General features: G+C 51.0%; 2 protein-coding genes, 1 long non-coding RNA gene and 1 pseudogene across 5 annotated transcripts; 1 reads left to right on the top strand and 3 right to left on the bottom strand.

Annotated features, from left to right (window-relative positions):
- Positions 1-19,214: 19,214 nt before the first annotated feature.
- On the bottom strand, positions 19,215-37,753 carry TUBA8 (tubulin alpha 8). Its single transcript, XM_019961761.2, has 5 exons — positions 37,597-37,753; positions 27,319-27,541; positions 25,698-25,846; positions 23,565-24,245; positions 19,215-19,526 (listed from the first exon to the last, which is right to left on the bottom strand). The coding sequence occupies exons 1-5, from the start codon at positions 37,597-37,599 to the stop codon at positions 19,233-19,235; spliced, it is 1,350 nt and encodes a 449-aa protein (XP_019817320.1). The 5' UTR covers positions 37,600-37,753; the 3' UTR covers positions 19,215-19,232.
- A 22-nt stretch (positions 37,754-37,775) lies between these two features.
- LOC139183237 (uncharacterized) lies at positions 37,776-41,446 on the top strand. Its single transcript, XR_011566819.1, has 3 exons — positions 37,776-37,929; positions 38,132-38,199; positions 38,641-41,446. It is a non-coding gene; the product is annotated as an uncharacterized lncRNA (long non-coding RNA).
- Positions 41,447-44,891: 3,445 nt separating this feature from the next.
- Positions 44,892-59,092, bottom strand: PEX26 (peroxisomal biogenesis factor 26). 3 transcript variants are annotated; one of them, XM_070790374.1, is made up of 5 exons: positions 58,589-59,092; positions 57,476-57,616; positions 56,438-56,733; positions 54,738-54,884; positions 44,892-46,709 (listed from the first exon to the last, which is right to left on the bottom strand). In XM_070790374.1, the coding sequence occupies exons 1-5, from the start codon at positions 58,801-58,803 to the stop codon at positions 46,291-46,293; spliced, it is 1,218 nt and encodes a 405-aa protein (XP_070646475.1). In that variant the 5' UTR covers positions 58,804-59,092; the 3' UTR covers positions 44,892-46,290. The 3 variants fall into 3 exon arrangements, with proteins under 3 accessions (XP_070646475.1, XP_019817316.2, XP_019817317.2); XM_019961757.2 differs by lacking the exon at positions 44,892-46,709 and adding an exon at positions 46,719-47,764 and having other exon boundaries at positions 58,589-59,091; XM_019961758.2 differs by lacking the exon at positions 44,892-46,709 and adding an exon at positions 48,482-51,121 and having other exon boundaries at positions 58,589-59,085.
- On the bottom strand, positions 47,001-47,098 carry LOC139183330 (U6 spliceosomal RNA; annotated as a pseudogene).
- Positions 59,093-60,948: the final 1,856 nt, after the last annotated feature.

Here is a 60,948-nt window from a genome sequence, read left to right as displayed (position 1 = left end):
CCGTCTCTGACCTCAAGCCAGATGATTTATTGAGTGCCTACTATGTGCCAGGCCTGTGCTGGCCTCCTTCCTTTCAGCCTCTCTGGGCTCTTCTCCTCTGCGCTCACACTCTCCCAGGCCTCTCCCCGATCTCAGGCCATTTCTCTCTGCCTCTCTCTCCTCTGGCCAGGCTAACAGGAAGCAGCCGGAGAGGTCAAGGGGCACTGGGCCTCCAGAGTCCAGTGTCTGCATACACAGGGGCCTGTCGACAGGGAGGCGGGGTGGGGGAGGTGGACTTCCTGTTTATGAGAATCCGAAGGACCCCCAGGGAGGTGCCTTGGACAGGCGGCCCGGGCAGCCCCTCTGGTCTAGATCTCCAGTCTCTCCCTGCAGGGGCCCCCAAACAGCCAGCTCAGACCCAGGCACTGCCCTCCCCCGCTTGCTGGGGAGGGCCAGAAGGAAGGAGGACTGAGTCTTTGGAATAGCCAGGAATGTGGGAGTCGAGTGTCCAGTGTCCACAGGAAGCATCCCTGGCTCCAGGACCCAGCCCCGCTCCTCCCTGCCTGAATGCCCCACCCCATTCTCCTCCCCATCTCCAAGGCCCTCCCCTGCTTTGACGGTGGGAAGGCCTGAAAGAGCTGGGGAAGAAGGAGGCTAGGTCTTATCCTGCCCCAGCGGGGCCACAAGGCTTCGGCTCTGGTTGGACCTGGCTCTGGTGGCCTCAGTCCCCATTTCTGGGTGGGGGTGATGGGCCAGTAACTCCATCAGCTTCATCTTGCATGCACCATGTTTTCCCCTGTGTCCTCCATGTGGGGAGGATGGGGCAGGGCCCCCAGGGGGCTTGGGACCAGCCAGAGAAAAATGGGACCAAGATGTCACTTCACACCTTCAGAGGTATCACCCTCTGTTCAAAGCCCCCGGTCTGAGGAGCTGAAAGTGAGGGCAGACAGAGGTGGGGCCCGGCCAAAGCGTTCTGGGTGGGGAAGCAAATAGCTCCTGCCCTCCTCACCTCCAGGCAGTCCCAGCCAATCCACCCTGTGGTTGCCCAATAGGAGGTACTGATCGAGGGCCTGAGGGTCATGGCCAGGGAAGAGGCTGGGCAGAGGGAGACCTGACTTTGTCCTCTTCTCTCACCAAACCCAGAAGGAGGTCAATGACACCTGTCCTCTATCTCGCCTCCCCCACATCCCACTCTCTCACTCAGAGAAACTGGAGACAGACCTAAAGGACACAACATCCTTAGTGCTGGAGGCAGCCATCCCCTAGTGGGCAGTGGGGGCCCCAGGAGCCAGCTGACCCAGAGAAGGCAGTCAGGGAGGGCTTCCTGGAGGAGGCTACCCTCTCTACACGGAAGCCTGTGCCTGGCCATGGAAACAGCTTGACCAAAGGCATGACATTTCCAGAGAAATGCTAACCACATGATGGACCTGGAAAAAGGTGCAGATGAGTGAGCCAGGGGGAGATTATGGGTGGGGTGGGGGATGAGATCAGTCTTCAGGGCCTCAAAGCCTGGACTTTCTGTGGCTCTGGAGCACCCTCTTTTGCCCCAGGTCAGGAGGTGGAAGGGAATCAGGCAAAGGAACCACTGAGATAGATTCAGTGTTGTTATGTGGTGAGGGCAAAGGGCTGGGGCCTGGGGCAGGGACCCTGGCCTCAGCTCTGCAAAGCTGCCCAAAAAAGACTGAAGACTTTCCAGTTCCTGATAGGCCTGCTCTGAGCCAGAGCATCTAGGCACTTGCCCACAGTGGCGGCCTTGGGCAAGTTATTAACTTCCTTGGCCTCAGTTTTGGGCTCTATAAAATGGGGCTAAAGAGAGGACCTGCCTCAGAGGGCCGTTGGTGAATGGAATTAATTTAGCATAGCACCTAGGTGGCGCCAGTGGTAAAGAACCTGCCTGCCAATGCAGGAGACTTGAACCCTGGGTCGGGAAGATCCCCTGGAGGAGAAAATGGCACCCCACTCCAGTACTCTTGCCTGGAGAGTCCCATGGACAGAGGAGCCTGGCAGGCTACAATCCATGGGGTCGAAAAGAGTCGGACATGACTGAGCATCACATACAGCAGAGCACCTGATACTGTGGGTGCTGTGTGCTAAGTCGCTTCAGTTGTGTCCGCCTCTCAGACCGCATGGACTATAGCCCGCCAGGCTCCTCTGTCCATGGGGTTTTCCCTGCAAGAATACTGGAGTGGGTTAGCATTTCCTTCTCCAGGGGATCTTCCTGACCCAGGGATCAAACCCACATCTCTTCTGTCTATTGCATTGGCAGGTGGGTTCTTTACCACTAGCGCCACCTAGGAAGCCCAACACAGGACCTGACACTCGTTAATCTTTTGTTTTTAACTAAGAATTTATTTGGTTGCATCAGGTCTTATTTGCAGTGTGTGGGCTCAGTAGTTGCCCTGCAGCAAGTAGAATCTTAGTTCCTCAACCAGGGTTTGAACCCAAGTCCCCTGCATTGGAAGGTGGATTCTTTACCACTGAGCCACCAGGGAAGTCCCCCGTGAGTCTTTACTGCAAGCTAAATATTATTACTAATTGGGAAAAAGAGAAAATCGGTTTTCTCCCAAGGACTTGATGACAGGTGGGTGGAAGGTGTTTTACCAGAAGAGTCCACAAAAAAAGACATGGAACTCAGCCCCTGGGATTCCCAGGCTTTCGGGAGCCAAGCACCCCCAGGGCCTCTTATTTAAAAACCCCGGCTTCCCGCCCCTAGTCCCTGACCTGCCAGGTCTGGGGTGAGACAGGCCCTGGGGTTTGTAAGGAGGCCCCAGGCCTGGATCTTCTATCAGGCATGTGGGGAACATTCCTCTCTGGTGACAAGGATTCAGTCCAAGTGCTTCCTCCTCGGGGAGACAGTTCCTTCAAAACATCCTTTAAAAAACCTGTGCTGTCTATCGAGTATGCCTCACTTGTTCTAAGCCTTTTCTGTGTTAACTCAGACAATCCTCACAGCAATCCTGTGATGTGCAGGTACTCAGAATTGCTCCCATCTTACTGATGGGGAAACTGAGGCCTACAGAAACTGGGAAACTTGTCCAAGGTTGCAGGAACTCTGTGACTTGTTACGAGTCAGATTGGGACTTGAACCTGGACTTAAGCCCTTAACCACTGGGGTGTAGTTTCCCCACCTGCCTCCAGCCCCTGGGCCGTTTGATAAGATTCCTCCAGGTGTCTTGGGTCAGAGCTGGGGGTTCATACTTTTTGCTCCTTTATCCTCTAAGATAGCAGTCCCTAACCTTTTTGGCACCAGGGACTGATTCTGTGGAAGACAGTTTTTCCGCAGATGGGGTTGAAGAATGGGGATCGTTTGGGGATGCTTCAAGCACATTCATTTATTGTACCCTTTATTTCCATGATTATTACATCAGCTCCACCTCAGATCATCAGGCATTAGATCCTGGAAGTTGGAAACCCCTGCTCTAAGGGTGTGACCTTTGAATCAAGAAATGGCCAGTCCTGCTTCAAACCACCTTGGGAAGCAGAAAACTGGGATTCAACTTCCTGTGCATGGCTTACTTCCTCTGGGGGGTCTCTGGTAGTTCTATTTCCCTGAGCTGGTTCTGCTACCTCTAAAGGGGGTTGCAGCACCTCCCTAGGTATCGTCAACAAGTCAGGAGATCAAGGACGGGGAGGGGTTTGTGAACTGTTGGGCTGTGGGTTCTTTTGGACCTGGGAGTGGCCAAGGTGGGGGTGTGGGGGGAGTGGGGACAATCTAGGAGTTGCTCAAGTCACCTACCTCCAGGGCTAGCCCTTTCCTTTCCTTTCTTCTTTTTTTTAAATCTTTTGGCTGCTCACATGGCATGTGGGATCTTAGTTCCCCGACCAGGGACCAAACCCACGCCCCCTGCACTGGCACTGCAGAGTCTTAGCCACTGGACCACCAGGGAAGTCCCCAGGGGTAGTCCTTTTCCAGCCAGTGTCACCAGGACTCCAGAGGCTGGGGGAGGCCACAGGGGAAGAGAGGTTGGTGGGGAGCCTGGCTTCTCCCTTCCCGCTTGGCACTCCAACATGCCCTGGCTGGCTGCGGCTCATGATTCATCAGCTTTAAGCCCTGGTTTCATCAGTAATCAGGAAACACACCACTAGAGAGCCTGGGGCATTTTCTGGAGAGCTCAATGCCCTCCCAGAAACTGGGGAGGGGGGCAGGAGGAGGGAGCAGGGGAGAGAGAAGGAAGAGGTCTGGCATCAGAAACTTTGCATAATGTATTCTTTTCTTTGAGGAGGGTGAGAAAGCCTCAGGACCTGACATCCCTGGAAACCATTCACTCATTCTAGTTTACTGAACCCCTTACTCTTCGCCAGTTACCACTGGCCCAGAGAAATAAAGTGAAGTTATCCAGAAGCTTCCTGGTACGGAGATTACCGTAAGATCGGCTAATTCCTGCACAGCGCAGTGAGGTGCGGGTTTACCAAACTCAGAATCCACAGAGGAGAGAGCCATTAATCTGGGGGTGCGTGGTTGTGGCATGGATGGGGAGGAGGGTGGGGTGAGATATTGGCAGTTCTGAAGCCCACGCCAGGGAAATGACAGTGTGGGCTGTGATCAGATCCTTCTGCCACCTCTGAATGGTTCCTCTCCCATCTGGGCCTCTGTTTTCCTATCTGTGACTTGGACACAGCGATGGAGCCTTTCTCTTGCGGCTGTTTTAAGAGTTAAAGGGTTTCACTCATGTAAAGCACTTAGAACAGACCCTGGTGTGTGGTCAGCACACAGGTCACAGCATGCCTGGCAGACAGGGAGAGGGCTTTCTGGTGAAGGACCCTGTCTATGCAAAGGCCCAGGGGTGTGGTGCACCTGGGTGTGAGGGACATCTCTTGGGTGGAGTGAGAGGTGGGAAGGATCGTTGGAAGTACTGTCCTTCCCTGTGGACACCTTCCTTAGGGCAGCGGGGAGCTACAGATGGTTTTTGAGCAGAGGAGTGACATGGCAGATCTGAGCACTGCAGAGTGGTGATGGGCTGGAAGGCCAGACTGGGGCAGGGAGACCAGTGAGGAGGTGGCACCAGGGTCTTGGTGAGACACAGGGAAGCCTGAATGAGCACAGTAGCTGTGGGGATGGAAAAACCTGGAGATGAGGACTAGTGTCAGGGGGACTCATAGCTGAACTGATGCGATGACATTGGGTTGACCAGAAAGTTCACTTGGGTTCTTCCATGACATCTAACATCATCAATCTTCCCTGGTGGCTCAGATGGTAAGGAATCTGCCTGCAATGCGGGAGACCCACGTTCGATCTCCCTGGGTTGGGAAGATCCCCTGGAGAACAAAATGACAACCCACTCCAGTATTCTTGCCTGGGAAATCCCATGGACAGAGGAGCCTGGTGGGTTACAGTCTACGGGGTTGCAAAGAGTCAGACACGACTAAGCGAGTAACACACGCATCATCAATACAGTGAGTGAATAGACACTGTGGGCTGGGGGAATGGAGGAGTCCAGGCGTGTTGGGAGCCACTGATTCAGAATATACTAATATACTTAGGAGAGGGTACCTAAGGAGGGCCTTGAAGGGTGCATAGGAGTTGCCCAGGGGACCCATGAGGGAAGGGCTGCCCAGACAGGTGGAACCAAAAGCAGAAGGTGTGAAAGCAGTGGGTTTGGGGAGGAAAGAGTGGGGTTCAGGAGTTGGGGGGCCTTGGGTGTCATCTGTAGGCTACTGGGGTTGGGGGAGAGTCAGAAGGCAGAGCGGTGGAAAGAGATTTCATCATCTCTGTTAGCTTCTCGTGGCTGTTGAAACAAATGACCACAACCTGGGTGCCTTAAGTTACTCTGCTTTAAAACAGTAGTGACTTATTCTCTCACTGCTGTGTTGGCAAGGCTGTGATCCCTCACAAGCCTTCCAGCTTCCAGTGGCTCCAGGTGTTCCTTACTTGTGGCTGCAAGAGTCCAAACTCTGCGTCTGTTTCCACATGACCTTCTCTGTGTCAGCATCTTTTCTTATGAGGACGCTTGTCGTTGGATTCAGGGCCCACCTGGATAATCCGGGATAATCTCACCTCAAGATCCTTATCTTAATTACATCTGCAAGGACTCTTTTTCCAAATAAAGTCACCCACAGGTTCCAGGTGGTCTTATCTTTTGGGGCGTGCGGGTTACCATTCAACACACCACAAGGTCCTAAACTCTAATTTCAGTGCTTCCTCCCAGATGGAGAATCTTTCCTCTTTCCCCTGCTTCGGGGCTCCCGGTCCCTCCAGTCGTGCCTCCTGGATCAGGCAGGACGCCCCACTGTTTACCCTTCCATCCCCAGGGCCCAGAAGTGTAGGGACACGTGTGCAGAAGTAGCTGCCTACCCGCCTCACTTCTTTCAGCGGCCAACGCCCTCAGAGGTGGGGACCTGGCTGGACCTGTGGGAGGTGAGCGCCACCCTGTGTTCATTTTGGAGCAGTGCAGTCCCTGCACTGCAGACAAGTGGAGCGTGTGGCCACTTACAGCGCTCTGGAGGTCCCCCAGCTCCTCACACGTGGGTTCTGCTAGCCTCAGTGTGAAGTGGGGGACAAACCCCATCCTCCAGACTAGGAGACCTCGGCTCAGAGAGGCTGTGACTTGCTAAGGTCTCATAATTTCCAACCCCGTCTGACTCCAAAGCTGCACCGCACAAACTAGACAAATGCACCGGCCTGGGGTCGGGACCTGTCCACCCCGGCGGCTGCGAGGCTTTTCAGGGTCTTCTTTTGCCCAAATGTAAGAGGGGCGAGGATGCACTTGAGCCCCCCAGGCAGCCCCTTGCAGAGAAACCCAAAGAACCCAGAACTCAGCCTTTTGCTGAGATAGTCTGTGGACCTCGCTGCTGCTTCATGCTTTCCAAACATTGGTCTTAAAAAACAAAGCAAAACAATTAGGTGTTTATTGTTTTTCTCTAAACATTTTCACATGTGTGAACTATTTAATAGTTTAAAAAATATACTTACTGTATTAAAAACTTAATGCAGGCTTCCAGTTCCCCTCTGAAAGGCAATAAGCTGGCAGCAGTTTCTTTCACATGCTTCCAGGAATGACCCCTGCATATGCATATATATATATATGTATGTCTACATACACATGTGCACGCCCTTGCATGTATATTCACACACTCCCATTTAAAAAAAAACAGTGGCAAGCAATCAACATTCTGCATTTCTTTTGTCACTTAATGACACTTTCACATTTGATCCACAGGATTGTGTGTGTGTGTGTGAGTGAGTCATTCACTCGTGTCCAACTCTTCGCCACCCCATGGACTGTAGCCTGCCAGGCTCCGTTATGCATGGAATTCACCAGGTAAGAACACTGAAGTGGGTATCCATTCCCTTCTCCAGGAGATCTTCCAGACCCAGGGGTGGAACCAGGATCTCCCGCATTGCAGGCAGATTCTTTACCATCTGAACCACCAGATAGCTGCATCTATGTCATAAGTGTATACAGGGTGAACACAACAGGCAGCCAGTGCAAAGATAAATACATGAACACACACACACACACAACACAACCAGCTCCCCATGAGTCTCCTCAGTGCCCTCTTCCGACTCCCCGCAACTAACTGTTCTGACCTCTGAGATTTTGATGTCTTTATTCTCCGTGTAAATGGCATCATGTCTCTTTTGTCGGCGGCTCCTTTCACTCAACCTTCTGTTTGTGGGAGCCAGTCATGTTGTTGCCTGTGTTGCACATTATTTATCCTCACGACTGTGTAATGTTGCACTGTGTGACTACACCACGCTTTATTTCGTCTGTTCTCCTGTCGACGGACATTTGGATAGTCTCCAGGTTTTGCCCATCACACATCGTGTGCTCTGAATATTCTAGCGTAGTCTGTGTCTTTTTGGTGAACGTCTTGGATCTATACTTAGAGGCAGAATTTCTAGGTCAGTGGTCTACATATGTTCTGTTTCGGCTTCCCAGGTGGCTCAGTGGTAAAAGAATCCACCTGCAGATGCAGGAGACCCAAGAGACTTGAACCCGAGTTCTATCCCTGGGTCAGGAAAATCCCCTGGAGGAGGAAATGGCAACCCACTCCAGTATTCTTGCTTGGAAAAAACCCCCATGAACAGAGGAGCCTGGTGGGCTACAGTTCATGGGACAGCAAAGAGTTGGACACGACTGAGCGACTGAAGCATGCACCCACACACCTTCTGTTTTAGCAGAAGCTGCCAAAAGGTTTTCCAAAGTGATGGTAACAGTTGAAGTTCCCACCAGTTCTGATTACTCCATATCTTCTCTCACCCTTGATATTTCTGCCTTTTTCATTTTAGCCATTCTGGTGGGTGTATAGTGCTATGGCATTGTGCTTTTAATTTGCATTTCCCTGATTACTAATAAAGTAGAACACCTTTTCATGTATTTATTGGCCAATTGGGTATCCTCTTTGATCTGTTCAAGTCTTTTGCCTATTTTTCTTTTTAAAAATTTTTGTTGGAGTATAGTTGATTTAATCCCATGGACGGAGGAGCTTGGTAGGCTGCAGTCCATGAGGTCACTAGAGTCGGACACGACTGAGCGACTTCACTTTCACTTTTCACTTTCATGCATTGGAGAAGGAAATGGCAACCCACTCCAGTGTTCTTGCCTGGAGAATCTTAGGGACGGGGAAGTCTGGTGGGCTGCCGTCTCTGCGGTCGCACAGAGTCAGACACGACTGAAGCGACTTAGCAGTAGCAGTATAGCTGATTTATTTTGCTATTAGGATGTCTTTTCATGTTGGGTGTTTTTGTATTGATTTGTAGGAATTCTATGTATATTTCAAGCATAAGTTTTTTGCTGTATATTTTCATTAGAAATATCCTCTTCCACTTTTTGGGTCATCTTTTAACTCTTCAAAATGTATTTTTTGTTAAAGAAGAGTTCTTAATTCTGATATAGTCCATTAAAAAATTATTAGCTCCTCTGTTTATTGTTTAAGAAGAGCCTGCCTGTTTCAAAGTCATGAAGATGTTCTCTTAATGCTTTCTTCTAAGTCTTTATTGTTTTACTCTTTCACATTTAGGTCTGGAATTTACTTCCGTTTATGGTTGGAGAAGGCAATGGCACCCCACTCCAGTACTCTTGCCTGGAAAATCCCATGGACGGAGGGGCCTGGTGGGCTGCAGTCCATGGGGTCGCTAAGAGTCGAACACGACTGAACGACTTCACTTTCACTTTCCACTTTCATGCTTTGGAGAAGGAAATGGCAACCCACTCCAGTATTCTTGCCTGGAGAATCCCAGGGATGGGGGAGCCTGGTGGGCTGCCGCACTCTACGGGGTCGCACAGAGTCGGACACGACTGAAGCGACTTAGCGGCAGCGGTGGATGGTGTGAGGTAGGGGTTACGTTAGGCTGAAACATGGTCTCCCAACGACACGCACCTCCTAATTCCTGGAACTGTTACCTTCTACGTCAAAGTGTCTACAGAGTGATTAAGTTAGGGTTAGGGTTAGCTTGAGCAAGAAAGATTATCCTGGATTATCTAGCTGGGTCCCAAATACAACCACATGCATTCTTGTAGGAGGAAAGCAGAGGGAGATTTCACACACACACACGGAAGGCCCTATGAAGATGGAGCAGACACAGATAGATTGGAAGTTGCTTGCCTTGTGACTGGATTGATGTAGCCACATACCAGGCAGTGCCGGCAGCTCCAGAGGTGGAAAAAGGCAAAAAACAGATTCCCTCTGACGGCCCCCAAGGTGTTGGCTCTGCTAACATCTTGATTTTGGCCCAGTGATACTGATTCTGAATGTCGGACCTCCAGGACTGAAGGTATAAAGTTCTGTGGGTTTAAGCCACAAGTTTCAGGTAATTTCTACAGCAGCCACAGGAAGCCATTAGAGGGGTCCAGATGCATTTCCCCACAGTATTCTATCCAGCTGACCCAGCGCCATTTCCTGAAAAGATCGTCCCTCAGCCTGTTTGTCTGCTCTCGTACCAAGGCCACACTGTTCAACTTCCTGTTCCTACAATAGTTCTTGATGTCTGGTACAGTAAGTTCTGTGGTTTTGTTCTTTATTCTTTCTTTTTGTATCAGTGGCTTTTCCTTTGCATCGCCATACACATTTTAGAATCAATTTGTTAACTTCAGGGGAAAAACTTCTTGGATTTTTGAATTGGGCTTGTGTTAAATCTGGCAGTTAATTTGAGAAGAATTGAAATGTTTATAATATTGAGGCTTCTAGTCCATGAAAATGAGATAGCTCTCGGTTTATTTAGATTGTATTTAATTTCAAATAATGATGTTAATAAAAAATAAAAAATTGAGATATAATTCACATACCAAAAAATTCATTCATTTAAAATAGGGTGGGACTTGCCTGGTAGTCCAGTGGTTACAAATCTGCCTTCTGTTGCAAGGGACATGGGTTCAATCCCTGGTCAGGGAATTAAGATCCCACATGCAATGAAGAGCCCACATGTTGCAACAAAGACCTAGTGTGGCCAAAAAAAAAAGTTGTACAAGGCATTCCCTGTTGGTCCTGTGGTTGGGATCCTGCACTGTACCTGCTGAGGGCTTGGATTCAAGTCCCTGGTTGGAGAACTAGAATCCCATGAGCCATGTAGCGTGGCAAGTGAAAACGTGTACAACTCAGTGGGTGTTTTTTAAAGTATATTTACAAAATTGTGCAATCATCACCACTGTCTAATTCCAGAATATTTTTTATCACTCCCCAAAGAAACTCCATCCCCACTGGCAGCCATTCTCTACATGCCCCTTTCTTCAACTCGGCAACTGCTAATTTCTTTTTGTCTCTATGCTGCTGCTAAGTCGCTTCAGTCGTGTCCGACTCTGTGCAACCCCATAGACGGCAGCCCACCAGGCTCCCCCGTCCTTGGGACTCTCCAGGCAAGAACACTGGAGTGGGTTGCCATTTCCTTCTCCAATGCATGAAAGTGAAAAGTGAAAGTGAAGTCGCTCAGTCATGTCCTACTCTAGCGACGCCATGGACTGCAGCCTACCAGGCTCCCCCGTCCATGGGATTTTCCAGGCAAGAGCACTGGAGTGGGGTGTCATCGCCTTCTCCTGGATGTGCCTATTCTGGACTTTAAATATATAGAACTGGAACCATGAAACATATGACCTTTTGTGTATAGCTTCTTTCACTTCACATCATGTTTTCCAGGTTCATCCATGTTGAAGCATGTATCAGCACTTTCTCTCTTTCATGGCTGAATAATATTCCATTATTCAGGCAATACCAAAGACAATGCCAAAGAATATTCAATTTACTGCACAATTGCATTCATTTCACATGCTAGCAAAGTAATACTCAAAATTCTCCAAGCCAGGCTTCAACAGTATGTGAACCATAAACTTCCAGATGTTCAAGCTGGATTTAGAAAAGGCAGGGGAACCAGAGACCATATTGCCAACATCCGTTGAATCGTTAAAAAAGCAAAGAGTTCCAGAAAAACATCTACTCCTTTACTGACTATGCCAAAGCCTTTGACTGTGGAAAATTCTTAAAGAGATGGGATCCAGACCACCTGATCTGCCTCCTGAGAAATCTGTATGCAGGTCAAGAAGCAACAGTTAGAACCGGACATGGAACAACAGACCGGTTCCAAATCGGGAAAGGAGTACGTCAAGGCTGTATATTGTCACCCTGCTTATTTAACTTATATGCAGAGTACATCATGCGAAGTGCCGGACTAGATGAAGCACAAGCTGGAATCAAGATTGCTGGGAGAAATATCAATAACCTAAGATATGCAGATGACATCACCCTTATGGCAGAAAGAGAAGAAGAACTAAAGAGCCTCTTGATGAAAGCGAAAGAGGAGAGAGAAAAAGTTGGCTTAAAACTCAACATTCAAAAAACTAAGATCATGGCATCCGGTCCCATCACTTCATGGCAAATAAATGGGGAAACAATGGAAACAGTGAGAGACTTTATTTTGGGGGCTCCAAAATCACTGCAGATGGTGACTGTAGCCATGAAATTAAAAGATGCTTGCTCTTTGGAAGAAAAGTTACAACAGACCTAGACAGCATATTAAAAAGCAGAGACATTACTTTGCTGACAAAGGTCCATCTAGTCAAACCTATGATTTTTCCAGTGGTCATGTATGGATATGAGAGTTGGACTATAAAGAAAGCTGAGCACCAAAGAATTGATGCTTTGAACTTTGTTGTTGGAGAAGACTCCTGAGAGTCCCCTGGACTGCAAGGAGATCAAACCAGTCAATTCTAAAGGAAATCAGTCCTGAATATTAATTGGAAGGACTGATGCTGAAGCTGAAACTCCAGTACTTTGGCCACCTGATGCGAAGAACTGACTCATTGGAAAAGACTCTGATGGTCAGAAAGATTGAAGGCAGGAGGAGAAGGGGATGACAGAGGATGAGATGGGTGGATGGCATCACCGACTCGATGGACATGAGTTTGGGTAAACTCCGGGAGTTGGTGATGGACAGAGAGGCCTGGCATTCTGCAGTCCATGGGGTCACAAAGAGTCAGACATGACTGAGCGACTGAATTGAATATTCCATTGTCTAGATATACAGTTTATTTATCCATCCATCAGTTGATGGATACTTGGGTTATTTCCACTTTGGGGCTATTATCAATATGAGTAATGCTGCTGTGAATATCATATATACATTTTTGTGTAGGCATATATTTTCAATTCTCTTGGGTATTGTGTATCTAGGAGTGAAATTGCTGGGTCGTAGGGCACCTCTGTATTTAACTTTTTGCGGAGCTGCTAAACTGTTTTCCAAAACAGCTGCACCGTTTCATAGTCCCGCCAGGATTGTGACAGGGCTCTAGTCGCCCACATCCTGACCCATACTTGCCACCGTTTGCCGTTTTGATTAGAGTCATCCCGCTGGGTGTGAAATGGGGCCTCACGGTGGTCTCTGTTTTGTTTTCCTAATGACTCACACACAGTGATACTTTGTCATTTTCCGTGTAGCAGTCTTGCACACCTTTTGTTTGATTTCTTCCTAGGAAGTTGACATTTTTGATGCTTTTATAGATGGCTTTGTTTTCTAAAAGTAGAGTTTTATTATTTTCCAGCAGTTTTAGGTTCACAGCAAAATTGAGAGGAAAGTACTGAGAATTCTCACCTATTCCTTGCCTTCACATGTATAGCTTCCCCCACTATCAACATCTCATTGCTTTAATCAGTGAAACTATGATACATCATCACCCCAAATCTGTGTTTTACATAAGGGCTCACTCTTGACGTTGTATGTTCTATGGGTTTTGACAAATGCATAATGACATCCATGCATTATTACAGTGCCATGTGGAGCAATCTCACTGCCCTAGAAATCCTCTGTGCTCCACCCACCATGCTTCCTTCCCCTGAACCACTAATCATTTTGCTATCTCCGTAGTCCTGCCTTTTCTAGAATGTCATATAGTTGGAATCACACAGTATGTAGCCTTTCCAGATTGGTTTCTTTCACTTAGTAATACGCTTTTAACTTTCCTCCATGTCTTTTCATGGCTTGAGAGCTCGTTTCTTGTTGGCACTGAATAAGGTACCCTCGTCTGGATGCATGGCAGTGTATCTAAGTGTTCGCCTACTGAAGGACCTCTTGGTTGCTTCCAAATTTTGGCAGCTATGAATAAAGCTGCCATAAACATCCAGGTGCAAGTGTTTGTGGGCACTTAAATTTTCAACACTTTTGGGTAAATATTAAGAAGTAAAGGATTGCTGAATCACATGGTATAAGAGTATGTTTAATTTATAAGAAACTGTTTTATAAAAAAACATCTCCCAAAGTGACCGTGCCCTTTGGCATCCTCACCAACCATGAATGAGAATTCTTGTTACTCCGCATCCTCTCCAGCGTTTGATGTTTTCAGCGTTTTGGATTTTGGCCATTTTAATAGATGGATAGTAGCATTTCATTGTTGTTTCAATTCGTAATTCCCTACTGACACATGGTGTTGAGCATCTTTATATATACTTGTTTGCCATCTGTGCATCTTTCCTGGAGGTGTCTGTTCAGATGGTTTGCTTTGTCTTTTTTTTTCAGTTAGGTTGTTCATCTTATTTTTTGTGTTTTAAGAGTTTTGTATATTTTGGGTAACAGTCCTTTATCAAATATGTCTTTTAGCATATTTTCTCCCAGTCCATGGCTTGTCTTCTCATTCTCTTAACAGTGTTTTTTTACAAGTTTTCAATTTTAATGAAGCCCAGCTTATCAATGATTTCATCATTCACGTCTTTGATGTTGTATCAAAAAATTCATCACCTAACTCAAGGTCATCTAAATTTTCTCTTACATTATCTTTTAGGACTTCAATAGTTTCAGTTTTTAAATGTTTTATAATTGTGGCCAGTGGAGAGAAATATAGTTGATTTTGACCCTATTTCTAGTTTTGCTAAATTCACACAAATTGTTGAGATGTGTGTTACAGTCTCCTACCATGATTACAGACGTGTCTCTTCCTCCTATTAGTTCCATTAAGTTTTGCTTGTATTTTTTTTAACCACGTACTCTTTTTTAAAAAAAATTAACTATTTGGCTGTACTGGGTCTTTGTTGCAGCATGCGGGATCTTTAGTTGTGGCATACAAACTTTTAGTTGCAATACGTGGGATCTGGTTCCCTGACCAGGGATCAAAGCCCTGGTGCCCTGAATTGGGAGCACAGAGTCTTAGCCCCTGGATCACCAGGCAAATCCCAAGCTCCTTTGTTCAGCGTTGCCTCTTAGCTACTTGCCCGCCAGCAGCAAGGGCTTCATAGATTTTTTGCAAGGGCACATAAATGCTTTAAGTTTAAATTTAACAATACGTAATCACCTCTAAAAGTATAAAAAAGCAAAACCAACTAAAACAATAGCAAGATATCCCAGTAGACTCCCCCTTGTACATAGCATTGGCTCCCACTGTGTCTCGCCTTTGATCTGTCTTAGAAACGATGGCTTGTACTGAGATTTCATTCAGAAAACTGGCTTCCACTTCACCTCCGATAGGCTGAGTAAAATGAAACTGCCTGCATCAAGTGTGGGGCAGCACGTGGGCCTCTCACATGCCACCAGTGGGAGTGGAAAACGGTCAAGCACGTGGCAGGGCTGCTTGGCAGATCTACTGAGGCTGTACATATGCCAACCCCATGACCAAGCAAGCCGACTCTTGGCTACAAATCCAACAGACATGCATAAACATGCTTATTAGAAGGGCGCATGAATATTCATAGCAGCAGTATCTGTAATAGCTCCCAAACAGGAACTACCCAGATGCCCATTACACAGTATATTTACAAAAGAGAACGCTATTTAATGACGAGACTGGATAATCTACAAATACACGACACTCTACAAATATACGTACCTACTACAAATATGGTGTTGCACCTATCACCTACTACAACTATATGTACCTGCTATAGTTGGGTAGGTACTCCAATTGTGGTGGAGTACTCCAACTGTGGTGTTGGAGAAGACTCTTGAGAGTCCCTTGGACTGCAAGGAGATCAAGCCAGTCCATCCTAAAGGAAATCAGTCCTGAATATTCATTGGAAGTACTGATGCTGAAGCTGAACCTCCAATACTTTGACCACCTGATGTGAAGAGCCGACTTATTAGAAAAGACCCTGATGCTGGGGAAGACTGAGGCAAAAGGAGAAAAGGGCGGCAGAGGATGAGATGGTTAGATAGCGTCACCAACTCAACGCACATGAATTTGAGCAAACTGGGAGATAGTGAAAGACAGGGAAGCCTGGCATGCTGCCGTCCATGGGGTCACAAAGAGTTGGACACGACTTAGGAAACTTCCTTCTCTGTGCCACTTTGTCTCTGCTAGCTCATTGTAAGGCACTCTGTGAGTCAGAAATTCTGTGCCCCATTTTACAGATAGGCAAACTGAGGCCAGAGGCACTCTTCCCTCTTTCTAAGCCTCCCTCCAGATAGAAGTACTTCTCTATGTAGGCTGCATTCCTGTTCCTGGCTCCAGTCCGGATATAAGGATCCAAATCAGTTTTTCAGATTCTCCAGGCAAGAATACTGGAGTGGGTTACCATTTCCTCCTCCAGGGGATCTTCCCAATCCAGGGGTCTCTTGCATCTCCTGCACTGACAGGCGGGTTCTTTACCACTAGTGCCACCTGGGAAGCCCTATATGCAAAGTTCAGTTCAGTTCAGTCGCTCAATCGTGTCTGACTCTTTGTGACTCCATGGACTGCAGCACGCCAGGCTTCCCTGTCCATCACCAACTCCTAGAGCTTGCTCAAACTCATGTCCATCGTGTCAGTGATGCCATCCAACCATCTCATCCTCTGTTGTCCCCTTCTCTTCCTGCCTTCAATCCTTCCCAGCAGCAGGGTCTTGTGCAGAGTAATTTATTAATTCATAAAGACTCTGACACCACCCTCATGGGTAAGTAAAGGATCTCACAGGTGAGGAAATTGGCCCAGAGAGGTGAAGTGACCTACTTGAGGTCCCACAGCACCTTTCTGCAGGGTAATTGATCAATTGATTCTCAACAGGCCATTTCCCCTGCCAGGCCTGCAGGGGTTAACAGGGCCGGAGCACAGCAGGAGGGAGGGTCTCTCGGAGAATGAGGGGTGGGAGTGGGCCGCCCGCCCCCTCCAGGACCCTGACTCCACCTTGGTGGGCAGCTTGAGCCCCTGCCAGCCTCTTGTTGACTCAGCCGGCCTCTCTCCTGCCAAGGCCTGCTGACCAGAGCTCCCACGGGGAGGGTCAGGCTGCATTCTTCTTGGGCTAGAGCCTGAGTGGCGGGGGGGTGGCTGGCACCTCCTGGTGGAGGCTGTGCACTGGTCTGTGGGTGCTGGGCCAGATGCTGGGGTGAGGCCGGAGTATGGACCAGCCCGAGAACCAGCTCCTTGAGCGTGTGTGCGGTTTAGCGTCACCATGCCTGAGCGGGGTGACCTCAGCAAGCCACTGCCACCATCCCGTGTGCATCCCTGCCCCAGTTTCCCTGTCCACCGAATGGACGCAACGACGATAAGCCTGGCCAGCCTACCACACGGCTACTGGGAGGGTCAAAGAAACAAACGAGTCTGGCCGGAGTGAACACCCTTTGCGGCCCAAGGACCTGGGCATGTTGGCTGGCCAGCTGGCCGGGCATTCTTGAGGTGGATTGCATGAACAGGAAGCGATGCAGGGCAGCTCTCAGCTGGGGCCTGTCTGCCTGACATCCCTGTCTCCTCCCCAGCCCTGACATAATGACAGTCACAGGAGTGACCCCTCCTCCCAAGCGCACAGCCCTTCAGAGTGTACCCTTCCCTCAGGTCCCCACCCTCCTGCCTCAGGGCCTTTGCACTGCTGTTCCTTCTGCCCGGAACACTCTTCCCAGATGAGTGAAAGGCTGCCTCCCTCTCAGCTGCAATGTCACCTCTGCACGAGTCAATCAAACACTCATTTAAATTAACTTCTCCCTGACCCACTTGGGCTTCCCAGGTGGCACTCAGTTCAGTTCAGTTCAGTCGCTCAGTCGTGTCCGACTCTTTGTGACCCCATGGACTGCAGCTCTCCAGGCCTCCCAGTCCATCACCAACTCCTGGAGTTTACCCAAACTCAAGTCCATTGAGTTGGTGATGCCATCCAGCCATCTCATCCTCTGTCGCCCCCTTCTCCTCCTGTCCTCAATCTTTCCCAGCATCAGGGTCTTTTCAAATGACCAGGTGGCACTAGTGGTAAAGAACACGCCTGCCAATGCAGGAGACATGGGTTCCAGCCCTGGGTCAGGAAGATCCCTTGGGGAAGGAAATGGCAACCCATTCCAGTATTCTTGCCTGGAAAATCCCATGGGTAGAGGAGACTGGCGGGCTACAGTCCACAGGGTCGCAGAGTTAAACACGACTGAAGCGACTTAGCACGTATCGACCCCTCACCCCACCAGCACCCTCCCTTCCCCTCTGTCTTTCACAACCGCCCCCTAAATGCTGGCCTTGGGGATCTCTTCCTGTCTCCCTGATTAGGTCACAGTCACACACATGAGGTTCATCTGAAACTCATGGGTAGGTCCCTCCCCTCCATCAGTAGAAAACGCCCCTTCCTGAGATGGGCCATTGCTCCTGACCTGGGTCTCTGCAGCCCCCCAGGAACTGACGCGGGATGACCTCAGGCAAGGGGGTCTGGACGCAAGCAGACCTGGCCTCCTCAGCCCACGGCCTCCGTCACAGAGGAGCACCGCCACGGTGGTCTCTCTGAAACAGTCCTCGATGAGTGGGGAGCCTGATCTTCCTTTCCTTGGGACATTTCATTCTATTTTTCTTGGGGCTTCCAAGGGATACAGAATAGAGACAAGCAAGAAAAGTGCGCAGTCACTGAGCTGTACGTTTCATGCATCAGGACCTGCTGTGGGCCCGACCCTGGGGGTCTCATCACGAGTTTAATCAGGGCGGCTTATGATTTTCCCCCCAATCCTACTGGAGCTGCCAACTTTAGGGAAAGATGCATTAACTTGTTCTCTCTTTTGTAATAAGTGGACTTTGCTTCTCCCCACCCTTCATCTCATGAGGCGGCTATTGGAACAGGACACGAATCCCAAGGGTGGAGATGGGGTGGAGCACCCAGAGAAGACAGTGGTCGAGCCTCTGGCTCCGCTCTCCCACTTCCAGCACATACACTCTCTGCACCTCAGTGTCTTCATGCATAAAACAAGAGGAGGAGCCCTTGAGACTGCTGGGGGTGAGAGATAAGGGATGTGTGCACAGGAGACATTCTGCATAAAGCCTTCCAAATGCTGCTTAGTTAGAGGAAACTGACCTCCTCACCTCCTCTCTAGGAGTGGCCCAAATGGCCCCTGACCTGGCGTCACATCCTCCCCTCGATCCTCTGGGTGCCCTGGCCTCTCTCCTGCTCTTCACACATCCTACCGGTGTCCTCTGACCCCAGAACCTCAGTGTGGCTACGGGCTGCACCTGGGTCTCCACGAGGTCATTTCTGACTCCCCACCCAAACTGCACAGTTCAGTCATAGCACCGAACTGCCTGCGGTGACCCCGCTGCTGTTCTGTGTGTTACAGGGGCAGAAACGCACTCCTGCTTCTCCTCAAGCCCTGACCACAGAGCCACTCCTTTTCCAGAGCCCTCCCAAAGCCCAGGTCTCAACTGCCTGCTTCCCAGCCAGGAGGCTGTGTCTGCGGTGGGGCCAGCAGCATCTAGAATCTTAAATCCTGCCTCGGCCTCCCACCCTGACCCAGAGACAGTGACTCTGGTCTCCTCTGGGGACACAAAGCCGCCATCCCCTCATGAGGGTCTGGCAGAGCTCAGCGTCTGTGTGGGCTCGTCACCCACGGGCCCTGGTGTCAGGATCCAGGCTGGGTTAACGTGCTTGGAGGGGTAGCAGGAATAAAGAGACACAGGCAGGAGGAACATCTGTATTTAAAATTCCTCCCCTTCATTCTCTTCTTCAAATGAATCAGTCCCCACTTCCTCATAATCCTTCTCCAGGGCAGCCAGGTCCTCCCGGGCCTCGGAAAACTCGCCTTCTTCCATCCCCTCGCCGACGTACCAGTGCACGAAGGCGCGCTTGGCGTACATGAGGTCGAACTTGTGGTCCAGGCGGGCCCAGGCCTCGGCGATGGCCGTGGTGTTGCTCAGCATGCACACGGCCCGCTGCACCTTGGCCAGGTCTCCTCCGGGGACCACCGTGGGGGGCTGGTAGTTGATGCCCACCTGGGAACAGAGGACCGAAACGCGGTGGTCAGCGGATAACTCAAGCTGGGGCACCCTGGTCATGTAGTGGGGAGGGTACAGGGCAGCAGGCCTGGATGTGATGAGACAGGATCACATCCCCTCTCTGCCCCCACATCACATCACATATGAAGGTGGGGGGCAGGCAGGTAGAAGTGCATGTGGAAGAGAAAGCAGAAGTAAGGGGACTGGGTGGGGAAATTCGAGGGGGGGGACGAGCTGACAGAAATGCTCCTAGTGAGAAGGTAACAGGCAGGAAGGCCAGGGGTCTCCAAACAGAGGAAATAGCCTGCAAGTGTCAGACATTTTCGGAGAAGGCAATGGCACCCCACTCCAGTACTCTTGCCTGGAAAATCCCATGGACAGAGGAGCCTGGTGGGCTGCAGTCCATGGGGTCGAGAAGAGTCGGATACGACTGAGCGACTTCACTTTCACTTTTCATTTTCATGGATTGGAGAAGGAAATGGCAACCCACTCCAGTGTTCTTGCCTGGAGAATCCCAGGGACGGGGGAGCCTGGTGGGCTGCCATCTATGGGGTCGCATAGAGTCGGACACGACTGAAGCGACTTAGCAGCAGCAGCAGCAGCAGCAGCAGTCAGACATTTTTATCTCTTAAGCGGCAGGAGGAAACAAACTAGCGATATTTTTTCCCTCTCTATACAAATTTAAAAGGAGGTTTCTCTTAAAATACTGTGTTGCCATAATGACACCTGGTTTCGCCTGAAGTTAACTATTCTGAAACCTAGAGATAACCAATGCCTTTTTCTTATGGAAATGTTTGTCTTAAGCTATGCTAATGTGCTATACATTTACCCCAGACTCTGTCTTCAAGTCGGTTCTGCCTCTTGGCTCAGAACCTACTTGACAAACCAGTATGTTATACTCAGATATTGTTCCCCTAATCTATGTAAATGAAACTATTTGTATGGTGGTCTGCCCTTCTTCAAGATTCAAGTTAATCATTTTATGGCCCAGGATAAACCATTTGGTGCCAAGATTATCCCAAAATGCATCTTATGGGTGAGGGGCCTGGTGGCATTCTGAATTTTAAGACATTCGTTTCTTTCATTAACAGACTGCTAGTGACTATATAACATCCAGCGGAAGACTAGCAGGGGGGTACTCTTTCTGCCCCCTTCTGATGCCTATGTCAGAAGCTTTCTCTATCTCCTTTATACTTTAGTAAAACTTTATTACACAAAAGCTCTGAGTGATCAAGCCTCGTCTCTGGCCCCGGATTGAATTCTTCTCCTCCGGGGGCCAAGAATCCCGGCGTCTTTGCGCGATTCAACAACGACCTTCCACTAGGAGACATAAGCAGACAAGTGAGGGTCCGGAATGGGGTCAGGCAGGGGATGTGCACAGTGCCCGGAGATGGAAGTTATTGTGAATTCACTCCTTCCAGGGGAATTTCAGGTTTTCTCTTAGTTATGCTGTGAATAGATTTAGGGCAATTTCTCTGCCAAGGGTGAATTTTGCGTGAGTGAGTGCATGCTCAGTCCTGTCCAACTCTTTGTGATACCACGGACTGTAGCCTGGCAGGCTCCTCTGTCCATGGGATTCTCCAGGCAAGAATATTAGAGTGGGTAGCCATTTCCTCCTCCAGGGGATCTCCCTAACCCAGATATCGAATCTGGGTTTCCTGCATTGGTAGGCGGATTCTTTATCACTGAGCCCCTTGGGAAGCCCCACCAAGGGTGAAGGGTGGTGTTTAAAAGATCACAGAGACATCCTCAAGCAATAAATAAGGAGGTGCAAAAGCTTCTGGGGATGGTGTCTGCATCTACCAGGCCCTCTGCCTCTGGGGTGTGAGGCTTCTTGAAGGAAAAGCATGGAAATCTAAGATCTCCCTGGTGGTCCTGGGGTGAAGAATCCACCTGCCAATGCAGAGGACACGGGAAGACTCCACATGCCTCGGGGCAACCGACCCGGTGCACCACGACTGCTGAGGCTGCGCTACAGACCCCATGCTCTGCAGCAGGAGAAGGCAAAGGCACTGCAATGAGAAGCCCAAGCACCACAACTGGAGAGCAGCCCTGGGCCCTCCAAGCTGGTCTGGCCCAGCTGAAGGGGGGCTACCATCCTGGAAATCTCCCTTCTCCCACACACACTCCAAACCAAGAACTCTGGGGACCTGGGAGGGGCCTCAGGTGACCACTGTGACGACACCCACGGGACACTGAGAACCGGGAGCTGCTCCCCAAATGCCTCTCCTGCCTAGGCCACTGGATCTGCACTGCCAATCTCTTAAACTCACAGCTTTAAAATACAAGTCCTCTTGAGAGGCAGAGGTGGGAGTGGCACCAGGCTACAGAGCCAAGGCGGGTGACCCAGAACGGTCTACCGTTCCTCTTAGACGAAAGCGGCATGGTGGGGGTGGAAGTGACGCTGAGACGGGGGCAGAGGATCAAAGTGAGGGGGGAAGGCAGTGCCACATCGCGTGCCCGCTGGACCAGCCAGCTGTGCTCCCTCTTCAACAGCAGCAGCCCTGGACCCCTGTCAGTGGGGACAGACACCCTGGGGAGTGTGCCACCGCGTGAACTCCAACACCGTCCACCCCCATGGCGTGTGCTTTTCTGAGAAGCAGCCAAAGGTTCCAGCACTGCCTTATCCTTCTGGTCATAACCCCGAACTTCAGCTAGAAGTGGAGGGCCGAGGGGACTTTCCTGGTCCAGTGGTTACGACTTCGCCTTCCAATGCAGGGGGTGCCAGTTCGACTCTTGGTTGGGGAGCTAAGATCACACATGGCTCGTGGTCAAAAAACCAGAAATGTAAAACGGAAGCAGTATTGTGACAAATTCAATAAAGATGTTAAAAAATAAATAAAAGGATGAGAGTATGGGGGCATCGCTTTTTTGTTAATTTCTCGACCACCCTTTTTTTGCCTATTTATTTTACTACCAGCTTGTTTTGCTGTTTCTGTTTGAAAGAGAAAATAACAACTCGGGGTAAGATCGTGAATGTTTTCACAAGAGTGACCAGAACTGCCACATTAGGACAGGTGCAGTGCAGAGGAGAGGGTTCCGGCCGAGGGTGGGAGCAGAGCCATGCGGAGGCCACTCGCCCATCAGCGGCTCAGCCAAGAGCCTGGCACATGGTGCCTCGTTTGTGAAAGTCCCACCAGGGAAAACTGAGACGATGAGCTCATCTCTGTCTCCAGCAACTGGCACAGCCTCCCCTGGTGTTCGGTAAACCCCTGAATTATTAAAGGCCTGCCAGAGGGGACTAGCTAACATGAACAGTGGCAGTTGCTCTGATGGTGAACTCTGATGAGAGACCCTGGGCGGAGGCAGTTGCCTGTCCAGCCAGGGCAACTCAGAGAGACAGCTCCCAAGAGCATCCTTGGTCCTGAGAGCTGAGGTCTTTTATCCCCCCAGTGACCCACAGAACGCAGACCTACAACCGGCTCCCAGCTCACTCCTGCTTTGTGGAAACGTCAGGGCTTCATAATGTAAGCGAATCACAGCCATATAATAACCATAAAATTTCTTATCCTTACTCTAAATTGATGAAAACATACAAGGTGAACAATTTTTCAAAACAAACTGGGGAGAAGGACACATGCTTTGTTAGAGGAGGGAACTGCACCTCTTCTCTGGCAACTTGAATAATCCGGTCACTGCATTCTCTGATCTGGGGTCAGATCAGGGCCACCCCCACCCGCTCGGCCCGGTTAGCCCACCTGCACACACTGGCCTCAGTTCTCTCCTGCCAGACCTCTGAGATGCTTGCAGACCATCCTGTGGGAGCGGTGGGCCCTCCCCCTTTGCAATACTGCCCCTCCCCTCTTCCAGTAACCGCCCCCCTCCCAGGCTCTCCAGGCCTAAAACAAGCGCCTGAACGAATGAATGAATGAATGAAATTAGCATTACACTGGCCTACGCCCCTCTCCCCGTGTTGTCCCAAAGCTCCCTGGAACCAGTGTCAGCCCAGGACCCCAGTCTCCACCCGTTCCTCCCGATCCTTGGTTTCCCTCTGCTTCTCTAGCTGTCTGTCTCCATCGTGTCCCCTGCTCTCACCTTGAAGCCCGTGGGACACCAGTCCACAAACTGGATAGTCCTCTTGGTCTTGATGGCGGCAATGGCGACGTTCACGTCCTTGGGCACCACGTCCCCCCGGTAGAGCATGCAGCAGGCCATGTACTTGCCGTGGCGAGGGTCGCACTTCACCATCTGGCTGTTGGGCTCAAAGCAGGAGCTGGTGATCTCGGCCACGGACAGCTGCTCGTGGTAGGCCTTCTCGGCTGAGATGATGGGCGCGTAGGTGACCAGTGGGAAGTGGATGCGGGGATAGGGCACCAGGTTGGTCTGGAACTCGGTCAGGTCCACGTTGAGGGCGCCGTCAAAGCGCAGGGAGGCCGTGATGGAGGACACGATCTGGCTGATGAGCCGGTTGAGGTTGGTGTACGTGGGCCGCTCGATGTCCAGGTTGCGCCGGCAGATGTCGTAGATGGCTTCGTTGTCCACCATGAAGGCGCAGTCCGAGTGCTCCAGGGTCGTGTGCGTGGTCAGGATGGAGTTGTAAGGCTCCACCACGGCCGTGGAGACCTGGGGGGCCGGGTAGATGGCAAACTCCAGCTTGGACTTCTTGCCGTAGTCCAGGGAAAGCCGCTCCATGAGCAGAGACGTGAAGCCCGAGCCGGTGCCGCCCCCGAAGCTGTGGAAGATGAGGAAGCCCTGCAGGCCCGAGCAGGCATCTGTCTGGGAGAGGAGGACACGGACAAAGCTCTGAGGACACCCTTGCGTGGGCACCGGCAGACGGCCTTCGCTGTCCGCCTGCTCCATCCCACAACATTTTCAAGTGGGTGAAATCAAACCGTCCTTGCGGAAGTCAGAAAACACACAGGAGCTGCAGCACTCTTGGGAGGAACGGCTGAAATACGGGGCAGCAAACACGCTCTCGCCTCCAGGTCCACGAAGCTTCCAGCCCAGTGGCCTGTTTGCACCAGGAATGAGGTTCCGAAACCATGGTGGTTAAGGACTTTGCCCCGTGTGGACCCCAGCTCCTTGCCCCTTTCCCTGACCCTGTCCTTTGATTCTGTGGAAACTGCAGGCTTATACAGCCCAGCCCAACCATGCAAGGTGGCTCAGGGTACCAATTTCAGAGGGATAAATGGGTCAGAGACCCTGAGATTTAACATCACCTTTGCCATTTCCCAGCTGTAAATATTCGAGCAAGTTACTGAACCCTCCAGACTCATGTTTCTTCTTAAAGTGCGGACAATAAACACATTCCTCTCATAAATAAGGTTACTGTAATCGTTCAGTGAGAAGTCCTACTGTGATCAGCAAGGACAGTGAGCTCTCACTAGATCTAAGAGAGTTCGCACGTCATGGAACTTCCCCGCTGGACGTGATCTATGACTGTGTTCAGTTGGATGTTCTGAACTTTGGGGATCGCAAATGACTTTGCGACTGATGACCCCCATGAACTCTGCTCTAAACAGGAAAGGTGAACACGCGAAAACGCGGCACCCTTAGCTCCCAAGTCAAGAGCCCCTGATCAAGCTTGCCTCTCCACTGTACAGATTAGGAACGAGGCTCAAGTAGACAAGTGACTCCCTGAGCTTCCCAGTCAAACCAACCCAGCTCAGATCTTGACTCAGCCACTTTCTAGCTGGGGGACCCAGACCAAGTCACTGAATCACTCAGGCTCTCTATTTCCCCAACTGTAAAGTCCAGGCACGAGATCGCCTTTGTATGGTTGTTTAGGGGATTAAACAAAGGAACGTATGTGACATTTGTAATAGCATCTGTAAAGTGCTGAAATAGATCAACAGTCTTCCTCTTCTCCTCCAAGTTAAATGCCTTGTTAAGTGAAATAAATTCACCTTTTCAACCTGCTCAAAATAAAACAAAAAAATGCTTTGAAACCTGTTGCTGCCATCCAGCAAAGAGTTCCACCTTCCTCACCCCTGGGATTTCTCCCCACCACCACCGCAGAGCATCCATACGTGCTACCAGGCACCAGCCTGGAGGGCAGCCCACATGGCCCAGGAGGAGGAAGGGGCGCCAACCCAGCACATGCCTCTTACGGAACACAAGCAGAAATTCCCAAGTCTCAGGTGTTTATCCTGCAGCCGGGGGCCACGTCCTCCCGCCGGCCTGTCGACCTTGGCGGGCTCTCCAGCTCCCCGCCCTGCACACACGTACCAGCTTGCGGATGCGGTCCAGCACCAGGTCGATGCTCTCCTTGCCCACCGTGTAGTGGCCCCGGGCATAGTTGTTAGCTGCGTCCTCTTTTCCCGTGATCAGCTGCTCCGGATGGAAGAGGTGGCGGTACGTTCCGGCCCGAACCTCATCTACGGAGAGAGGGCGACCATCAGTCTTACCCCTGGTTCCCAGAGGAGACACCCCCCTCCCACGAGAACACACGATACCCCTATCTACTAAATTCCACTGAGGTGGAATAGATAACCCCAGAATACATTTGCGAGGCTAAGGGAATTCCAGGGTAACACAGGCTCCAATAGAGCAGTAGCCTGGGACTCAAGCAGCAGTGAGAAACCAGCTGCTCTGCTGGCAGGACCTTAGGGAGCCTTGGGTTTGTTTACAAAGCTGGGCAGATACCAAGTCTGACTGCCCGGACCCCCAAGGCTTCCCTCCAGTTTTTCCTTCATGCTGCAAAATTTACCCCAGAATATAACCACCTTCACTTGCCTCCAGATGCTTCAGGGACACAGGGAAAGATTCAGAATGACCTGCTCCCAGGCTTCCCTGGGATTGTCCCAGCCCTAACTTCCATCTCCAGAGGCAACAATACACATCAGGCATTAGAGATATTTCAGAACAACTTGGAAGCAAAGCTGTGTTCCAGGTTCCAGAAGAGCCAGAGCCCGAGAGTGGTTCCAGTGGCATGGGGGCTCTGCTCACCTCTTAGGCCCACCAAAGTGGACACCCAGCGGACCAGGGTGCCTTAGGCCCCACCGCCACCCCCTCTCCTCTACAGCACCCCTCTGCTCCTCCAGGGAGAGCACGCATCTGTGCAGCGGCCCAGGAAGGTCATCTGTCCTTTCTATATTGGTACAAGTGTCCAAAAGGTGGAGGGCCTGGTGTCTGTGGCCCCAGAAACAGTGCTCAGGCCCTAAAGGCAGTGCCCAGACACCCCTGGGGACTCATCCGTCTTTGCTGGTGAGCAGGCTTTGAAGCTGAGGAAATGCTGATGAACAGTGTGGACTGAACCAGGGGCGCTGTGGGCTTGGCGGCAGGGAGAACAAGAATCCTGCCTTGACACAAGTCAGTACTCCTGTTTCCCTAAGATCCAGACGAGGTTCACTCTAACCTCCATCAACCTCGGGCTGTAAGAGAAAGTGCCTGCTGCTATTTGGTCTCGTGTGTGAGAGGCTGCAAAGTTACACCAGGCCCACCAGGACGGACTGCAATCAGTGCAGAATTGGAAACATACACTTTGGGAAACTGACTATGTGAGGGCTTCTTATAATTTCTGAAATTACTGGTATTTTTGATTCTTAGTATTTAGTGAACAATCTTGGCAATTTTGGTCTGCCTAAGCAGTTTTGGGGGGAGAGCACCAGGCTGGAGCTTTAATGGAGGAGCAGAGACCTCTGATCCCCACTTGAGACCCCGAGACTGGGGAGGGCTCCAGGAACCAAGAGTCACATAGGGTGAGGGTGGGGGTCTGGAGGGTCACCCTTCCATGGGGAGGTCAGCCTCCCAAGCCTCCCCAGACACCACGGTGGACCACAGCACCATGGTGGACCACAGCCTCTGCAGCCTGGTGCTGCTCCTGGGCAGGACCCTGGCCCACACTCACCCACCACTGTGGGCTCCAGGTCGACCATGACGGCCCGGGGCACGTGCTTCCCATTGCCGGTCTCGCTGAAGAACGTGGTGAAGGAGTCATCGTCATGGATCTTGCTGGCCTGCGCACCAAAGGTGCCATCGGCCTGGATGCCATGCTCCAGGCAGAAGAGCTCCCAGCAGGCATTGCCGATCTGGACCCCAGCCTGGCCCACGTGGACGGATATGCATTCCCGCTGCAGGCAGAGAGCAGGCCAGTCAGAGCCCCAGCCGGCCTCTGCCCAGGCCCCCAGGCCCAGCCTCTGAGGGCGTGTCCCTCCCTAGCACTTGGCAGGCAGGACACCCTGCACCTGCCCAGCAGGTGGGCTCTGGGCCCCATGGCATGTGGATCAAGACTCGGTTCCAAGGAAGAACCCCAGCTCCATGGTTTGCTGTGAGGGTGGCTTTCCACGGTTAATCCTTTGTGTCAAGAAAAGGAAAGAGAGGGCCAGCCGCACAGATGAAACAGATGAAATTCCCAACCACAGGTGGACTCCTGCACCGGTGAAGCCGGTCCAAGAAGAACCAGTGAGAACAGCAGAATCCATCCTCGAATCCACCGCTGTGCCTGGTGCACTGATCATGTTCCTCCCTCAGCCAGAGTCTCCCAGACGCTGTCTCTCACACACACACGCACACACGCACACGCACACACACACGCACACACTTCACATCTCCCCATCACTGAGCAGAGAAACACTCACGGGAAGACTGTGTCTTGGAGTCTGTATCATGGGTGTCATTACTGTTTCATATACAAATGTAGGAATAAGAAAGGGTCAGTACAGGAGCTTCCCTGTGGGTCCCAGCAGTTAAGACTCTGCCCTCCCAACGCAGAGGGCCTGGATTCAATCCCTTGTCAGGGAATTAGATCCCACATGTTGCAACTCACAGCTGGTACAGCCAAATAAATAAATAAATATTTAAAATAAACATTTATTTTTTAAAAAACAGGATCAGCACATCAGCAGAGAAGGGCTGGGAGGGGACAGGCAAGCTAAGTCTCGTCTGTGGCCACCATAACCTATTCCCTCACCCATCAGGCCAAGAGCCAAATAAAGCTGACCTTCAGAGGGTCCTTCTCCGTGTTGTGGTGTGAAGCCACAATTACATGATTGGTTCTGGTACTAACAGCTTAGGATGGGGAGGGGTGCGTGTGTCTCAATGTGTGAAATGATAAATGTGTGGGTGTATGTTTGTAAGAGTGTGATTGTGAGTGTGTTCGAGAGTGGCAGTGTGTATGTGTGTGCAGACGTGAGTGTGTGTGAGTGTGTTATGGTTCTGCTGGGACGGTGTGCCCATCACCCCCCATGCCCCTCCAGGGAAGCTCTGGCCTCACAAGGAGCCTCTGTGCCTGGGACAGAGCTGGGCCGGGAACCATGTGCCTGGTGTGTGGCCTTCTATTCTTATCCATGACCCGAGCTGGCATTTTCCAGCTCCAGGGAAACCAAGCGTGGTGTACAGCCTCCAGAGACCAGGGCTGGGCAAGGGGTGTGGGACTCCTGGGACCCTGGGGCTCTCCCGGTGTGGGTGTGGGGTGGTCAGAGGCATCAGGACCCAGTGCCCTAACGCTGCTGTGCAATGTGCACGCCGGTCTCTGTGCTGTTTGGCCTCCGGGTGTCACAGAGGCCTGGCCAGGAATACAACCGGCCATGTTTCCGTGAGCCTGTTGGACAGGAAAGGGCTTTGCTCACGAATCTTGCCTCTCAAGTTACGAGCTGTGCTGTGTGGGCTGGGCTGAGGTACATAACCTCCCTGCGTGTGAAAAGCACAAGTCACCATGATCACTTCTGCTATGGTCAGCCTTGTCTTCAGCATCATCATCATGCATTTTCATCCCTGTAGCCTTACTCTCCCCTGGAAGATGCACCCATGGGAAGCCGGAGACCTCAGGCTGCCCCTCCTCCTACAAGGAAAGGGCTTCGTCCTAGGGCTCGATTCAGGCCTGAGGAAGCAGGATCCTTCCCCAAGAACCCCCGAATCCAGCAGCTACCAACTGGACCACACTTTCACAGGAAGCCATGGCCTCCTCGGGGGTGGGGCATGTGAGCGAGGGGACCTGGAGAGGCCTGAAAGGAGCTGGTCCCACATGCTGTCCTGTGGCTCCACCCCCAACCATCTCCAGGCGCCCCCCTCCCCTTCCTGGGTGCTCTGGGACTTTCTGGAAGGACGCGGGGGTATTTCAGGAAGATCAAAGGTGAGAGGAGAAGACAGAAGGATCTGAAGTCCTGAAGACCACCAACGTGGGGACGCAGATGTTCACACATCGCTTTAACCTCATGCGAGTCAATACGCCACTCTCTATAGCAGAAATCAGCCTCACACATGGGCACACGACATTCAGGAGGAGGGAGCTGGTTTCCTTGTCAAACTAATTCACAAGAGTAACTGGAGGCATGAGATAGACTCAGAAATAACTGATGGGCCCATAGATGCCTCCAGGGCGTCCTCTCAGCGCCAGTCTCCACCAGCAGAAAGCAGGACTCCCTGGGATGGGGAGGTCCAGGTCTGGGGCAAGGAACACACAAGACGATCCCCTGTGAGGACCTTCTGTAACACCATGGGGAGCCCAAGAGCACAGACCCAGAAAGGGCTCAGAAACCACAAGAGGCTCCCTAGGCCAAAGGTGAAACAACCCGAGGGTCAGAAAGAGGAACAGCAGTAGTCAACGGAAACAGGATGGACACGCAAAAATCCACAAGCCCTTCATGTTGTTAAGAAAAAAAGCCCACAGGAGAGAAACGCATCTACCTATCCAAACAGCCCTGTTGATGAGGGAGAGCATTTCTTTTAACAGAAGACAGTGAGCTAGTCAGGGTGGAAGGAATAATACACTAAGAAATATTGCATACAATAGTTTCTAATTATATAGTTGATTTGGACAAGGACTGAAGGGGAACTAGATGTTCACAGAGTGCCAAAGAATCACTGTTACTTACAGGTCACAAGGGGAAGTTAACTTCAATGGTTACCGGCCTCTGACCCTGGGATGGATTGTAACCTCTGACCCTGGGATGGATCGTAACCCCACGGCAGCAAGAAAACCGATAATGCAGTAGGACACGCACACCTCCCAGGAAAGCTTCTTGTCAGCCTTAACAATACTGTATATTAACACATACATATGGAACATAGAAAAATGGTACAGAGGAACCTGTTTGCAGGGCAGGAATAGAGACCCAGATGTAGAGAATGGACGTGTAGACACAAAGGGGGATGGGAGGATGGGACAAATTGAGAGAGCAGCGTTGACACATACACCCTGCCGCGTGTAAAACAGGCAGCAACGGAAAGCTGTCGTACAACCCAGGGCGCTCAGCTAAGGGCCCTGTGATGATCTAGAGGCTGGAACGGGGGACGGGCTGGGAGGGAGGCTCAGGAAGGAGGGGACATATGTGCACATGTAGCTGATTCACTTTGCTGTACAGCAGAAACTAACACAACACGGTAAAGCAATTACACTCCAATAAAAAAATAAAATTTGTTAAAACTTAAATACTCAGCCTTAATGTATTAAGCCCTTTATAAGTAGCTCCCACTTTATAGAAAACACAGGGATCCAGGGATAAGAGACACTACGAGCATGAATCCACAAGCTGGTAAGTTCCGCAGGGCAACTGACCCGATCTTCTCAACTCATGAAAATCAAAGGTGAGGGAGGAATAGACCCACATCAAGGGGAACTTAAGAAACATAACATACACACAGCGTGTGTGAATGTTAACTCAATTCTGGTTTGAACAAATCAAAATATTTGAGGGGATAAATAGAGAAACGGATTGATTTTGTTAAGCATGATAATGAAAGTGTAGTTAAGTATCGAAAAGCTCTTATTTTTAGAGTCACTTCTGAAGCATTTAGGGTAAAATGTCATGACATCTACATTTGACTTGACTTCAACAAGCACAGCAGATAAACATGGCAGAAAAATAGCAATGATTAAATCTGGACGACGGGTATGCAGGCGACACGCTGCCATGCTTCTCTGAAGGGTTGACAGCTCTCATGCTGACAACCCAACATTAAAGACAGGAGACAGCGAGGTCCAGGTGAGGCCCGATCGACAAGGGTGCGTTGACATAGCAACCCATCGACAAGGGCCAGGCCTGTCCTGTCCCTTTCCACTTCGCCATTCATTCAGCTGGCAATTACCAAGAGCCCAGTTTGTCGGGCAAACAAGGGCTGTAAAGTTACACACGGGAGACTTCCTTGGCGGCCCAGTGGTTAGGACTCAGGTGCTGTCACTGCTGGGGACAAGGGTCCAATTACCGGTTGGGCAACTAAGATCCCGCAAACCACACAGCACAGCCAAAATAAATAAATAAATAAAATAAAGTTACACAAGGAAATCACCAGTGAAATGAAGTTAGGCGAGGCCCCCAGTGCTAACATCTGTGCCCCGTTTGCACCTGCCCTGAGGGGACAAGGATCCCACCCGCTTCTCCAGCGACTCTTTCTTGTCACCACCTCCCATTCCTGCCTGGAGGTTCTACACAGAAAAGCCAGGAGCATGTCCAGTGCTGACAGCCTTGGGGGCGGCTCTCATGCCCAAGACAGGTAACCAGGGAGTTTTGTGAGCTCAGAGCCTTCAGAAGCTCGAGCCAGGCCAGCCTCACAGGTCATCTAATACGATTCCCACCCCTTGTTTTACAGATGAAGAGGCTGAGGCTCAGACAGGTAAAGGACAGACTGGGGATTTCGCAGCTCTGTAAGGAAAGAGCCTGGGCTGAAATCCAGACCTTCTGACCTCTGCAGAGTCCTCTCCTGGACACCACCCTGGACCCTTGCCTCGTTCTCACTCTTGAGCCCCCAGGGCCCAGGGGCCACACCCCCACACCATCATCAGCCCCCCACGCCCTCGTCAGCCCCCCACGCCTACATTGGCCCCCCATGCCCACAGCGGTCCACCATGCCCACGGCAGCCCCCACGCTCATTGCAGCCCAAGCCTGACAGCTGGAGCCCAGGAAAGCTTGTACAACAACACTCCAGACCAGAAAAAGCTCAACTGCAGAGAGAACAGAAGAGAACGGCTTGGTGTGGGCGCCTCAGAAAATAGGCCACCCTTCCTGGAAGAACCTAGCCTGTGCTCAGGGCCTGGTGTTGGGGGGTTGGGGAGAGGCTGGTGTGTGCTGAGGAGGGTGCTGGTGTGTGCTGGGGGGGATGGGGGCTGGTGTGTGTTGAGGCGTGGGGGCAGGCCTAGTGTGTACTGAAGGAGAGGGGGGTGGAGAGAGGTGGGGCAGGGCTGGTGTGCACTGAGAGGGAGAGGGGTGTGCTGACCCAGCAGACGGTATTTACATCAAGTGTTTGCTCCAAACTCATGGTTGGTTCAGATTCCCTCTCTGGCCGGCAGAGCTCAAGCTTTCTTTCTCACACTGTTCCTCCCCCAGTTCTATCCTGACTCTGGGCTCGTAGAGCTGACTCCAGCTCTCTGCTCTTGGGACCGTGAGAGGAATGGGGTCCCCTCTCGGCCCAGCAACCCAGGGGGTGAAGGTGAGGGAGATGGAGGGTCTTAACACAGGAGCTCCCTTCCCCAAGCAAAGTATGACACCCCTACCCAGACCTAGTGTTGGGTGATGACAGAAGTGCCCTGCTCTATCCACTCCTGCAGCAGATCTACAGCCAAGTGCACAAGAGGGCATCGAGAGGGGCTGGGCCAACTCCTGCTCACCCTTCAGCATGCTCACTCATCGCCCTCTCCTGTTGGAGGTCTGGAAGCCCCCACACCAGCACGGGCCACCTCCCCTTCAGCACTGTATCGCATGCTCCTAGCTAACCGTTCACTGTTCGACTTTCCTGGTGGACAGCAAGGAGCCCCTGTTTTCTTGCCAGATTCCCAGCATCGAGTACAGGGCTTGAATGCAGCAGGTGCTCAATAAATTCAGGGGTGACTGGAATGAAAACCCTGCTTAACAAGGAGCGGGTGGCCAGGGCCTGCAAGGCAGTGGACGCTAAAGGAAGAAAAAACAGCTTCTGGCTTGGTTTCCTGGGGGGAGGACTATTTGCAGGCTGCGTGGAAAATTCAGACAGGCTGGTAGGATCTGGGGCATTTCAGCTGGATTTGGAGCAGGAGAATTTAGGGCAGCTCCCACGGACTGCTTAGGCTGTCCGAAGTCTAGGCTGGTGGAGGCCGTGTGCCCATGACCATCCTCCATGGAGAGGGTGCCCAGCTCTGCAGAACAGTAGGAAAAATGTGCTCCAGACTTGACAGTGCTGGTCTAACTCCACGGCCAGAATGTCAACCTTATATGATTTCTATTTTAATATTAATTGTTTCTTTTTCATTTGTTCTCAGAGAACTCAGACACGTTAATTGCAGTCCTCTGCAGAAGCAGGCTCTGGAGCTTTAAAAATGGTTTTGAAGTACCACAAGCCAGCAAAACGGGCATATTATCTTGGAAGGGAACTGACAGGCCAGCAGTGAGGGCCAGTGAAAACCCGGGACCAGGCCACATACCCCGACCACCTGTGTGTCAACCCACACGGTTGCCCTCAGGAAGCTTACTCCTAGGCCCACGTACTTCCAGCTGTCAGGCTGGGATGATGAATCATGCCAGGATCCAGGTCAGAGACAACGGGTGAAAAGCAGAGCCAGGGTTCCCGAGGGATGATTAAAGCAAGAACAACATGATTCCTGGGAGGCTGCGTTATCTCTTCTCAAAATCCTTCAATTAGATCATATTTGGACTCAGAGAACAGATAGCAAGCTGGCGACAGCAGGAACAAAGTCGACCTCAGTTAACATCAGGTGAGGACTCAGATGGCCGGCGTTGCAGCCGGGCAGCAACAAGGTACCACAGGCGGCCTGGGGAGCGGCCGGGCCGGTCACAGACTCCCAGACTCTTTAGACACTATGAGGCCAAAGGCCCTTGAGCTTCAGCCGACACTCAGGTCAGGCAAAGGAGAGAGCAAGCAAGCTTTAATCAGCCACACGTGGTGCCCACTGTCCTCCCGGTCTCTTCCACACGCAGCTCATCACAGAGAAATTCTAACAGGAAGACGCCAAAGGGGGACGTTGGCCTCAAAGACCACGGAGAGCACTGTGGGTCCCTGGTGGCCAAAGGCAAAAGCAGTGTCCACCCCATCCCAGAGCGCCACATCCTCCCACCCACCCCATCACTAGCCCTGTACGTGCCAGCTCTTTCCTTCTCAAAACCTATTTTAACTTCCCCTCTTCCTTTCAAGGTCACCAAGACACCCCTCAGAGAGGACAGAGCGTCACCCCTGGGCTCTGCGTGGGCCCAACCGAAGCCTGGATGCTTCCTATGGACACACTGCCGACGTGCCTAGGGACCTCAGGGGACCCGTACTTAGTGATGGGAAGGGAGAACAGTGCAGTGGCCGCAGCCCCCGCAGGTGCCGAGCTGGAAGACACGCCTGGACTCTGCAGCGCTCAGCCACAACACCTCCACAGGGGAGCCCGCAGAGGCCTGCGGACGCAGAAGCAGTGTCCATCTCACCCCGAACACTCTGCCCTCTAGCCTCTCAGCTCTGCAGGAAGACAGGCTCTTTGTTGCCATCTGATGTCAGTTCCCCCCCAGAATGCACAGGCATGCTGGTAACCCAGGAGGAGAGCAGTGAGCAGGCTGTGCCCTCATCCCCTGTGAGCCACAGACACTTTCTCTGAGGCCTGGAGTCACTGACACCGAGACAGGTGTCACAGCCTTGGCTCCCAGGAGAACTGCTTGCCAGACGGACCCTGGGAGCAGACTGGGATGCTCAGTTACAGGGTTAGTTATAAAATCCTCACTTAGAACCTAAGAAATGCCGAGCCCATCCTCAACATGGGCAGCCTTCCCAGCCGTCCAGAGGGGAGTCCAGACACTGTGGAAGGAAAGTCCTTCTGCACGGGTGGGACTTTGGGGCCGGGTGTGCCCCAAAGTCATCCTAGGGTTTTAGGAACAAGTCAAGGGGTTTTTAAAAAGAGATCCTGAAACTGGGTCATTTGTAGTGATGTGGATGAACCTAGAGTCTGTCATAGAGTGAAGTCAGTCAGAAAAACAAATATCATATATTAATGCATACATATGGAATCTAGAAAAATGGTACAGATGAACCTATTTGCAGGGCAAGGATAGAGATGCAGACATAGAGGACAGACACGTGGGCATGGGGGTGGAGGGAGGATGGGACAAACTGAGAGTGGAGTACTGACATACGTACACCGCCATACGCAAAACAGACAGCTAGCGGGAAGCTGTGTGCAGCACAGGGAGCTCAGCTCGGCGATGACCTAGAGGGTGGGATGGAAGACGATGGGGGCGGGGAGGCTCAAGAAGGGGGAGATGCATGTATGCATATAGCTGATTCATGTTGTTGTACAGCAGAAACTAACACAACATTGACAAGCAATTACACTCCAAAAAAAGGAAAAAAAGAGGTTCTGTAAGTGTGAAACAGTCAACCAAAAAATGTCTTCCCATCAAGACAGTGCTGCCCATGTATATAAATGCTCCAAATAGAACCTGTTACATAAAATTCAGTGTTTCAAAACAAAGAGTCTCTTTCCAAAACATTCAGCCATAGATTTTCAGTTAAATATCTTTCAGATTCTGTAGCACATTTAAAACAAGGTTTTTACTTTACATTTTTTTATTTGCTAGATATTTTCAGAAACCTGCCTATTGAGTGCACGTTGATGTCTGTTTAGAGAGCTGGATTTGGGTCCTGGGATCCCCTCACTGCAGCTTTTAGGTGAGAATTGGAACACGTAAGAGGCAGCACTCTGAAAATTACACAGCACTAGCTATGTGCTGGATATTATAAATATTAAATATCAGATCTTGAGTGAGCTGCCTGGGATGTGGTTCAGAATAACGGGGGAGGCGGGGGTGGCGGTGGAGTGAATGAAGTAAGACTCATCATTAAGTAGATAATTGTTGAAACTGGTTGAGGCATATACAGGGGTTCATTATAATGCTCTCATTTTGTATATGCTTGGATTTCTCTGCAATGAAAAGGTTAAAATAGTAAAGCTAGGTGGAGCTTTGAAAATTTGAACCATAACCCCTCTTCATTTTGGAGATGAGAAAAACTACTTCAGAGAGATTAAGTGACTTGAAGTCACATAGCTAGCTGCAAAGCCAGGAGCCCCAAACTCCAGAAACCCCTGGCTCTGGGCTCCCTCTATGACCCCTGTCCTCAGGCAGGGGTGGACTCCTCTGGCCACTGTCCCAGTATTCCCTGGGAGCCTGCTCTGGGGAGCAGGCCTGGAGCTCGGATGGGCAGAGCTGGGGCCAGAGCCAGGGGCCCTGGGCACTTTCCAGAATGAGGAGGAGGGAGGTTCTCACCTGTCCTGCTGGCCACTGACACTGGAGGAGGAGTGCCAGGACAGCCTGACCTTGGCCTGCCAGTCAAGCTGACGCCGCCCCCTCCCCCAGTCAATCTTGCCACCCTCCCTGAGCCCCAGACAGCCGGGCCTCCAGTCCACGAGATTTCTGGGTTCTTTGTGTTTTGAGGCATCAGGGTGAAGTGGACTGGCAGCAAATTTTACCCACCCCAGGACTCAGGGGACAAGGGGAGGGCCTCGGGCTGGTGGGACCGCTCCAGCAAGTGAGATCCCAGTCCCAGAGGAGAGGGAGACAGACAGATGGTGTGGGCACCGCAGCCAGGGTAGGAAAGGAAAGAAGTGGTCTGAAACCCTGTGTGCCAAAGTCCTCTGGCTTTGACCCGCTTGAAAAACTGGGGAGCTGGAAGCAAGTGCCAGGGCCTGGGAAGCTGAGCTGTAGGTGGAAGTGTCCCAGACCCAAGCCAGATGGCCCCGGGGTGGGAAAGAAGGAAGCCCCCAGCGTGGGGCTCTGTCACACTTGGTTGGTGGGACCTGACCCAGTGCCTGGCCCAGCCCCCACCCCCAAGTCGGGAATCCCGGACTGCCTGCCCAACCCCACCCCGCCGGCCCCGTCTCCCCCACCGGGCCCCTGAGTTGCCCCACGGTGATGTCTCCGAACCTAACCTCCCCTGGTCCCCTTCTCCTCACCTGCGTGCACAAATCTCTCTTTAGGCGCAACTCGCCCCAGACTCTACTTTCTCTCTAGGAAAAGGCCACTGGCACCAGGTGGGTGTCCCCCCCCCACCCCGCGCGAGGGTATGAACCCCTCGACCTTGAACTGACACCCCTAGAAGACTTCGAGCTCCGCGGACCCAAAGCGCTAGCTGTCAGCCGCGGAGGAGAGCGGCTCTGGGGTGGGCGCCCCCACTCTCTTCCCTCCCCATCCGCGGCCCAGCGTCCCCCGCGCCCCGGCCCCGCAGGCTCACCATCGTGGCCGCTCCAGTAGCCCGTTCGCTCCCGCCTGGGCCTGCCCACCCCAACTGCTCCAGATACAGCCGCCTCCGCTGTTGTGACACCGGGAGGGAGGGTGCCGGGGACAGGCATACTGGGCCAGCAGCTGCCCCGCAGCATCACAGAGCTGGGAGGGAGGGACCGGACAGGTCACAATCGCTCCGCCCCACCGGCCCGCCGGCGGCTCCGACTCCGCCCGCGGAGCAGCGCGCAGGGGTGGGGTGGGGGGCCGGTTCCTGCACTGCGCTCGGCTCGATCATACTTTGTGACCCCAGCTGCCCAGGAAGGAAATGCAAAGTGCTGTTTGAGTTAAGTGTTCACGCTCCCAAACTTTAATCCTCTTCCTGCGGCAGGAAAGGCAGCTGGTTGGGGTTGGGTGCGCGCAGACACCCCCAACCCAGGAGGGGGCGGCAGGTTGGGAGCAGGGCTCTCGGTGGGAGGGACGGGCTCCAAGCTCAGCTCTGGAGCTGCTCATCACCTCGGCTCTGAAGCCCTTGCACCTGCCCCTAGGCTGGCCTGGCTGTTGGGGAATTCACTGAGATAACGGTGAGACTCTCTCCGACCCACCGCCGCAGGAGGTAACTCTCAGTGCGTCTCTGTTCCCGCTTCTACTCCTCTGTCCCTGGACATCACCCCTCCACCATTATTTTCAAGTCTCTTTCTCCATCCGTTTATCATCTCTCGCTCTTCCTACTTTAAAGTCCAGAATGTGCAGAACAACCTCAGGATTTCAGCAGCCTCTTTTTTCTGCCTCTTTGCTAAGACCTTCTCTTGGGGGCAGCAAGTGATGTGGAAGGGCCAAGGGCCTTGCCCCACTCCCCTGGGTTGGGGGTGGTGGGGTGGGGACAATGGGTCTGGCCCTCTCTTCACACTTAAGATTTGGCCATGGGATTGATTACAGTTCCCTCACTTCCCCTCCTCCCCTCCCCAGTTTAGCTGTAAGCATTGCAAACTTCCCCACCAGTCCAAACTGAGCTGAGACAGTAAGGCACTCCAGTCTCTTCTCCCGCTCTCTTCAGGCCCCGCCCACCAAACCCTGAGAGACTCCAGGCAAATACACAGCTTTTCTGCAAGGTGCCACCACACACAGCTGCTCTGGCAGGATTCGATGACTCGCCAAGTGTCCCAGCACACAGATCCACCTTCCCTTCCTGGCTGTCTATCTCCGGCTGGTGGAGAATGAGAACATGATTTTGTAGCAATTTGTTCTGCTGAGCGTCCATTCCTGTGTTGTCTGATCTGTACTGTGAGTTTCTAGAGGACAGAGGACGGGACACGCGTCTTATTGAATATTTATTTATTTGGCTGAACTGGGTCTTAGTTGTGACATGTGGACCCAGTTCCCTGACTGGGGATCGAGCTTGGGCCCTGAGCATTGGGAGCTCGGAGTGTTAGCCACTGGACCACCAGGAAGTCCTCTGGGGCACATATCTTAATCATCTTTGTACTTTAGAGCATCTCAGACACAATGCTTTACACACTGATACATACAGTGCTTAATAAATTATGAATTGAATTGTCTATAAAGATCCTAAAAATTGAGAAACATAATTAAACTAACTGCCAAGCACATGGTAAATGCTCAATAAAGGATGATGACTATCATTAACTATGTATTTATTTCTCTTTGAAACTCCCATAGCATACAGTGATCACTTTATCACTTCCATGACATTTACCATGCTTCACTTTGGAATCTTTTTTTCTTTTTAATATTATTTGGATCTTCATTGCAGCATGTGGGATCTAGTTCCTTGACTAGGGATCAAACCTGGGCCCTCTTGCATTGGTAGCATAGTGTTTTAGCCACTGGACCACCAGGGAGTCCCTACTTTGGAATCTTGGTATGTGTATATGTGCATGTGTTTATTTCTACAAAACTGGATGGAACACCTTGAAGTCTGGGGTGTTGGTGCTCTCTCTCAAAAGTAGCTAGTCAAGTGCATCAAAGATGCACAATAAACATTGCTGAGTAAATTGATTTTTTGAGTTCTCTTTGAAATTACCAAATAAATTCTTCATGTCATTAAGAACAGGTTCTTAATATCTTGGGGGTAAAAATGATAATGACAATACTGGTGATTATGATGGCATTCAGCAGCCTTTGTCATGATGATTCCTTGACCCTTATCATCTTTCACCTTTATGAGGTTAAGGGTTGGCAGGAGCCATGTCTATGCCATAAATGCTGAACATGGCATCTTTTGGTTCCAGGGAGATAAAAAGAAGGGTAGCTGGCATACACTGAATTGTGTCCCCTCTCCCACACAAATGATTTGTTGAAGCCTTAACCCTCAATGTGACTCTATTTGGAGATGGGTCCTTGGGGCCTTTAGGGAGGTAATTAAGGTTAAATGAAGTCATAAGAGTGGTGCCCTGATCCAGTAGGATTCATGTTCTTATAAGAGGAAGAGACACCAGAAGTGTATGCACAGAGGGAGGCCGACCAAGAAGGTGGCCATTGGCAAGCCAGGAGCAGAGGCCTCACCAGAAATGGACTATGAGTTTGGACTTCCAGTCTCCAGAGCTGTGCGATAATTCATTTCTGTTGTTTAAGCCCCTCTTGTGTGGCATCTTAGAAGACTAACATAGTAGTCTGAGTCTTAAAAGTAAAAAACAGTGACTTCTTTTTGGTTTTTAAGTCCTCTGTTTCACAATTATTTGGTCTGGGGCAACCTGGATCCCACCTCCATTCTATGTCGTTCTCCCTGAGTAGAAGTTTGGAATGAAAGCAGGAGATGTGTTTTCAGTCCCTGTGACGGTTAATTTTATGTGTCAACTTGACTGGGCCATGGGACACCCAGACATTCAGACATTATTCTGGGTGTGTTTGTGAAGGCGTTTCTGAATGAGATGAACATCTGAATCGGTAAGCTGAGTAAAGCAGATTGTCCTCCCCATTGGATGAGGTGGTGCCAGGAGCCAGCGAGAGGAGCTCCGCCCATGACAAAGGTCATGAGGAAGGAGGCTCGGCATACGCAAAGGCAGGATCGAGCCTCAGGAGTCCCCCTGGAAATTCTCGAGCATCTACCCCCAAAACCAGAGTCTGCCTATTTTCTGCTTTGTGCTCTCACCTACACCTCTGACTTTACGGGGGGCTGTCCCCCACCACCTCTCTCTGAAAAAAGAGTTAATTTACAGCTCCAGTTAATAAAGTTCCTGGGCGTGACAAGAGTGTTTCAACCTACAAACTCCTTTGGAAGTCCTCTAGCCTGCCTGAATAGGTTCTTCCGGCCACATGTGATTGTTCAGAGCCTCCCAACTGTGAGAGGCATGAGATGTTCTAAACTAATTACAGATTCCTTTGAGCAATTAAAAGATTGATTAGAAATTGTACTGGTGAAGGGTTTTTCACTTTTTGGGCCAATGTTTGCTGCTAAGTTTCCATATCCCTTACCTGCTGTGTCCCTGGCAGTGTATTGATTAATATAATTGGTATATAGGAATGTAAATAGTAGCTTTAATGTTTGTAACCTTGGACCCTTGAGTTAATTCTTTTCTTGTTATAGCCCACCACACCTTTGCCCTATAGGAATGCAACTTTATCTAATGCTTTTGGAGGGTGGCGCCTGACTTTAGAATAATCACCTTTGGAGAAAAATAAGTTTTCTGAAGAAAGGATCTTAAAATGTTAACAGGCCTCCTGGCCAGAAGATGATGTAAATCACCTAAACTTTTGCACATGATAAGTTTGAAAGCCTGGCTTTGATTAGGATCAAGGACTGCTGTCCTTGGATGACTCTACCCCTTCCCCCATTATCCCCTATGCACAACTTAAGGTATAAAAACTACTTTGGAAAATAAAGTGCGGGCTTTGTTCACTGAAACCTGGTCTCCCCACGTCATTCTTTCTCTCACCTTCTGGCTGAATTCCCATCTGGGGTGGGAAGGCTCGTCAAGCCTACTAATTTTGCCTGGGCTTCTAAGATCTGACCAGGGAGGCCTTAGTGTCTCCTCTCCTTCGGGAGAACGGGAGGACGCCTGCGGCCTACGTAGGTGACGCAAATTCCTTATTTTGGAACTTTATTAGCTTTCCACGTAAACCAAGTTATTCAGCCTCTTTTCTCCACTGAATTTCCTCACTGAGCTATCCTTATTTAACCACTCTTTATACCCTTAATTAACGTTTAATTAAGCAATTGTTTCCTGATCCTCGCCGACGCCGTCCCCACTTTGAATTCCCTGGATCCACCAGGGCTGGACCCCGGCAAGTGGGCCTCATCCAGTAAGCTGAAGATTTGAATTAAATGAAAGGGCTGAGTAAGAGGGACCAGCTGCCTGCCTGGCCGCTGAGCTGAGACCCTGGTCTTCTCCTGCCTTGATCTGGAGCTTACACCAGCAGCTCTCCTGGATCCAACTTGAAGATTATGTCTTAGGCTCCATGATCATGCAAGCCAGCTCCCTATTTTCTCTCTCTCTGTGTATGTGTGTCTCCTATGGGTTCTGTTTCTCTGGAGAACCCTAATACAGTCCCCCTTTTTGCAGGTGGAAAAACTGAAGTCAGATACAGGCTGTTCACAGAGAAGAGCAATGTTGCTCTTGACAGTTCGGAAATTCCCTGCTTCCCATAGAGATTTTTAAAAATCAGCCTCAAAAGCAGGTGATTTGGACCCAACTAGGATACAGCGTTTCGTTCTTGTAAAAAGAGTGAAGTAGGGACTTCCCTGGTGGTCCAGGGATTAAGAATCTGCCTTGAGATGCAGAGGACGCCAGTTTGACCCATGGTTGGGGAACTAAGATCCCACATGCCACGGGGCTTAGAACTAAACCCAGTACGCCACGACTAGAGAGACGTCTGCGTGCCACAGTGAAAGATTCCGCGTGTGGCAACTAGGACCGGGTGCAGCCAAGAATAGTGAATAGGAAAAAAGAAAAGATGGAGTTTACTTTGCCGAAGGGAGACTGGAGCCTGGAGGAAGACCTGGTACCTTCCAGGCACCCACACTGCTAGGGGAAGCTCGAGATTCCCGGAGGAAACTGTATTTGATAATAGAATTATCTAGATTTAGGCACTTGCCAAATGGATTTAACTCTGGTGATGGGTGATTGCCTGCCTTAAGACCGCTTGCATTTGAATGCTGGGCTCCCTGCTTGTGTCCCAGCCCTGCAGGTGCTGAAAGGGAGGGGGCGCTGATGGCCACAGAATCGCAGGTGCACTGGTTCGCCTCTGAGGGCTGACCACTGCACAAAGGTGGAGGCACACAGCCCAGGCGGCCCTGCTCCCAGGCGAGTCCCCTCCTAAACCCACCATGTAGGAGGGTCTGGGTGGCCTTGTTTCAAGCAGGGGACAGCAGCGTTTTCCTGACGGTTCTGATTCCTCCTCTGCTCCCTGCCTGCCAGCTGGCTGACATCAGAAGTGGGAGCTTTCAACGCATCCACTCCCATGGTGTTGCCTTTGATCCTGGCTAAGCTCAGCTTCCTGGGTGGGAGCCGGGGGTGGGGGCAGCCCTTTAGGCCCTCACCTGCCAGTCACAGAAAAATGAGATGGAGGGGACAGGAGGCAGTGGGCACTTAGAGCTGGGGGTCAAAGACTGACAGGTGACATGCAGAGAACACTGAGCTCAGGGAACAAAGAAAAACTCGCCTCCTTCACAAATGGGGGCAAGCTGGTCAGAGGCCAGTGGAAGCCCTGCCCTCACCCACACCTAAGGCTCTGTTACTGATCCTGTGACCACCTTCTGCAGCTGCCAGCCCTATTAAAGGCACCAAACGAGCAGCACCACAGGAAAGATAAGGCCGTCAGGTCAGTATCTCCCCTCAGGCCTTGGTGTTCTGCATACAGTTGACTCTTCACTTTCAGAAGGACTGCTGGGTTCTCTTGTTTTCCAGAAATTTCACAGAATGCTACGGGTATCACAGAGATCCAGGTTTCTCCACCATACCCTGGCCATGTGTTAAAAGAGTTGGAAAATAGCTTTCACCATCGACGTCAAAAATCCACTTTAGAAAACTATCCCAGGAAAAATAACCGTGTCGTTTCATGGCCTTTGCACATACAGCCTGCTCAGAGCTGTTGTTTATACTAGCAAAAAGTTGGAAAGAACTAGAAGGCCCAGCACACCAGCAGGAAGGATTATGTGGCTGCTAAAAGGACAGCTTGGAACCTCGACCGTCACCTCGTTTGGAATAAGGGTCTTTGTAGGTGTCACTAAGATCTCAAGAGGAGAGCACCTGGATTAGGGTGCTTCCTAAATCCAGCAACATTAAGCGAGACAGAAAAGGACAAGACATAGAAACACACAATGCGGTAAGGCAGGGGTGGGAGACATTCAGCCACAAGCCCAGGGACACCTGGAAGATCCTCCCCGGGGCCTCTGGAGACAGATGCCCTGACTGCGGACTTCCGGCCTCCAGAGCTATGAGAGAGTAAGCTTCTATGGTCTGAAGCCCCCCGGCTTCTGGTCATTTGCTTCAGCAACCCCAGGAGACAAATGTGTATAGTAGAGAAGCAGTAATGCTGAAAACTGAATAGATAATATTAAGAACATAGAAAGCACTAGATACATGTTTATGCAAACAATATGCACGTGTATGGAAGAGAAGGTGAGATGATGTTGCTTTTATGCATTTTTTTTAAAGTAAGGTTATTTGAATGAACATATTTCATGTCTTACAAATATAATGACTAATGTGGCCTGTTCACAACCCTGAAAATACAAGTCTGGCCACCCCGTGTGACAGGACAGCCACCCCAGGACCATGCTGTTCTTCACTCTGGTCAAGTGGACATTGGAGTCTTGACCCCAACAGCACCACCTCACAGATCCACCATTAAAATCGGAGTGTCCACCCACACCTGCTTCCCTGAGACAGAGTAACTCCCTCTCAGGCCACAGTCCCCTGCCTCTATCTTTACCAAATACTCTCTCACAAACCCCATCACCTCCCCACTCTCCAGCCTCACCTTCCACAAGCCCGAAGAAAAAGGTGAGGCAAATAGCATGTCATTTCTTGACCTAGTCCTGATTAAACAGCCCCAAGAAAGTTAACTCGCATTTGCCTATGTAACAAGACACAGATCCCTCAGGGACCATTAATCTTATTTAATCCAACTAAATGTGCTATATGCAAAGTCCGTGTCTATTTAACCTATTTCATGCACCTATTTCAAATATTTTAAGTGGATTTTATCAAAAAGACTTAACCATCCTATTTTATAATAATAAATATTTTGTAGTATTTTAAATACTCCATTCCCTGTATCATTTAACACCTTCCAGTCTTTTTAGTAGACGTTTGCTCACATGACACAAAAGTATCATAAAGAAAATAAGGCAGAAAGATTTTATCCCCATCTTTAAGGTACGAAAATAGAGACCTATTCCCCTTGTATGTGGAACCTAAGAAGAAATGACACAAACTTACTTACAAAACAGGAAGAGACTTAGAAAACAAACTTACGGTTGCTGAGGGGGAAGGGACAGTTTGGAACTTTGGGGAGGTCATGTACACACTGTTGTATTTAAAATGGATAACCAATAAAGACTTACTGTATAGCACATGGAACTCTGCTCAATGTTACATGCCCGCCTGGATGGGAGGGGGGTTTGGGCGAGAATAGATACATGTATGCAGAAGGCAATGGCACCCCACTCCAGTACTCTTGCCTGGAAAATCCCATGGGTGGAGGAACCTGGTGGGCTGCAGTCCATGGGGTCGTTAAGAGTCAGACACGACTGAGCGACTTCCCTTTCACTTTTCACTTTCATGCATTGGAGAAGGAAATGGCAACCCACTCCAGTGTTCTTGCCTGGAGAGTCCCAGGGATGGGGGAGCCTGGTGGGCTGCTGTCTATGGGGTTGCACAGAGTCGGACACAACTGAAGCAACTTAGCAGATACATGTATATGTATGGCTGAATCCCTTCACTGTTCACCTAAAACTTCCACAACATTGTTAATCAGCTATACCCCAATACAAAATGTTTTTGGCACTACAAAAATAAAAAAAAGAAAGAAAGAAAGAAAATAGAGACCTAAAGATTAGACGACTTTTGCAAAGTTACAGAGCAATTCAGCAGCAGAGCCAGCATCTCTCTATAGGGAGAGATTTGCTTAGCTTTTCTGCCATCAATCAACGTTGATGCTACTGTTAATGTGACTTTTCTCTAAAAGGATTTCTGCAAAAATCCTTTGGTTTTTCAACCAAGTCTCCAAATATTACCTGATGCTTGTCAGTCCCCATCTCAGATGGTAGAAAAGGTGACAAGGGTATGTGAAAAGTCTCTGAGGTGCTTGAAAAAGAGGAGCTTGTCAACAGTGTGAAATGAGAGCTGGGGGTCAGTGTTACAATTAGAAGTGGGTCACAAAACCCAGCCCTGCCAGGTCATCTGGGGAGGGACAGCGGCTCTGGTGGCCCCCACCCCTCTTCTACCTCAGCCTTTCTGCCAGCCTACCCACCCGCCCACTGGCTGCAAGGCCCTTCTGCCGGCCTGCAGTTCAGCCAGCTAACACTCTCCTGAACAAACCCCGTCTGCAGCCACTTTTTCACAGGTTCTCAAGTACTGGGGTTACCAAGAGGGCTGGATGTTTGAAAGATAAAACAGGAAAAAAAAACAAAACAAAAACCACCATTACAGTAGTTATCTCAGAGGCATGGGATCACAAGTCCCAAATTTGCTTTTATACAATTTTTTAAATTTCTAAAATATATCAGTCAGTCCAGTTCAGTTCAGTTGCTCAGTTGTGTCCAACTCTTTGCGACCCCATGAATTGCAGCATCCCAGGCTTCCCTGTCCATCACCAACTCCCGGAGTTCACCCAAACTCATGTGCATCGAGTCGGTGATGCCATCCAGCCATCTCATCCTCTGTCGTCCCCTTCTCCTCCTGCCCACAATCCCTCCCAGCATCAGTCTTTTCCAATGAGTCAACTCTTCGCATGAGGTGGCCAAAGTATTGGAGTTCAGCCTCAGCATCAGTCCTTCCAATGAACACCTAGGACTGGTCTCCTTTAGGATGGACTGGTTGGATCTCCTTGCAGTCCAAGGGACTCTCAAGAGTCTTCTCCAACACCACAGTTCAAAAGCATCAATTCTTCGGCGCTCAGCTTTCTTCACAGTCCAACTCTCATATCCATACATGACCATTGCTTAAAAAAAAATTTTTTTTTAATGTTTTTATCAAGTGGCCTGGAGGCTGGCCAAAAATATCTGGATCCCACTTTAACCCTGGAGGAATGGCACACATGGGGGTTTCAGTAGGGCCCTGTGTCCACTGCTTTTTTCTGAGTATAGTTGGTTTACCACGTTGTTAGTTTCAAGTACACAACAAAGTGAATCAGTTACACACACAGCCGGTTTTTAAGGTTTTTTCCCACATAGGCCATTACAGAGTACTGAGTAGACTTCCCTGTGCTGTACAGTAGGCCCGTACTATTTTTAAAAATACGGAATGCTTCACGAATTCATGTCATCCTTGCACAGAGGTCATGCTATCTCTGTATTCCAATTTTAGCATACGTGCTCCTGAAGCGAGTACCATGTCCGTTGCTCTTAATTCAGCTCCTTGTCATCCAAGAACCAAGATCTCCAGAGGTAGAGAAGCAACCTCCTCATTAACAATTGCTATGTCAAGTTCCAAAGCACCGGGCTGGCAGGTGGTGAGGGAAGCCTAGGGAGGGGAGCTTGCCTGAGAGCGCACAGGAGAGAATGACAACCCACAGCCCCTCCCAGGTGCAGACGCAGCGGCCCACCAGCCCGGGGCCGCTCCAGCCGGGGAGCAGAGGGGAGAGGCGGACAGACGCCCTCTCCACAGTTCACATCAGGCCTCTCTGCCATTTCCTGTGGCTGGCTTAGTGGTTGGCAGAGACAGTGCCACCCGACTTAGAAGTGGAGCATCTGGGAGTGTGAAAGGCTGGCTCTCAGCTTTTCACCAGGTACCAGGCAGGCTGGACAGAGGGCTGCGTTTGCCAGGAAGTGGCAGCAGAGGTGTGATGCCCATCTGTTCCTCTCAGACTCGGGCTCAGAAGAGGGTGGAACGGCTCCATGGCATTACAGGGAAAGGTGTGGGGCTTATACTGCGAGGCCATCACAGAAGGGAGCACGGGGCAGCTGAACAGAGTGAGGCAGCTCTGCAAGAGCGGATGCGGACAAACACCCAAGACTGGGTTTAAAAGCATGGCACACGTGTGCAGCATGCCATCATCTGTGGAGAAAGAGGAGCTTAGCATCAGAGGTTACGTGGAAGGATCCAGGTGGCAATGGTGGTGGGCAGGGGGCCAGGGGTGCGGAGCAGGAGGGAAAGACACCCTCTGTGCCTTCTCAGTTTTAGACACATAAAACATCGTTTTTAAAAGAGCATGAACATGTGAGCAAACACATCCATGGTGTCACCTGCCACGTGTCACAAAGCCACGAGATACGCCCTCAGCCCCTCTCTAGAGGCAGCACTGTGTCCTCCCCTCCACTGTCCACCCCACCCGTGATGGCCCGTGCAGCCCAGCTGCTCCTTACCTCACCATCTCCCCAGCTGCCCCTCAGCCCCGAGAACCGTCATCTCAGAACCAGTGGAAGCGACCCACTCGCTGGGGCCGAGGTGGCACGTGTGAGGATGGCAAGCTCCAGTGGCTGGTTTTTGGGTACACGAGGGGCACCGTGAGCAGTGAGCGACATGGACTGTGGAGGGGACTCCTGTCTTATGCAAGCTGAAGCCTGGGGGTCACTTCACCCTGGGATCTCCATTTCCTTAACACACAAAGCAGGGGTTGCAATGGGGGAGTCTGTCTAGATCACACGCCGGCAGCCCACCTCATGGCCACTTCTCCGGATCTGTTGTGTACTGGGTGCTTTGAGCACAGGCCCACAGAAACACGAAGCGAGCTCTCCGTGCACGCTGAAACATTCTGGGAGCCCCACAAAAAAGTGGAACAAACAGGTAATAACAGATTTTATTTAGTCCAATATATGCAGATTATCATTTCAATATGCCATCAATATAAAATTACCAAGTCTCTACTCTTTTTAGCTCTGTGTTTGCAGTCAGTGTGTATATTTACACAGCATCTTGATTTACAGTACGCGATCAATATAAAAATTACCGAGTTTCCACTCTTTTTAGCTCTGTGTTTGCAATCAGTGTATATTTTATATTTACACATCTTGATTTGGCCCAGCCACACCTCAAGGGTTGAAAGGCGGCTGAAGCTAGTGGGGACCTCCCTGGTCAGCACCGGTGCTGGAGTGACCAGGTGGCCTGCCCTTCGCTTCAGATGTCATCAGGCTTCGAGCTGAGGCCGGCCGGAGCAGCAGCTGCATCCCCAGACAAGGCCCAGCCACTCGAGCAGTGGGTCCAGCTCCTTGCCAGATGAGGGGAGCTGGGGCTGGATGCCAGACAAGACTGCAGAGCAACTGGCGAACAGGAAGCCAAGATGCCCAAGGCCTGGAGTAGGGTCACACGGGCTTCGGGGCGACAGAAGTCAGGGTTTCCACAACACAACCCCCCTCCCCCACACTGAAGCAGAGGCTGCTGTCAGTTACATCCACTCATTCTCCAACATGCCTCTGAACACCGTCTAACCCCCGGCCCTCAGCCGGGCAGTGAGGACACAGCCACCCCTCATGGGGCTCCTACCCGAAGCAGGAACCTGCTAACACTGCCCTGGAGGCTCATTTACTCACCCAACTCACCCAAAAATTCCTGTGAGAGGACAATCACCTTAGAGATGAGGTTAAATCACTTCCCAACAGCTTCACACCAACAGGTGGGAGGGCAGCCTCCCACCACTTCAACATTGCAGTCACACACCCCAGCTTCAAAGAGGCCCCAGAATCCCACAGTTGCAAGGCATGGGGCCACCACTGCAGAAAGCATATGAAACAGGGGCCAGGAGAAGATTCCCAGGGGCAACCCACCATACGAGAGGGGAGCTGGGCCTCCAGAGGATCAGCAGGCGCAGAAGGTAAGAGGTGTGAGGGGTGCAGGGCTCAGAAAACCGTGACTGCCAGCAGCTGGATCAGGCCCCATGTGAGGTGGGGGTGTCGGCCAAAACCAGTGCCCAAGGTCCCTACACTCCATAAGAACTGGGGTTTTACCCTCAGGCCAGGGGAAGCCACTCAAGAGTTCTATCCGTGGCACGAACAGGACCAGGTTTTAAAAATCACTGTAAAGGAGAAATCCCCGAGCCTGATCAGCTCCCTTTCTCTCAGCATGTTTTACGACACCCTAGGACTTAACCTCCCAGGGCCTGAAGCTTACTCACTCCATCATTTTATGAAAGCGATGCCGCTGACCTGGAGCTCCTGAGGGTCTTAATGCAAAGCTGATAAGTCCCTGGTTTTCCTGGCCTGCTAGGCACCTCCATCCCCCAGCCCCACAGCAATGGCCTCCATGTCCCCGCAGAGACAGGGAGGATTCTTGGCGGCCACTGAGAGAAAGCACTGAAACATTTCAGCTGCACAACCGCAGGGCCCTACTGCCTCCCACCCCCAGACAAGGAGCAACATCGTTCACTGCCTCCCAAGCCTCCCCCCTGCCCAACCCCCTCCACACATCCTTCCAGCTCCCCTGATTATCTGCTCCATTTTCAGTGCATCAGCTTTTGAGGCTGGCCTACTTTCCAAGGATGCAGGAGCAGAAACACTTGTGTGTTATACGAACAGCAGAACATAACTGGAACAGGACACAGAAAGGGGGGAGCCAGCAACAGGGTGTGCCAAGGATGCAGCAGAAGCTAGTGAAAGAACCAGCAAGGCAGAGCGCAAACCATCACCTTGAGGGGGGTGGAGGACAGCAGGAAGGAAGGGGCAACAGGAGGGAGAAGGCAGAGAGACCTCCTCACACAGCCCCGCTTGGCCACTGACAGCTGGAACAGAGCTTAGTCCAGGAGGCAGCTGCCCAGATCCCCTTACCCAGTTAGAAGAGGACTTGAGGCTCAGGAAGCCATGCTCAGTGTGAGCAGAGGGCAGCCCACGGCACATCTCCGGGCTTGGGGAGGAATGGGGAGTGATAAGCCAGACCAGACTATGGAGCCTGTCCCGGGGACAACCTTCAGAGGTAAGTGTTCCATGCAAGTGCAAGGCCAAGGTCCCCCAGCCAGGACCTTGCTCTGAATTTCCAGCTGCATGAACCTGTGGCCTGAAAGACCAACCCCTGCTTCTGCAGGAAGACGGATCGTGTCAAGGAATGTCAAGGAGGAAGCACTCCCTTCCCACAACCCCTCCTCTGCAGGGCTGTGCCTCTTGTCTCCATAAAACCTGCCAGGCCCGCCAGCACGGGGCGCAAAGGGGAGGATGCTGAGGCAGCCTGACACAGTGCCCCAGCCAGGTCAGCTTCCCCTGGAATTAGGCTGGCTGCGCTGGCAGGGCCCATCGGCTGCAGGAAGCAGGCTGCCAAGGATGAGTGACTCTGCTCCTCCAGCAGGCTTGGGGCACAGGGGGTTGAGGCGAGCAGGGACGACCACTCAGTGCTGGATGGGAAGCTGGCAGAGAGGAGGAGACACGGCCTCGCGGATCCGCTGGAAGATCTGAGCCAGCTTGTAGAGGAAGGGCAGGGAGCGGGGAGATGCTGCAGGGAGAGGCCAGTCAGTGCCCGCCCTACCCCTCCCGCCCCCCACTCGGCCACTCCTCCCCCAAAACTCTCCCACCTGGGGAGTGACCATGCCAGTGCCCCTCCTCCCCTCCCAACGGGAGAGAATTTCCCTTTCTCCAGAATATAATCTCTGGGTTGTATTTTCTTTATGTGGATGAGAGAAAACTTCAGTTTGCTGAGAAAAAGATCCAAATTTATTATGTTTTAATCTAACTTTTTAATAGTAAAAAGTTGGTAATGATGGCTGCCTCTGTGTAGATGAATTTGGGAAGAGACTTTTCACTACATTCCTCTTTGTGCCTTTTAAGTTTGAAGCCAAGCCATAATACTACCTCTTTTTATCATAAGTTAATTATATTAACAATAAAAGTAAAATTAGCCTCTTTTGAATGAGAGCTGAGCTGGCTGCTTTGGTTTGTTTTTCCTTATTTGAATTACTGATTTTTTAATAGACTTTCTTCCTTCTTAAAAAAAATACGTTACTTTTAAGAAAGTGATTTCAGTCCACCCTCTTCATGTCCTCCTGGCCGGGTTCTAACTGCAGCCCAGCCCTGGGCTCTCACCAACCTGCACGGACTGTCCTGGGCGCTCCTGGAACAGCCCCTTGCCATCCCCACTCAGAAGTTCTGAGATGCCAGACCCCAGGGTTCTGAGACTGAAGGACTCCTAAGAACCACAAAAATCTTTCTAATTTTTACTTTTAAGTCTCTGGAATAAAGTAAAAGATCAGAGGGTGGACAGGACTGAATACAAACTCCTAAGCTTTCCGAAGGGCTAACCAGTGACTCTCCTCAAGCAAACAGGGCTGTTCAGAGGGATCTCCTGCTCAGTACCAGCCATGGCGTCAAATGGACAAGCTGAACTGTGCAGAAGCAGCTCCCAGACAAGAAAGAGGCAAGTGGGGACACAGAAGGGTTTAGGGTTAAATGAAGAGCAGCAGACAGAATGTCTGTGTGACCCTGGAGCAGTCACTTCTCTCTGGTTCTTAGGTTTCCCAACCGAAAAAGAAAATGAAAGTGAAGGGATTGAAATTAAGGGTTTCCAGTTTTCCTTTCAGTTTTGACAGTTATACAACCCTAAGTCTAAATTCATGAGAAGAGGTTAGGTTGTAATTCACACAAAGTCACACACAGAAAAGTTCACGAGTGAGCTCCTAACCTCTGGCCCAGTGCTCACAAGGTGAATTCACCCTCGGGAAAGAGCACAGCAGAAAACAGCAAGAAATCATCAAAGTGTTCGGAGGTACCACCTCATACTGGTCAGAATGGCCACCATCAAAAGTGAAAGTGAAATCGCTCAGTTGTGTCCAACTCTTTGCGACCCCATGGACTGCAGCCTGCCAGGCTCCTCTGTGCATGGGATTTTCCAGGCAATAATACTAGAGCGGGCTGCCATTTCCTTCTCCAGGGGATCTTTCCAACCCAGGGATTGAACCAGGGTCTCCAGTACTGTAGGCAGACGCTTTTACCGTCTGAGCCACCAGGAAGTCCCCTGCCCCCGTCCCCCCCACCAAAAAAAAAAAAAAAATGCTGGAGAGGGTGTGGAGAAAAGGGAACCCTCCCACACTGTGGGTGGGAATGTAAATTGGTGAAGCCATTATAGAGAACAGTATCAAGGTTCCTTAAAAACTAAATACAGCTACCGTGTGACCCAGCAATCCCACTATTGGGCATATATCCAGAAATAAACATAATTCAAAATGCACGTGCACCTCACTGTTCACAGCAGCACTATTTACAACAGCTAGGACATGGAAGCAACCTAAACATCCTTTAAGGGAGGAATAGACAAAGATGCAGTACACACACACAGTGGAATATTACTCAGTCATAAAAAGGGACAAACGAAATGTGTAGAGACATGGATGAACTGAGAGGGTGTCATAGAGTGAAGTTAAGTCAGAAAAACAAGTATCGTATATTAACACATATGTTGTGCAATCTAGAAAAATGGTATAGATGACCTTATCTGCAAAGCAGAAATAGAGACACAGACGCAGGAAACAAATGTATGGATACCAAGGTGGAAGGTGGGAGGAAACTGGGAGAATGAGACTGACATACATATACATATGATTGATATACATATCAATACTATGTACAAGATCGAAGCTGATGGGAACATAGTGCACAGCACAGGGAGCTCTACTCAGCGCTCTGCAGTGACCTGAATGGGAAGGGAGTCCAAAAGGGAAGGGCATATATATACATACAGCTGATTCATTGTGCTGTACATTGGAAGCTAACACAACACTGTAAAGCAACTATGCTATGATAAAAACTACACAAGTAAATAAAGAGGAATCACTGAAATGTTCAAAAACAGGGCACTGTAAAATCAATTATGGAAGTTACTGAAAACTGGAATATTATTTAGTTGTGTAAAGTTTTAAAGCCATTTTTTTTTTTTTTGGTGGGGGGAGGGCCACAATTCATGGCTTACAGAATCTTATTTCCTTGACCAGGAATCGAACCCAGGCCTTCAGCAGTGAAAGCATGGGGTCCTAACAACTAGATCGCCTGGGAATTCCCTAAAGCCATGTTTTAAAGAATACTTATAGGGGGATGAGGAACTGGAAGAAGGCTGTCAAAAAGTCCTTTTAGTTATAAGATAAATAAGTATCAGGAATGTAATGTACAACATGATGACTATAATTAACACTGCTGTATGTTACATACCAAAGTTAAGACAGTCCTAAGAGTTTCTCATCACAAGGAAAAAAATTTTTTTTCTATTTTTAAAATTTTTTATCCATATGAGAGGATAAATGTTCACTGTACATACTGTGGGAATCATTTCATGATGTATGTAAGTCAAATCATTATGCTCTACACCTTAAACTTATACAGTGCTGAATGTCAATTACATATCAACAAAACTAGAAGAAAAAAAAAGAATACTTAACGACAAGCAAAACTGCATCCACATCCAGAAAAAGACTAATGATTACAGTGGCTGACTGAAGGCTGATTTGTTTTCTCCGTCATACTTTCCTGTTTTCCATATTCTCTAATATATATTTTTCCTATTGTATTTCTACAACAAAACATGTTTTAATCTAATGTTATTTTTTTACACATTATGATGAAGGTTTTTCTTTTTCAATTCTGAGGGGACTTCTTGGTGGTCCAGTGGTTGAGAATCTGCCTGCTCGTGTTTGATCTCTTCTCTGGGAAGATCCCACATGCTACAGAGCAGCTAAGCCCATACACTGCACCTACTGGAGCCCAAATGCTCTACAGCCTGGGTGGCAACCACTAAGCCTAAGCCCCACAACTACTGAACAGCCCCTACTTGCCACAACTAGAGAAAGCCTGCGTGCAGCAACAAAGACCCAGCACAGCCAAAAAGAAAATAAATAAGCCCTGAGGCTCTACTCAGAGTTCACCCCTGGACGTCCAGAGTTGACAAGGCAGAATGGACTCTCTCCAGGACTGGTCTCTCCTTCAAGGTGGGCTGGCTCCAGTTCAGGTCCACCAGCTCCTCCTTGCAGATGAGACCATGGAAAACCCCCAGGAGGGCTCCCAGGCCCAGCCCTGGTCAACCGCCCTGTCCTGGGAGGGTGGGTGGGGAGGCAGGTGTCCTCACTCACCTGGATCAAACCTCAACACCAGGAGGCAGAGGAGCAAGGCGGCCAGCAGGCTCTTACTGAAGGGCAGAGAAAAGAAGTGGCTGACTGCAGAGTCCCAGAGCTGGCGCAGCAACGTCAGTAGAGACAGGAACTTGTGGGAGGAGGAGCCTGGCGGGGTGACAGAGTAGAACTTCAGTAAAGAAGCAGCTTCCCAACTCCGAGCTTTGAGTCTAAGTCGAGCCAAGACTGGTTTCCTCATGCAGTCCACAAAATGGTTCTAAGGGAGCTCCCAGGCATCCAGAGATGCCTTCAGCACTGATTATATCAGAACACCAGCTCCATCCAAGAGGACTGTGACGACACCAGACGCCAGCTCCACAGGAGAGGACTCTGGCATCACCAGCATCAGCTCCAGAGGAGAGGACTCTGATGCCACCAGATACCAGCTCCAGAGGAGCGGGCTCCGACATCACCAGACGCCAGCTCCACAGGAGAGGGCTCCGACGTCACCAGACGCCAGCTCCACAGGAGAGGGCTCTGACGTCACCAGACACCAGCTCCATCCGAGAGGACTGTGACATCACCAGACACAACCTCCGTAGGAGAGAATTCTGACATCACCGACACCAGCTCCAGAGGGGAGGGCTGTGACGTCACCAGACACCACCTCTGTAGAAGAGGACTCTGACGTCACCACATACCAGCTCCACAGGAGAGGGCTCTGACGTCACCAGACACTCGCTCCACAGGGGAGGACTCTGATGTCACCAGACACCAGCTCCAGAGGGGAGGGCTGTGACGTCACCAGACACCACCTCTGTAGAAGAGAACTCTGACATCACCACACCAGCTCTGTAGGACAGGACTTCAACAGAAATGTCAACTTAGCTGGGGAACCTGGTACATCTGGTGTTTCTTTAACAGCTTCACAGTATTCTTCATATTCTGGCCTAAGACATATGCACAGTTACATAGCAATAATTCTTGATGATCAGTAAAGGCAGAAAACAAAGGGCACCTCACAGGCACAGTGAAGAATCCCGTCTTGGACTGAGCACAAACATGAACATCACCTTCAAGCCCTGAAGACACCCTGGACTCGCCATCCGAGCGCCTCCTCCCCAGGCACTGGACAGGCAGAGGGTTTGTGGAGTTACATGGAGTCCCTGAAGCCAACAACCTGCTGCAAAGAAGTGAGCTGCCTCAGCAGGTCCCTGCTCTTAGGCACACAAAGAAAACACCTCAGAGGCAGGAGTAGTCTCCTGAGGGCTGAAGGTCCTCCGTGTATGCCTATTCTATGTGTCACGAACAGAGAAAACAAAGATCAGGGGGTTAAAAACCACCAGGAGGAAAACTTCAACTCAGCATCAGGAAGAACTTCCCTGCACAGCCCTCCACAGCTGAAAGGCGCTGCTTCAGATGGTGAAGTAACATCCTGGCCAGGCCAGCACAGAGGAGACAGATCTACTGACAAGGGCCCACGGAGGAGATGACTTTCAGGAGACAAAAGTAAGGCTCTGAGACCTGCACCACCTGCCTCCCAAAGCCAACCGCAGAGGCGCTGGGCTTTCGAAGCACCTCAACAGATTTCTTACCCTGCAATCTGGAAGTTACTCATACAAAGCATTGTTCCCAAGGCCCAGGAAGGTCATGATGGACCCCACGTCCAGGAGGAAGCCCTCAGCTTCTGCACAGAGGGCTGCAGAAGGATAATGTCCCACCTTCCTGGTTTAGTGTCCGCGTCTCCTCGGAGCCAGAGTGCCCATGTGTCTGCTGCTGCCTCGCTGCACTAACGGCCTGAAGCGCATCCAGCCGCTGTTTCTCGCTGAAGGCTGCAGAGCCCACCACCAGCTCTTCAGCCTCTGACAGGAGGCCCAGAGGAAGTAGCACTCGCTGCAGGTGAAGTTCTGCTAAGGATCTATACTCTGGAAGGCCCTGGTTGTCAGGGTCTTGAAGCCAAGCACGGACTCCATCCAGCACAGCTCCAGGCTCTTGCATTTTACTGTATAAAAGAACACTGCAGCCCCAAATAATCCAATCCCAGAAAAAGAGTGGTCAATGCTTCACGGTTTGTTAATTTCTCTTAACCACTAAACTCCTCCTACCCAGCCCCTCCTTTGTGCCCTCAAGTCCTTCCCTAAGGGACACTGACATGGTAAGAATCAGGAGCTCTTAGAAGCAGCAAGCAACTCTCAGCTCTGGCACCCCCCCCGCCCCGTTCTGTCACCCCACTTCATGTCTCCCATCCCTTCCTCTTTTCCCTATCACACTCCTAAATTCCTTCTTCCTCATCTTTTCATGCATATGTTTTGAGTCAGAGGGCGCCAGGGGGACAGGGGGTGGGGGACAGGGGGTGGGGGACAGGGAAAGAATTAGATTTAAAGGGAAATGGTATAGAAAGAAAAAGATGAGATATGAGAACTGAAGGGGTGTGATGTGCTTAGTCGCTCAGCCATGTCAGATTGTGTGTGACCCCAGGGACTGTAGCCCGCCAGGCTCCTCTGTCCATGGGGGTTCTCCAGGCAAGAACACTGGAGTGGGTTGCCATGCCCTCCTCCAGGGGATCTTCCCAACCCAGGGATCAAACCCAGGTCTCGCACATTGCAGGCAGATTCTTTACTGTCTGAGCCACCAGGGGAGCCCAAGAATACTGGAGTGGGTAGCCTATCCCTTCTCCAGAGCATCTTCCCGACCCAGGGGAAAACCCTCTTGTTCCTGCGCTGACTCAGTGGGGAAGCAGTAAGGACCTAAGGACCTACCACAGTTCCAGGACTTTGGGGGGCAGCTTCTCAGGAGCCTGGTAATATTGAAGAACCCAGGACAGGACTTCCCGCCACCGATCCATTTCTGCCAGGGCCTGGATGCCCACAACACACAGAGAGCATTTCACCTCCAAGGAGCTGTCCACAAAAAAGCCAATTTGGGAGTTCAGAAGTGGTTCCCCTGCACTGCCATGCCCACCTTCAGCCTGGGACTGTTCTTTACCAGCTCCCAAGTCAGTAGCAATTACCTCTCACCTCCCCCCATCCCCAGTATTCAAGAGGGCCTCACAATTATGACCCGTCTCATGAGCCCCAGCAAGAGAAAACTGCCCTTTGCCCAGGAGCTAAACGTTTTTATAAATCTAAAGGCCAATCAGCTGTTGACCAGCACACGTCTCTGTATCCAGGTAAAGTCAGGGTTAACCAACAGGAAGCGTTCATTTACTCCCAAGGGGAAAAGAACAGCTGCAGCACAGATGTGGGTGCAAAGAGGACCAGCCCTAAGAGTTTGCTTAGTGAAGAAAGGGCAGAAGCAGTCTCCGCCCAAGCGCAGCATCAGAATCACACCCTCAGCCTTTACAGCACCCAGTCTTCACCGACCCCCAAACACTCAGGGAAGGCCCCCCAGTTCATCCTTCTCTGGGGCCAGCTTTGACCAGTCTACCCACGCCCTCCCTAGTATGACCTAATCCAACGAGCAATGCAGGACCAAAATTTCAATTCTTTGATCCAATCTTACAAGAGGACCAGAACACGACTCCTGCTCTGAACCCCAACCCGAGGAGTGAGGGGGGCTTCTTCGGGGAGGGGTGGAAGGAGAGGACTTCCGGCACCAGCTTACTGCAGTAATTTAACAAATCAATTCTATCTTCCCATTAGACCATTCTACCCTGATATAGGGAGAAAGAATTGATTGTGGGGTCCCACTAAACCCCGTTTACGTCTCGACCGTTTCCTCCGCGGAAACCGACACAAGGTGAGTCCCTGCTTCGCGGAGAAGCACCGCGAGGAAAACAAAGAATAAGGGTCGCACAAGCAACCAGACTGCAGGAGTGCTGGCGTCTGGAGGCCTCCCACCGTCCCCGGAGGCGAACCGAGCCCCGGACGTACGCGCCCGCCGGCTCCTCCGCCAGGCCCTGCCAGGCGCGTTCGCAGGTGCGCAGCGCCGCGCCGAAGTCCAGGTTCACCACTAGCAGGTCGGCCGCCTCCTCCAGCAGAAGCGCGGCCGCCGACGGGGCCGGGACGGCACGCACGGGCTCGCTGCTCCGCAGGGCTGCCCCGAGCGCCCTCAGCGGGGCTGCGGAGGTTGCGGGGTCACTCTTCATAAGTGCGCGCCAGGACGCAGCCCTCTAGGGGCGCGGGGTGTGCGGTGCAGTCTGGGGAGGAGGAAGGGGTGGTCTTCACAGGCTCTGGCGCGGGACAGCCTGGCGCCCTCGGATTTGTGCAGCACTGAGTCCCTGGGCACCCGGTCCCACGACAAGGACTGGGACCCCGGCTGGTGTATGGCCGCCCGTGGTCTTTTCAGTTGCAGGGCCGCAGCCGCGGGCTCGGGAACACGGGGGCCGACATCTTGCCTGCGCGCGCAGACCCGGCCGACGCTCTGCCCCCGGCGGCGCGGGGCATTCTGGGAGGTGTAGTTCCGCTCTTGGAGCGGTTGTCCTCCAAGGCAGGCGAGGGACTTCGGACTACAAGCCCCGGCAGCCCGCGCCCCGGAAGTTGTCGCGGCGAGAGGAAGCCCGCCGACGGAAGGCGCGGAAGGGGGTATGGGTGGAGGCGTGGGCCTCCGGCACCTGCGCCCCAGGTCTCCGGGATGCAGCCCCGGCAGCGGGCGGTAAAGGCAGTCCGTGTGCCGCCTCCGCCGGTCCCCCGTCAAGCTCACGGTCAGTCCACAGTGGGACTCCGAACCTCGTGCCAAACAGAGATCTCGTGAAAAACAGAGCCGTACGGTGTGTGATGCAGTTTGCAATAAAGCCCTGAGACAGAGCACGTATTCCTTACGTTATGGCTGTAATAGTAATTATTAAGTGGTTGTACGCAGACACAAGTTACATTTATTACTGCGCTTCACTCAGGTTTTTCGGGGCCTCTCAAGTTTGTACTAAACCCTAGGTTTTCCAGTTCCTACCCTGAGGTCTCCTGAAGGGACTCCTCTTTGATTACATGAGACGGGCCAGGCCAGGAGCAAAGTCAGCACCTGATCGCGTCAGCGTCCCCTTCTCTGGTCACCAGCCTGGGTCCTCATCTCTACATGAAGTCCTCCCAGAAGGCTGAGGCAGAAGCATCAGATCCTTCAGACTCTGCGGATGAGGAGTATGGAGCCATAACCATATAAGGCCATAAAGCCGGGACTTCACTCACTCCGCATATACCTAGCACCCTCTAAGTGCCAGGCCTTCTTCTAAAGGCTGAAGACAGAACGTGAACACAGGAGACAAATATCTGCCTCTGTGGAGCTTCCATATAGTGAAAGGACGCAAAATTAAAAATAAGTAGTATGTCAGATGGTGATAAATGCTAAGGACAAATAAAATAGGAGAACTTGAGAGTGACAAGACTGATGACACCTAACCTTGTTTCTAATAGTAAATCCGGGGCAGGAGAAGAGCAGAGAGACAACCTGTGCTCAGACTGGCCCCTGTTGGTGGGGTCACTGCCCTTGGGACCAACATGTACTCAGTGTCTGCCCTAAATCCCTCTTCATCTCCAGGCAGTATTCATTCCCACGTGGTAAAATCCAGAGGCAAACAGGCCTCTGGGAAGTGTGGATCGGTTCAAGGCTGAAGTTACCAGGATGTGTTATCAGTTATGCCTGAGGTCTCACAGCAGATAATGAAGATCAGTAGAAATAACATAATTATTGGACTTCAAACAACCAAACAAAAAAACCTGTTTCTCAGAGCTGGTTTTAGACGTCGTCTTCAGGGAAGCAGTAGTAGCGTCAAGAAACAGATGTGATCAGGCCTGGGCTAGTTGCGACTAGCACAATCAAACCTTGGCTTCAGGAGTGCCACCTGAAAAAGGCCCTTTTCTTAATCCCTAAGGAGAAGGCTCTTGCTATGCCCAGGCCTCTCCAGGAGACGGCAGCACAGCCTTAAAAGAAGCTGACCTGCCAGTAGGTAGGTCTGTGGCTGCCAGAATGAGGTCAACGTATTTAAGGAAGTGGAAGCTTGCAAAAAATAATTTAAAAATAGGATTGTGTTCTATTTCTGTGTTTCATCCAATCTCTGACTGTGCAGGGCCACACAGTGGTCTGTCATCACATACCTTTAGCACTGCTGTGCCCACCAACTGATCCCTGAACACCAGCTCTGTGATACTCCCTAGCTCCATCTGAATGTATCCAGAACTTCTCAAGCTAAGATACAGCAATCCTAATTTATTCCACCTGAAGTAGAGTGAACAGATGTCTTAACGACTTGGGGCTCATGAGTCAAGAGCTTTGAAACCACCTCGGGACTTCACTGGTGGCC

Source organism: Bos indicus, chromosome 5 (assembly GCF_029378745.1).
Source record: "Bos indicus isolate NIAB-ARS_2022 breed Sahiwal x Tharparkar chromosome 5, NIAB-ARS_B.indTharparkar_mat_pri_1.0, whole genome shotgun sequence".
NCBI classification, from domain to species: domain Eukaryota; kingdom Metazoa; phylum Chordata; class Mammalia; order Artiodactyla; family Bovidae; genus Bos; species Bos indicus.
Note: the sequence above shows the minus strand (reverse complement) of the source record. Positions and strands in the feature narration are given on the sequence as shown.

Bases quoted from the DNA above. Each gene is read 5' to 3' on its own strand.
- TUBA8 (XM_019961761.2), bottom strand. The intron at 25,847-27,318 runs GTGAGTGTGGGC...CTCTCTCCGTAG, and splicing joins CCTGGAGCCCACAGTGGTGG to ATGAGGTTCGGGCCGGAACG. The intron at 19,527-23,564 runs GTGAGAGCAGGG...CTCTGTTCCCAG, and splicing joins GGTGTCCCACGGGCTTCAAG to GTGGGCATCAACTACCAGCC.
- PEX26 (XM_070790374.1), bottom strand. From the start codon at position 58,803: ATGAAGAGTGACCCCGCAACCTCCGCAGCCCCGCTGAGGGCGCTCGGG. The intron at 57,617-58,588 runs GTACGTCCGGGG...TTTTGTGGACAG, and splicing joins GCGGAGGAGCCGGCGGGCGC to CTCCTTGGAGGTGAAATGCT. The intron at 46,710-54,737 runs GTGAGTGAGGAC...TTTTTTTTTAAG, and splicing joins GGTGTTGAGGTTTGATCCAG to CAATGGTCATGTATGGATAT.